General features: G+C 43.8%; 6 non-coding genes across 6 annotated transcripts; 2 read left to right on the forward strand and 4 right to left on the reverse strand.

Moving 5' to 3' along the window:
• The first annotated feature begins 2,319 nt into the window (after positions 1-2,319).
• trnap-cgg (transfer RNA proline (anticodon CGG)) lies at positions 2,320-2,391 on the forward strand. Its single transcript has one exon. It is a non-coding gene; the product is annotated as a tRNA-Pro (tRNA).
• A 25,979-nt stretch (positions 2,392-28,370) lies between these two features.
• Positions 28,371-28,442, reverse strand: trnat-cgu (transfer RNA threonine (anticodon CGU)). The gene has a single exon. It is a non-coding gene; the product is annotated as a tRNA-Thr (tRNA).
• Positions 28,443-32,417: 3,975 nt separating this feature from the next.
• Positions 32,418-32,490, reverse strand: trnaa-agc (transfer RNA alanine (anticodon AGC)). Its single transcript has one exon. It is a non-coding gene; the product is annotated as a tRNA-Ala (tRNA).
• Positions 32,491-33,061: 571 nt separating this feature from the next.
• trnas-gcu (transfer RNA serine (anticodon GCU)) lies at positions 33,062-33,143 on the reverse strand. The gene has a single exon. It is a non-coding gene; the product is annotated as a tRNA-Ser (tRNA).
• Positions 33,144-34,420: 1,277 nt separating this feature from the next.
• trnar-ucu (transfer RNA arginine (anticodon UCU)) lies at positions 34,421-34,512 on the reverse strand. Its single transcript is given in 2 exon segments — positions 34,421-34,456; positions 34,476-34,512. It is a non-coding gene; the product is annotated as a tRNA-Arg (tRNA).
• A 3,008-nt stretch (positions 34,513-37,520) lies between these two features.
• On the forward strand, positions 37,521-37,592 carry trnap-cgg (transfer RNA proline (anticodon CGG)). The gene has a single exon. It is a non-coding gene; the product is annotated as a tRNA-Pro (tRNA).
• Positions 37,593-72,089: the final 34,497 nt, after the last annotated feature.

Below are 72,089 nucleotides of genomic sequence, written 5' to 3' on the forward strand. Positions count from 1 at the left end.
CTCTGTTTCTCACCACATCTCTTGCAAGTGAATACATCTGTTTACTCACTCTCAATACATACAGTCAATTCTGAAGTTACCCCCTATGGGTGGTTCCTTTTATAACACTTATTACAGACACGACTACTTTCTGACAACAGAAACAGATCATAATCAGAAATCAAAATCAGAAACAGCTCAGACATTTTTGGCAGTTTTTACATTTCTCCGGTTGTTTCTCTTCAGAACAGAACAGGAGTGGAGCCACGGTGTACGGGTGCTATAGCTACACTACAACACAAACGTTGCTATAGCTGCACTAAAACTGCGAATGCTCCGCAGTTGCGTCATTCATGTATACATCCAACAGTCATGAACAACTATTACAGTCAAACACATAACACGGTACCTTAAACGTCCCACACCCACAATAGGAAATAACGTTTTTCTACTGGAAAATCCTACACTGTGGGAGCATAGAGAGAGACAGAGGGGAAAGAATTGCAGTGTGTCTACCTTCACCTTTAAAGATTAAACACAAAATATTACTTTTGTTGTCAGTTTGCAACACCGGTGTCATTCCGAATACATTAAAAATACAAAACCTATGACATACACAACTCTGCTAACTAGTGTTAGGGTTAAAATACCCCTTGTTTCTTCTGATCCCCTCCCGAGTTGGTTTATGAGGAAGGAGTGGATAAATTCTGGTCTCAAGATTACAATTTATTGAACAATGAGGCAGATTCTGAGTCACAGAGCTCTGGGTTGTTGCACACAAAGAACCAAACAAGAACAACACAAGAACAGGACAACCAACAAAAACAAACAACCACACAGCAACAACGAACAACGCAACAACCACTGGACATGGAATTCACACATTGATATACCCCATGGGCGTTCCTGCCTCCCGGCCCACAGGGGCATCTACTTCCCCCCCTGCAGACCCTGGTTCATACAGCAACTAGACCATTAGTGTTTACTGCCAAATAAGGTAAAACTCCAATTCCTTAAATCTCATAGGTTGTGAGTCCGATCTAGGGATGACCATAAACTGGGCACTCAGGAGAAAAACACATTCCTTTAGAATCTGGCTTTTATCAGGTCAGAGGTGCTGCTGTCCTTAGTCTGAATTTATGACCATCTCGTACCAACCGGAGCTCCAGAGAGCAGAAAAACAACTGATCTCATCTGCCACAGCCTGAACTGCAGAAAACAAAGTTATATGACACACTATGAAATTACTTATTAATACATTCAGTATCCTCGAATTACTTTGATTTTCTATAAAACTTCCTAACACATAAACACTTATGAAAATCACATTATTAAGCGATAAACACATATAAACATGAATACTTATATATCTGAACACACTGCATGTTAACACGGTGCAGAATAAATTCTTTCACCCTACATGACCCAGTCAAAGTCCAGACCTAAACACAATCGAGAATCTGTGGCAAGATCTGAAAACTGCTGTTCAGAAACGTTCTCCATCTAATTTGACTCAGTTTGAATTGTTTTGCAACGAAGAATGGGCAAAGATTTCAGTCTGTAGATGTGCAAAGCTGGTAGAGACATACCCCAAAAGACTTGCAGCTATAATTGCAGCAAAAGGGGGTTCCACAATGTATTGCCTCAGGGGGGCTGAATACTTTTGCACACTACAGTTTTCAGTTTTTTAATTGTAAAAAAAAAACAACTCATGTTTAATTTTCTTTCTGCTTCATAATTGTGTGCCACTTTGTGTTGGTCTTTCACATAACATTCCAATAAAATATATTTATGTTTGTGGTCATAATGTGAGAAAATGTGGAAAAGTTCAAGGGGTATGAATACTTTTGCAAGCCACTGTATAGCGCACAGTAGTCTTTTACTCATTTACAGTGAAGCTCATCATTTCTCTGCGTGAGAACATGTTGAAATGCGTGTGTCTCACTCAATGCCCTGCAGCCACACCACTTAAGTTAAGAGGAATTCAAGAGGCAACATTACGCTAAAAAAGTAGTGATTTATTTACGCTGGCGCGACTAATAGTCCGGAAAATACTGGTTTTTTTTTTTGAAAGAACAAACCCGAACAAACTTATTATACCTTAACGTTATGATTCAATGTTGAGCTAATGCCACAGCCACAAAAAGACATTTCTCCCAGCTGCTAGACAGCAAGCCTTATCTAGACATGGAGGACAGTCTCCTCGTGGAGGACAGTGATATGCAAAGTGTTCAGTCTTTGTTGACACAGTTAGAAGAAATCTTTGTTCATATCTTTACCAACATGTGCTTTGTGTTGTTCTTCCACCGACTGAAACATGAAGAATAAGCGGTCACACATGGCTCGTTGGTCTAGGGGTATGATTCTCGCTTCGGGTGCGAGAGGTCCCGGGTTCCAATCCCGGACGAGCCCTCATCTTTGAACTTCAGTAGATTGGATGGCTGCCTCATGTTTACATGAACAGGATTAATCTTTAACCCAAATAAGTTTATGGTCAGTTTATGGGTGTATGAGAATAAGTTCTTAGGAGTTACAACAGACCGCACACTTTGTTGGAAACCACATATAGAATACATCAAAAGTAAGCTATGTAAAGCTATAGGCATAATCTATAGAATTAAGAACGAATTAAACAAGAAATGTCTGTTTATCTTGTACTCATCACTGCTGTTACCATACATGTCATACTGTGCAGAAATTTGGGGAAATATTGGTAAAACAATTATTGATGCAATAGTGAAGCTTCAAAAAAGAGCAATAAGAATCATAAACAAAGCCTCATACTGTGAACATACTAATACGCTTTTTGTGGAATCCAATGCTTTAAAATTGATGGACATTGTATATTTAAAAACACTGGAAATACCATTTCATGCCATGAACAAAAATCTTCCGTTTAGCCTACAAGAGTTATTTAAATTCAGAGATAGGCATTATAATTTAAGAGGTTAATTTATTTTTGAGAGACTTAAAGTAAGAACTAATGTCAAGCGTAGATGTATTTCTGTTTTAGGCATAAAACTGTGGAATGAGCTTTCTGCTGGAACCTCTCATTTAATGACTCACATTTAGAACTTTTGACTTTATGTGGAGGAGGGATTGATTTTGGAACGAGGAGGCGGCAGCCTGCGATTCCACCACTAGATGTCAGCATTGCACAGCATTGGTGGTTCAGTTCACACAGAGCAGGTGAGAAGACAGGAAGTCATTCCGGCCCGTCTCTATCAAACTACTGAACTCTGAACTGTAACAGTCACTCAGACACTGTACATTCATACTGGTACATTCATGTCAGGCTCTTTACTGTGTAAAGGTTTTTACACAATAGTAAATATGTTCTTTAGATACAACTCAGGGATTTAAATGCTGTCTAGGTATTTCAATATTTATTATATATTTCTATTTCATATTTCAATTTTCTTTTCTTCTATTTGTCTGTAACAAACAAAAATTTCCCCTCGGGGATAAAAAAAGTAATTTCTGATTCTGTAACCTGCGATTCCACCACTAGATGTCAGCATTGCACAGCATTGGTGGTTCAGTTCAGCTTGAGAGAATGCAAAGAGTGTGCAAAGCTGTCATCAAAGCAAAAGCTGGCTGCTTGGAAGAATGTCAAACATCAAACATATTCTGCTTGGTTTAACACTGTTTGTTCACTACATCATTCCACATGTGTTCCTTCATAGCTCTGATGTCTTCAGGATGAATCTACAATGTAGAAAGTCATAAAAACAAAGACAAACCACTGAGTGACTTTTGACTGGTACATTTAAAATGTCATCATATGTCCTAACCAGCAGGGGGAGCACTGATCATAAACTCTCTGTCTCACATGTTATTGTCATGTGTTTTTATGGAAGATGATGCTGACTGTTGTTTTCTTGCTTCTCTCTGTAAACAGCTTGTAAACAGCAGCTTCCCTGAGGGGAAACTCAGCTAATAAATGATGCTGTAACCTCTGGGACTTGATCTGCTGGGTGGGAGTCCACTACATTATCCATCCATCCTCATCCATCCAGCTACACCCTCCCTCCTAAAATGCAGGCTGGAGGATGCGGGCATCGATCCCGCTACCTCTCACTTGCGCTTACTGCATCGCGCTAGTCGAGCCAAAGTAAGCCCAAAGTAAGCCCACATTAGCCAATCACGTTCCTTTCCCTGGGCTTACTTTTGACCAATCACGTTCCTTTCCCTGGGCTTACTTTTGAACAACCAATCGCGTTCCTTCACTGTGGCTTACTTTTGACCCTTCCTCGTGAAAACGGTAAGATGAAGTTTACTTCACCTTATTTAATTTACTATAAATCGGCCATTGTCTGTTCAGATACAGTCTGTACCTTAAGAAAACAAAACAGGCCGACATAGCGATATAGCGATTGGACATTATATAGCACACGTTTTCTTCGACGTACCCGTCAACCTCTAAATACCGACCAAAAAATGTCACTACCATTGATCGCTATCGCTATCATGGCCACCCGCTAACAGGCTATACGTGCAGTATTCTCTGTAAACTGGTAGATATTGCTCTATTGTTCGTTTTATGTAATGTACACATAACATACTAATATGCATGTAATACCTTGTAATGGTGTAAACCGCTTTTTGTAGATGTAAAGTAGCCTACATGTAGGCTAATCCAGGAGGTCATTCACTATCTCTATAAACTATAAACGTAGGATATTGATCAGTTCAGAAATTCCAGTTTTAACATTAATATAGTAAAGTTAAGGATTCAGACATTGGGGTTTTCAAAATACATCAGAATAAATCAAAATAGAATACTTTTTACTCTTACAAATTAATTTATGTTATGATGTTAAAATGGTTTGTTTTCAGGTGGGTGTTTTATTACAATCCCTCCCCTTTAACAACTTACCTCTACAAATATTTAAATAAAGGTACAATACAATAGCTCAATGAAAATAACATGGTTTTGCTTTGTAGGAGACACAGTAGTACACATTATCATAGTAATGTGAATTACTTTATCAATCCCTGTGGGGAAATGAAGTAGCTTGTTAAATGATCACACTCTAAAAGTACAGGTATCTTTCAGCTGTAATTGTGTTTTCATTTCAGAAAATGTATGCTTATCCGGTTTTTAAGCGGCAGTCGGCTACATCACAGCGTCTCCTCATGGCGCCATCAGAGGAGGCGATGCACACGCAAAATGTGGAATCTGGAAGGGCCAAACCTGAAGAGGAAGTGCTGGCGGAGGCCAGAACTTTTGTGAGTGTAAACGGTGGAGACCCCAGTGACCAGTTTTTGGTGCTTGCTCACTGCAAGCTCCAGTTTGGGAAGTACCAGGGCCAGAGATTTAGATGGCTCCTGGAAAACTCTCTGGGGTATGCATTGTATTTGATGGACAGCATATCTAAAGAGACGGTGCAGGCAAACCCCCTGTCACAAAATAAGCAGCTGTTCATTCAGTACACATCTCTTATTAGAGAGATGGCAGAGGAACTGGAGAAGTTTAAAAGAAAGCAGCAATTACAAGCAGAAGCCCGGGAAACTGGAGACCAGGGATGTTTGATGGTAGAGTTTGGAGACTTCAAGGGCCGGTCCATGAAGGACGTCTATGAAGACCAGAGCAAGGAGGCCCAGGCTCTCATCAAGTACCTGATCAAGGCAGATGCCAGGCCCAAAACCAACATGGCTATTTTCAAGACATACGTCTTGAAAAGAAGGGCTTCTGCTGGAGCATGTCAGCCTGCACCTACACCTGCAGCCTCCAGTGCCTCTGCACCTACACCTGCAGCCTCCCACATGTCTGCTCCTTCACCTGCTGCCATCCAAACTGGTGTGTGGAAGACTGGCACTGTGAAAGCACTGTTGGCGCGTGGCAAACATTTGTCTCCTTCACAGCTGGCTAAAAAACTGATGTCACCAGTTAAACCCTGTGAGTGTAACTGTGCAACATGTACTGTATATGTATTCAGTTATCATTATGGCAGACTACACAGACTTATCCACTTGGTGTTTCCAGCCCCAGTACCGCAGTGCACTCTGCCAACAGAACCCCCAGCCAAACATTTGGCACAAAGGCAGCTCTTCCCTACTGGTAAGTAACATCGTACATTGTTTGTCCTTGTGTCTTGTCAACAGTAATAATTTTATTAACCTATTAATAAATGCTAATAACATTTTATATTTGTGCTGCAGGCACTTCTGTTGCCCCTTCTGGAGCGGGTGACTTTGCTGAAGACGATGATGAGGAGCTGGTATCTGCAGTGTCACAATATGAAGCACAGCAGAATACAGGTGTGGCATACGACACAAATGCAAATATTATGAAAATGTTTAGTGAAAACACACTGTGAAGTATTATTTTTGAGGAATAAAAAATCACTGTTTTTTCAAATATTTTTGTTTACAGTACAGGATTATGTCGCATCAAGCTTCAAGCGGGATGCATTCTTTGAGTGCACCTCTTCAAAACCTTAAGGATATCCAAAGGTGTTGGTGTTTTCATTTGTGTTTCCCGTTGAGAAACAATCATTGGATAACATTTTCACTAACATCACTTGCTTTTCTCACTCACTATCTGTCTAATCCCCTGAACAGGACGGAGGAGATTCATTGTTTTAATGATCACAGTAACTGTTTTTCATCACTGCAACTGTGTGCACGCTTCATGTCTGTGGGCATCACTACTTTATACTAAATTCATCACAACTTATTTTCTTTGCTCTATTCCATCTAATCCTTTTCAAATACAGCTCTGGAAAAAATAAGAAACCACAGTGGTCTCTTATTTTTTATGTCTAACTATTAATTATAATCATAATCTATTAATGCTTGTCCAAATGTATGCTGTGCAGGCAGAATGTGGACTGCGATCAAATACAACAGTCATCCTTATATTATTTTTTTCTGCATTTCTCCTTCAAAAGCTCCAGCCATTGCTCATTCAGAGGCCCGTGCTGGTCCGCCTCTAGTGGTAAAAATACCAGACCCTCCACATCATCAGCCACCTACTGAGCTCCCTCGTCACTGGAAGGATCAGCTTCCACCAGCAGGAGTGGATCCGTAAGACCCTCTTCAAGGCCAACCTACACACTGGCAAGCCAGAGCTAGTGCCCCAGCTGAAGCTTTGGTGGCATCCTCCTCAGCCCCCTCTCATTCACAGTCAGCTGCCCGCCTCACCTGACCTCTTCTTCTGTCGGCCCCTTTTTTTATGGATGCCGCTGAAGATGTGGCAGTTCCCTCTTGTCTGTGTTCGCCCAGACTGTGGTAAACACAGACTAACAGCGGCAGGACTGTATCGTACTGTGCGCAAGGTCTTAGACATCGACGGGTGGTATGACCTTGCAACAGAGTACTTGGAGTGCAAACGCTGCACAAAAAAGTATCCAGCCTGGTCCGAAGACATCTTAGGACAACTGGATATGGGCCACCGCAGTCAGTTTCCTGCTTTATTGACATACAGGTAAGTCATAATTAAGATCAAACATTATTAGGTGCTTTGATTTGTGTTATTGTTTAACCAAAAACTGCATTTGTGTTATTACACTGGTCTTTCATTAGATACTCATGTGACAACCGGGTGGTGAGGATGATGAGGGAGAGGACATTGGGCAACAGTGTGACTCAGCTTCACAAGAAGTTGATGGAGCAACATGGTGAGGCATGGACGCAGCGTGTACTGCAGTACCTCACTGCCTGTGAGCCATTTGCAAAGTCCTCCCTTGTGCAGCCTCCTGTGTTCCTTGAGCCTCCTCCCTTACCTGCCATACCTAAACCTAAGTGGCTGTTAGCTGTATACGCCAGGGATGTTCTGGGGCGACTGCATGAGGTCAAGGCCAAAATTACATCTGTCTTTGGGTCTGTGCTCAAGATTGACTCCACTAAAAAGGTATCACAGCATTTAACCTATACAGAATGTTGGCCAGATATAAATATGTTTGCGTGCATAATGAACACTCTGTTTGACCTTTTCCAAATAGGTCACAAAGAAACTCGCTGGGGCTGCTTCAGGGACAGCTGCTTGGTGCACAAATGTGGGAAATGAACACGGCCAAGTCCTTGTCTCTGTGCTCACAGCTGCCGAGGGACATGGATTGGATGCCATGGCAGCTGGCCTGATGAAGCGCTATCGGGAGGCAGGACAGATGCCCCCAAAAGTGATGTATGTGGACAGAGACTGCTGCAGTCAGCATGGCCAGTCTCGTGTTAAGGCCATGTTTTCAGAGTGGGATGACCTCGAAGTGCGCCTTGACATCTGGCATTTTATGCGCCGATTTGCTGCAGGTGTCACAACAGAGGCTCATCCACTCTATGGAGTCTTCATGGCACGTCTGTCCACGTGCATCTTTGAATGGGATCCAGAGGATGTCGCTGCTCTTCGCCGTGCAAAGGAGGGGGAGCTAGCAGCAAAGAAGACCGGCCACCTCTCAGAAAAGGCACTCAGTGCTCGCATTACCCGGAGGGAGTTGGCACTGCACTGCCGCAGGAGGACCAGAGGGATGGAGGAGACCACCAGCCTGATTGGATCACTGATTGATCACTTTGACAGTGTGGATGGGAAGGACACTCTGGGAGTTCCTCTACTGGACCATGATCGGATCCAGCAAATATGGAAAGAACAGCAGAAACATGTACTGTGTATCCAAGACCCAGAGAACTTCCCACTCTACATTAAGAAGGGGACACTGAAGAAAGGTGGTGTGGAGCTGTGCTGCTACAGGTGTGCCCGTGGCTCTACCTCCCTGGAGTCTTTCCACCTCCACTTGAACCGCTTCATCCCAGGTATCCCATATGGATTACAGTGTCTCTTTAAGTATTATAAGCACTGTAACTGTTTCCATTACTTTAAAGTAATGTCACATTCTACAGTAATATTACAGTCCTTTTCTGATGTCAGAACAGATCTTATCTCACAAGAAACTAATTTAATTACTTTTCCTCATTAATTCTGGTTATAATGATGATTTTTCATGTATTTACATAACTCTATTGCATGTAACCTCATAGTACCTCAAATGTAGCACATATCTTGCGCGTGTGTGACCCTTTTTTTCTATTTTATTTAACCTTTAGGAACCAGTGCCAGTGATGCACATTTTCAGGCCTATCTCCTTGAAGGCTTGATGCGATGGAATGAAGATCGGATGGAAGAGGCTGTAAAAGGAGCCTCTTCCATCCGATCATATGGCAGTGCCCTGCGAGAGGCTGTGGACCAGCTCAGCCGAGTTGTGTTTGGGAAGCCCTGGGATGAGCGCTACCGCCCTCCTGGAGTATACACAGGCAAGAAATACTCATTTAACACTAATATAAATAATTTATTCATCAATCCACATTTTTGTATTTTGAAACATTATCTGTATAACCTTTTATGTTCTGGACAAAATATTAAGAACACTTTCTTTTTTGTTTTTTTCTTGTAGGTGAATTGCTGGGGGTGGAGTATCTGTACAGCCAGACAGGCAAAACATTGACTCCAGTGCTCCAGAACCCTGAAGAGGAGGACAGGTTGGTGGAGCAAATAAATGACGAGGACCTGCAAGATGAGGGATTTCAGGAGGAGATCATGGAGGACATCACAGTATCAGTGCTCTGTGAGGATGACCCCTGCCATGATCTTCAAAAGAGCCCCCCATCTTTGACAACCAGTCCTCAGGCCTCTGCTCCACCCCACCCATCCACGTCCAGTGATGGAGAAGGACAGCATCCTGCCTCTGCCTCCTTAGTGCTGTCACAGCCGTCTGACATCTCTCAGGCTGCACTGGATCCTGGAAGCAGTCCATCCAACGAGCCTCAGGTAAGACATTTTAATGGCCTTTTAACTTTTGGTCAGCTTTTATTGCACATATATTAACATTAATCTGCATTTACTAGGGAGCAGTTATTGGCCCTGATGGTGTCACTGGGTGGGACAAGGTCCAGGAACTGGCTGGTTACCTTGTGGGGCTTCTTACCTCACTGAGCTGCAGGTGACAGAGGCCTTCCGGCTGTGGGCAGCGCTCCCTGATGGTGACAAACAACGGGTTAACTACCAGCCTCGACATCAGCCTCGACTGACACACGGCCGCTTTAAGGCACCAAAGCGATCTGGAGTCACCCCGGGTGTGGAGAGTGTAAAACGGTGTTTGATTGGCCATCCTGGGGGGCCAGCTCAGTGGCCTAGTACCAGCCGCTTAGTTGAGGCCATATGTGTAAAGCTGTGTGCTTTACACAGGTCAACAACCAAAAAGGCTGGAGTGAGCAACCCCAGGTGGTCTAAAATCCTCACCGATTACCACCACATCCGAGATTTGGTGCTTAACAGCACCAGGCTGATGGAGGAAACCACGATCCAGCTCTTTGAGCTAAACCAGCGGACACTCATTCAGTGGTAGGCAGGGTACACTATTTGCCTCAAATGAAGTAAATACTTCTAAACACATATAATAAAAATGATGTATTTTCAGGTTTCAACGGCGGCAGAAGAATCAGGAATTGAGTGTCCTTAATCAGGGACCGGCTCCATCTGCCTCAATTCCTGTGGCTCAAACCCGGCTTACTGCTCCGAGGGAACCACTGGATGAAGCACCAGTCACGTCAGGCCCAAGACACGCATTTGTACTTCCACCAAATCAGGAAGGACAGGCTCCTCCTCTGCGGCCTGGTCGCCGGCGCATCAGGGAGCGCCCCATCACACCTGCGCCCACAGTACCTGGTCCCACAGCATCAGAAACTGCACAGCCTGTTTCAGCAGCTGGGTTAGGCACGTTAGTTCTGAACCCAAACATGACTGTGCCAGTGGTGATGGCAGCTTCTGGTACTGCAGCATCCGGTGCAGGCGCAGCCCCGCTTCTTCCTGCGTCTGCTGCTCCTCTTCCTACTGTGTCCCGTTTCACTCAAAGGAACAGGCGGCGGCGGGCTCTGGAGGAGGAGAGTGGAGTCCAAAAAAGGAAGTATGTGAGAAGGGTTACCTTCAACACATGCAGCAAATGTGGGCATCCTAAAACAGCAGAGTTTGGCCACAGTAGATATGGTAATGCCACATTTTGCTCGCGTTCATCCAGTGGAATGTCTCTGGATGAGTGGCTGCGCCAGCAAAAACATCCACAGTAAACACTGTATGTTTGGCCTGTATATATTGTATATAAGCAATTTTCTTATGTTTAAATCAACAAGCCTGTCTGTCTTTATGCAGTGCTGTTGAATGTTATTGTATAATTGTACATTGTGTAATATTTTACCTAATATTTGACCTGTATATGTTGTATATATTTTCACATGGGTGAATGGGCTGAATAGTATTTTATAGTCCTGTATGCAGTGTGTGTGTGTGTGTATTCACTTGTATTTGTTTTATATTTGTTCTGATAAATCATATAAACATTTAAGATTCACTCTGATCTTTATCAAAGAAGCTCCCACACAAAAACACGTTTGAATGCTCATTGTTCATATTATTAAACCATAAACAGGTAAACATCACAAGTCATTGGATGGGGCATATCATGTTAAAGCCAAAGTAAACACTAAATAAACTAAAAAACATCTGTTGATATTGTAATATATTTAAACATATCTAAACTAAGCTAAATCAATCATTAATTATTTTACGCACGTTGTGGGTTTTAAACATTCCAACAACTCTATACATTGTCGCACAGCTGACGGCACAGACTACGGGTTCGAGTCCAGCCCATAGCAGATGATTTGTTTCATATTTCACTTAAACTCCTTTATAATGAACAGGAATATTGCCTCAATACCGCTACACGAGACGTTTGTCCGCGCACAGCGGGGCTCCACATTTTTCTCAACTTTTTCCCTTGCGTGCGACAGCGAGAAAATCGGACCCCTTCTTATGCTAAGCGAGCGCTCTACCATTTGAGCTAATCCCCCTTGTACAAAGGGTCAATTGCAAGTCAATCAGGACTCACTGCACTACATGAAGTGTACTAGTGAAGTATTGCAAGCATCAGACTTTTAATCTGAGGGTCCAGGGTTCAAGTCCCTGTTTGGGCAGAACACTTTGTACTCCCTCTTGCTTGTACTCCCCTTCCCTCTCTGTTAATGTGCTTGGACAGAGCTCTGTGAACAGCCAGCCTCTTTGTGTCTTGCCCTCCTTGTGCAAGGTGTCAATGGTCGTCTTTTGGGCAACTGTCAAGTCAGCAGTCTTCCTGTGGTTGTGCAGCCTACAGAACTAGACTGAGACCATTTAAAGGCCTTTGCAGGTGTTTTGAGTTCATTATCTGGTTAGAGTGGCTCCAGGTGTCTTCAATATTGAACCTTTTCACATATTCTCATTTCCTGACCTACTGAATGTGGGTTTTCATTGGTTGTCAGTTATAACCATCAAAACTAAAAGAAATAAACACTTGAAAGTAGAATATCATGAAAAGGTTGATTTATTTCAGTAATTAATGACTACAGCTGGACCAATGAACAGACTGTGGACTTCTCCATAGACTGATCTGTGTAGATAGGACACCAGGATTACTGTCCAAACAAAATGTTCCACTGAGATTTGAACTCAGATTGCTGGAGTCAGAGTCCAGAGTGCCTCTCAGTGTGACAGTGGAAAACACGCCCCCCTGCATTACTTGCTGCTGCTTCTTCTTCTTCTTTTAGGTATTTAGCTGGCGGTTGGACTGGACTGGACTTGACATTACTTGCTGCGCATGTACAGAACCGAACAAAACACACGCCCCGAACCAAAACACATTTACCGAACGGTTCTGATTTTTTTCCTTAACAGTCCCATCCCTACTTAGGACCATGTCATATTTCACTTTGTCTTTTTAATACATCTGCAAACATGTCAACAACTCTGTGTTTCTGTCAGTATGGGGTGCTGTGTGGACATTAATGAGGAAAAACGAACTTCAATGATTTTAGCAAATCGCTGCAATATAACATTTAAGGGGGTCTGAATACTTCCTGCACCCACTGCACATTTTTCCATCCTTGAGATCGCACGTTTCTCCCTCGTCAACGATCCTGAACTGCTCGACTTCTTCTACATAATAGCTGTCAAGGAAACAATAGCTTAGCATTATACAGTGAGATTGTGTGGATGTGTTATGTTTTTTGTCATTGTTAAAAATGACTCTAATTTGTATCACATATTTTGTGTGAAACCATATACCTGCCATTACCAAGAGTCAAGGATGCAGATATGAAGGAGAGCATCAAGTTCTCTCACTATCAGATCATCAATGGGAACCTTGTCCTCCCATAAACTTTAAAAAAAAATCACAAGTACAATAACAATGTCATATATAAATATTTTTTAATTTCACTGCATCAAATTGTTTTTTAAATAACTTCAGACGTAATTAGACATTGAACATTTTTTTTTCTTCTTTTGAAATATTTTTTAACATTTTAAGGCAATCACTTGTTGTGACCTAATCTGGTCACCCCGGATTCCCAGACTCCGTCCCCGAAGCACAGAACATTGAATGAAAACCAGTACTGATCAATTTCAGTTTCGCCTTTATATAAAGGGAGAATGCACAGCTCAATACAGACCCCTCGATCTGCTCCTGCAGCTGACCATTTGCATTCTGTCTGTCCCATGCATTAGGCTCGTTTTATTAATCTCACAACAAGGTGTGGTTACATTTACATAGAAAGGCATAAAAGGTAATGTTTTTCAGTGAAACATGCATATTCAATAATCACAAGGTGGAAGGCGTATACGAAACTAAAAGACATTGAAGTTCTCCCACTCACATCTCAGATGTGAGGGTGTGTGTGTATTCTCACAGATCCTCCTGTTACGGCCTTGAGTATATCTTGTCTCTTTGGTTACATCTCTGGGTCAACTAGGGGTTTGCAGTTCGAATATCTAAACACACCATTAAACATCAGAATGCTTTATGACCTCAGCCAGAGGTCTGGATCTATGCACAACCATACACTTTTACCATATATGCAGACAGACATATATTTTGACCAAGTTTGACCATATATTTCCACAATTCCCCCTTTTCGACTCTACTAAGAGTCCAACACAAAATAAGCAAAAAGAAACAACAAACGGTCACATCAGCAAATAGAAAACACTGTGTGTAATCAAACAAAACTATGGGTAAAAGTGACATCTATATGTAACAACACTGTGAGTAAAATCCAAACACCCGGTGTGTGCGTATTTGTGTCAAAACCATTAATGAAGGTGCAAAAAGAAAAAACTCTGTGAAAAAGGTAGTGTATTAAAAAACATATCATGTGAGTGCATAAAACGAAACGTGATGGCAACGTTTAAATCCCTGCATTGAAAATCAGATCGTCCTCCAAGTCCTCTGCCAACAATGGGATAATATAAGAATAATATAAGTAACAAGTAGAACAGTATAAAGATTAATATAAAAATGAATATGTAGTATTACACCTCTGTCCAGGGAACTCGCAGTGTAACCAATAGATCAAAAAAAATTATGAACAACCCTAATATGGTTATCCTAACAAGAAAACAAATACATGTTATACATCATAGTATGTGGGGGTATTTTAATCGGTCGGTCTTTCACCGTTCCCGCCCCCAGATACTCCTAACAGCTCAAATGTAATGAAAATTATCCTACAGTAAGAATGTTCAAAAGTGTGTCATTCAGCCGTCCACGGGTGGGTCTCTGTCCGTCTGCCTCATCGTCCAGCACCCCGCCTGGTTCTCTGGTCCTCTCGTCCTCAGGATGTGTCTTCTTTCTTCGGATCCCTGGGGTTAGACTACCCGGGATCCTTGATCTCTGTCAGGGGATTATTCTGCCCCTTTTGTGACAGGATCTGTGTGACTTCTGTGCCCTCAGATCAGTCTGGACGTCCTGTAGAGAGCGTTGAGGCTCCTCTGCAGCTGTGCACTGGCTCCAGTGATACCAGGTGTCCCCCTTTCCTCTCAGCCGAACCGCGTGAGAGGTGCGTTCAGTCACCTGATAGGGACCGGTCCACCTCGGCTCCGACAACTTCCTTTTATCACCTTCAGGAGGACCCACTCGGCTGTGTGTGGCTCCTTCTGGACTCACCATCTCTCCTTTCTCCTGTAATACAAATTCTAACACCAAAGCTTCAAAGTCATTATATTATGGTTTATATTAATACCATACTGCATGCTTCTTCAGTCTCAGCCGGCCAGCTGGTCCAGGAAACTGTCGACCTGTAAGAAGCTCATAGGGTGTAGATTATATGGCGTTATTACCAGAACATCAATACAATAGATAATACTTGAACCCATATAAATTTGGTCTGTGCACAGATTTTAGCCAATTTTTGTTTTAGGTTTGATTCATCCTTTCCACCTTTCCTTGAGACTGTGGATGATAAACAGTACCAAAAGCATGCTTCAGTCCCAACATAGCCTCCACCTGCTGGAGGTATTTATTTTTGAAATGTGTTCCATTGTCAGATCTGATTTTTTTCAGGAAAACCATGTCTAGGGATGTAGGTGTTAATCAGAAATTTAATGACAGTTTATCACGACACCCCACATGGCCTACCCCATGCGCTTCCTCCATGGCAGTCTGTCTCAGTCCAGGTGGCAGTATGGGGCGTCCGTCAGGCCCTCTCCATACTCCTCCTGTGTCAGTCGCCCCTCTAGCTTTCCACAGTGTTTTTTCCTGTGGAGAAGCTTTGTTTTGCAATTGCATCAAATCAGTCCAATCAACAGGGGGAGGCAAGTCTGTTTCTGAACACATAAAAATCATTCGCTCAACATAGCCTGCTGCCTGTTTTGCTGCCTGATCTGCTGCATTGTTTCCTCTTGTGACCCTGTCAGTTCCTGCTCCATGACCTTTGCACTTAATCACAGCCACTTTGCTAGGCAACAACAGAGCTTCAGCAAGCTCTCTCATTTCAGCCTCATGCCGTATAGGTTTGTTAGTTGCAGTGAGAAAACCTGCTCTCAGCCATTGCCCTAATTCCACATGCACTGCTCCTGCCGCATATGCTGAGTCAATAAAAACATTGATGTCCCGTCCTCGACCTATCTTTAGTGCCTCAATCACTGCCCTCACCTCGGCTCTCTGCGCTGACTGCTGTCCCTCTAATCTTTCTGCTTTCAGTGTTCTCATTTCTTCCCCTGTGTCTTCAACAACTGCGTATGCTGCTCTGAGTCCTTCTGTGTCATGTCTAAAACAGCACCCATCTGTGAACAGATTTCTGGCCTCTGTTAGTGGTGTGGCCTGTAAATCCATTCTGACTTTTTCTTCTCTGGTTACCCTCTCTACACATGTGTGTGGCTCTCCAGCTCCTATCTGCTCTGCCATGTTTATACCATCATGTGTGAAGGTGATGTTTGGTGCTTCCAAAATCTTGCTCATTCTCCTCTGTCTCAGTGGGGTGAGTGTGAATGTCTCTGAGTTCACGTATGCCACTACACTATGTGTTGTCAGTACATACAGCTGGTGTCCCATGACCATATGTTCAGTTTTCTGAATTAGCTTAGCTATTCCTGCTGCATGTTGTGTGCACTGAGGGTGTCTTTTCTCCATGTTGTCCAGGGGGACACTGATGTACATCAGTATTAGTCTTTCTCCCCCTTTTCTCTGGAACAGGATGCCATTGATGCAGGCATCCGTTCCAGAGACATCCAAATAGAAAGGTAAAGTGTAGTCAGGTGAGGCTAGTTCTGCTGCAGTGGCCAAAGATTGTTTAAGAGCAATGAATGCTTGTTCCGCGGCCTGCGTCCAATTCAGGCGAGCTGACACATTACGCATGCCATGTTCTTTGACAAGGTCTCTGAGAGGTTGTGTGAGGCCAGTGTAGTTAGCAACAAAGTTTCTACTGTAGCCAGTCAGACCGAGAAATGAGAGCATGTCCTTCACTTTATCAGGACGCGGATGATGCAAAATGGTAGATTTGTGTGAAGGCGATATGCTGACTCCCTTTTGTGAAACAATGCGTCCTAAGAAAGCAACTTGTTTCCTGACTAATTGGAGTTTAGATTTGCTGACCTTAAAACCAGCTGTGGCCAGATGTTGCAAAACAGCCTGCGTGGCATCCAGGCAGATTGCTGCCGTTGGAGCTGCGATAAGAAGGTCATCAACGTACTGAATGAGTGTAGTGTTTTCTGGGAGGGTGCAGTGACTGAGTATCTGTTTCAAAACCTGATTAAAAATACCGGGGGAGAGCGCAAAACCTTGAGGTAGCCTGGTGTAGCGATACTGCGTTCCCTGATATGTGAATGAGAAAATGTCTCTGCATTCAGGTGCCAGAGGGGGACAAAAGAAAGCATTAGCTAAATCTATGCAGGTGAACCAGCTCTGTGAAGGATCCAGTTGGGCCAATGCCACGTATGGATTCGGAACTGGTACCGTGGGGGTTGACAGTGCAGCGTTAATGTCCCTCAGATCATGTGCCATGCGATATTTACCTGTCCCTTTCTTTTCTACAGGTAGGATGGGAGTATTCCAGTCTGAGTGAGAGAGTTCCAGCACGCCATTTTCAAAGAGTCCATGAATAGTATCTGCAATGCCAGCTCCGGCTGCTGGCTTGTGTGGATACTGTGGTATCCATAAAGGGCCTGGTGTGTTAATCTGAAACGTCACAGGTTCACAGTCCACCAGACCCACATCAGTGGGACCGTCTGCCCATAAATGTGGTGGCAAGCTGTCAATCACAGCCTGTGCCAGAGGATGATCAGTTTTCTCTCTACCATGATGTCTAGCAAGCAGTTCATGTGCCAGAGTGACAGTGTTCATAGTTGAAACAGTTATTTTGTATGCTTTAGCAGATGGAGAATACATGATTTGAGGTAAAGTTGTGGGTTGCCAGTCTGATTGCCCCATGGCACGTTTAACCATGCCACCTAGTTCTTTGGCCTGGTGGTTTGGATGTACAGCTAATGAGACGTGGGGATGCCCTTCGTCACTCATCATGTACCAAGACATTTGTTCTGGAGTGAGGTCCACACCGGCTGCCACGCCCTCGGGTGCCACAAAAATGTCTCGGACTGTAATCGGACCAGTCCTGTCCCTCTAGGGAGTGCGCAAACTTCTCATGGTACCAATCAGTTTGCTGCCTGTCATAAAATAGAGTCACATGAGGGGGGTCAGGGGGAGAAACATATGGTTCGACCTGTGCTATCCAGGGCTTCCACTGCAGGTAGGCAGAAAGGATTCCTGGGTTCTGGGGAGTTTCAGGATGTAACATGCCCCAGTAGATGTCAGCACATGGGTCAGTCACAGGTCTCATCAGATATTGTCCGCCTGTGTCTGCAACATTACAGTGGAACATGGTGCCGTCCGGCAGTGTCACTGTCAGCCCGTCTGGGCCGCACAAAATAGATGCTCCAAACTTAATCAGCAAGTCTCTCCCCAGTATATTCAGAGGCAGAAGAGGTGAGTGTACAAAACAGTGTGAAACAGTCTGATGTCCCAGCTGAGCAGTCATGGGAGTGGTTATAGGCAGAGTCTGTTTATCCCCAGAGAAGCCCATCACAGTGATAGAGTTGCTGGACAAATCCATAGAAGATGATTGAAACAATGTAGAACAGGTGGCGCCAGTATCCACCAGAAAAGGCAGTGTCTCATCCTCTACTTGCATAGATAACATCGGGTCTGCCGTGCCGATGTAATCTGAGCTGCTCTGTGGGGCGTGTCATTGTTGTGAGAAGTCACAATCCCACTGTTCCCAGCCGGAAACAGGAAACTGTCCAGTGAATGTAGGTCCTGGGGGGCGGGAGGAAGCCCTCCGTGGACCAGACGCTGCACGTCCTCGGGCATACGGTCCCTGTCTGTGTGGACAGTCTTTGGCCCAGTGTCCCAACTCCTCACAGTAATAGCAGCGGTCACGACCTGGGTCTCCCCTCGGCTGTCCCCTAAGTGTTCCACCCCTTCCGCGCCTGCCTCTCCATCTGCCCCTCCCTGATCCGTACCCCCTGTAGGACCCCGTAGGCTGCTGATAATCAGGAGAATAAGGTGGTGGAGGCACCCAAGGTGTGCCAGGAGGTGCGTCAGAGCTTTCAGTGACAACCATGACTTTATTATTTTTATCTTTCTTTTTGTCATTGGCCTTCTGTCTGGCCTCAGTCAATTGCAGTTTCAATAATTGTGTCTGCAAATCCTGGACATCTTTACTGTCAGCTTGTGCTGCGTCTTGGGCACGAGCCAAATGATGCACTAGATGTCTCTCCCACACACTGGAATCACACCCTGCCATGTCTGGGTTATTATCCATGGCAGTTTTTACGGTCTCAGGAACCCCGTTTAGGACGGCGGTCCTGTACCACACCCTCTGAATGCCTGGGTTACCAGGGTGGCACCCGGTGTGTTTGATCCATGTGTCTTTGCTTTGATTAAGATATTCTCTTGGACTCTGTTTGGGGTCCCATTTCAAAGTGGGAACTCCAGCAGGCAGAGGATATTTATGTCTTAGTGCTCTGCCTATTTCAGTGCTGACCTGAGTGAAAGGTGTGTCATCTCTCTGTCTAGTAGTGGCGGCGTCCTCCTCTATGTCCCTCACTTCTGAAGCTGTAAGACACCTAGAAATAACGGCCCGAAAATCACCTAGAGCGAGTCTGTGGCCTGCTGTCAGACTGTCAAGTTGACTCAGCCACATTGCTCCACCTTCGGCCACTGGAGGTAATTTATCCACTAGTGCCTGTACATCACCTAGTGGGAATGGACGATATTTGATCTGGTGTTCAGTTTGAATCAGTGGTAACTGATGGTTGAGTGTCTGTGTATTATCATGTCCTTGAGATCTAGTTGTCATGCGGTGTGTTCTGCTTCTGTGTGCTAAGTGTTCAGCTTCATGTGTTTTCAACCACTCCTCAGTAGCCTTGGCCTGTCTCTGTAATAAATCAAACATGTCTCCCTGCTCCGCGGACCAAACACCCTCGACCTGCATCTGAACTCCAGCTGTCCTCCCTTCCTGTGATCCGTCTTCCACACGCCTCCCACCTGAAGTGTAGCGTCTCCAAATTGGGGGTTAGCGTGTGCATATGTGTGTGGTGTTAAGTCCTGAGCTATAGCAGCCCGCAACTCCTTTAATTCTTCCTGCAACTGTTGCACCTTGTCTATTTCTCCCTGCTTTGTGTTCACAATGTCTGGTGTCTGTGTTCTGTGTGACAGCGGGGCTTCAGCTGCAACACATAGTGCTCTGTCGCAACTCAGTTCTCTGTCCTTTCGCAGCTGGAAAGGTGAGAGGTCAGGGGCCTCTGGAGGCCCTTCACGGGTGCTAACTCCCGAGGGTAAAGCAGACACACTACTCACTTGGGACGTGTGAGAGCTGTCATCAGACCACGTCTCAGGGGAATCAGGCGTGTCTGTTATGGCCAGTGTGCCTTGAGTTATTTGTAAGACTGGATATAATCCAGCAGATGAATGAGAGGATGGTGGTGCAGTAGGAGGGGGTGGTGTATACGGTGGGGGATCCTTATGTTTTTCTGCTTTGGCATCCTGTGTTTTGGGCTTCTCAGTCATGAGGTGAGTTACACCCTGACCTATCAAAGCCCATCGCGCCCACTGAGCTCTCTTCTCCTCTGCGTTTTCCTGCTCCCTCTTAAATCTCCCTTTCTTAGACCAGCCACACTGCTCTGCACTCTTCCTGGCCTTCTCCCTCTCTGCCTTCGCTTCACCCTCCTTTCTCCAAAACTCCTTCTGTAAACAACCTCTATCTTTCATGCCACGGCCTATTTCTCCCAACAAATTAATGACTGCCTCCCTCATCTGAGTCATCTCTTCAGATGCGGTTTTAGAGTCAAAAGCCTGATGCAGCGCTTTCTCTAAAATAATCAGTTGAGCTTCTACTGTTTTTAGTGGGCTGTTCGGACCCCACCCATCATCAACAGTGTCTCTGTTAAAATCTCCGTCCATGTCGTCAGTCATCAAAGTCTCAGTCATGTGATTACGTGAAAATTAAAAACTAAAGCTTAATAAGTTTGTGTTATTTGCAAAACTGTGGTCTGAAGAATTAACAAAACTATGTTGTTAGAAAAGTTCACAAACTATGTTCACATCAGAAATATATACAAAAGTATGTGCACAACAAAAACACTAATCCAGTCTGTGAGTGAACCTACTTCAACAGGCCACTGCTTTACGTTTACACCAATTAAGGTTTCCAGCAGTGCTGCTGCTTCAGTTCACCTCGTCTCTGGCATTCATACACATTCCACACTCATGCTTTACCCATTTATACTGCGAGCTCTGTGTGTGTGTCAGTACTGTATCTTCACTTCTCTTTGTTTCTCTTTAGGGGTGCTTCATGAACTCACAGGACTTATTCTCTGGTCTTGCCGTCCAGTGTAAGAACGGCTCACAGTTATTTCATTATTTATTCTCTACTCTCTGGTCTTGTCGTCTTTATCTCAGACGACTCACAGTTTATGAGTCTCAAGAGTGCCTTTCTTTTCTAGATTCTGGCCGACTGAGAAATATGGCACGCTGTGTCCCTGGTACTCAGTCCAATGGATTCGAGACTAGCCTCTGTCCGTGACACCAGAATCTTATATATCTGTATAAGATACCCAGCTTTTCCGGCCTCTCGTCAGAGCACCGGTGGAGTCGCCACACTCAGGATTTTCTGCTACCCCTTTTTCTCTTATTCCTCTGCAGGCATTATTCCTCTGCAGGCATTATTCCTCTGCAGGCATTATTCCTCTGCAGGCATCATTTACTTATCTCTTAAACAGCTGTAGTCATTACTCATTCACCGTAGTCATAATTCATTCACTTACGGTTATTGTTAATTCACTGTAGTCATAATTCATTCACTTACAGTTATTAAATTCATTCAGTCAATGTTCTTTTTACTTTTACAGACAGATTACTACTAAGACTTGGGACACGTTACATTTTAGAGTAGTCAATGCAGATATAAAAGGTCTGCTTACCTTATTGTTGCCATGGCACGTGTCCTCTGTCTGTTCGTAATCGGCCCCTGTGTTCAATTGACGGATCTGAGGATGATTTTTGCCTTTTATCCGGGACGAGCCCCCAAATTGTTGTGACCTGATCTGGTCACCCCGGATTCCCAGACTCCGTCCCCGATGCACAGAACATTGAATGAAAACCAGTACTGATCAGTTTCAGTTCCGCCTTTATATAAAGGGAGAATGCACAGCTCAATACAGACCCCTCGATCTGCTCCAGCAGCTGACCATTTGCATTCTGTCCGTCCCATGCATTAGGCTCGTTTTATTAATCTCACAACAAGGTGTGGTTACATTTACATAGAAAGGCATAAAAGGTAATGTTTTTCAGTGAAACATGCATATTCAATAATCACAAGGTGGAAGGCGTATACGAAACTAAAAGACATTGAAGTTCTCCCACTCACATCTTTGATGTGAGGGTGTGTGTGTGTTCTCACAGATCCTCCTGTTACGGCCTTGAGTATATCTTGTCTCTTTGGTAAGCTTGTGTTTACATCTCTGGGTCAACTAGGGGTTTGCAGTTCGAATATCTAAACACACCATTAAACATCAGAATGCTTTATGACCTCAGCCAGAGGTCTGGATCTATGCACAACCATACACTTTTACCATATATGCAGACAAACATATATTTTGACCAAGTTTGACCATATATTTCCACAGGTTATAATGTGAAAAACATAAGGTATATTTGACATTTAACTGATAGAACTATGTTTCAGAGCCAACATGTTGTAACAAGTTTCACAAAGGAAAATACAGTCGATTCATGTAACAACTTCCATAATGATAAATATTTAAATACACAACATGCTAAAGTAAGATACTCACCTGAGCAGCTCAGTGTGCTGAAGCTTCACATTGTAATAGTACAAACTTTGTAGCTTTTAGGTTCTATGTTTCAAACACAATAATGATTTTCTTTATCTGTTTACAGATCACTACCTGAAGAAGAAGACTGGCCTGTTTCTCTTGTTTCTCCCATCCCAACTCCCTCTCTCTTCTTTCTTGTCCTGCTAATTCTGTTCTTCTCTGCTAAAGTTTCTCTCTTCTTTTTTTCACGCTATCTGAAACAGAACAAATCCAGATCCGGCTTGCGTATCAGGCCACACCGTCCTTTTCAATCTGTTCTTCTCTGCTAAAGTTTCTCTCTTCTTTTTTCAGTTTTTTGGGAGTTATTCACCATTAAACAATAAGCAATATTTCTCTTGTGTAGTGACATACCTGAGGCACAAGGGTGTGGTGCACCTCCAGCTCTTGGAGGAAGATGGATCGCCACCTCATCTTCATCATTCCAAAGGCATGCTCTATGATGGAGCGTGCCCTGGAATGATGGCTGCCACACCTTGTACAGGCCGCTTGTAAGGAGTGATGAGGGGGAGTGGATGCTGGAGACATGGGTACCCACCGTCTGCAAAGATGAAGTGCCCTGGAGGAGGGTAGATGCCACGCCTGTACAGTGGGCTGTGCCAGAGTACCCTGGAGTCGTTTCAATGAAGCGGCCCTGATGGTCACAAACTGCCTGCAATATAATGGAGGAAAAGAGTTGCGATAGCAGTGACCATCAGCGCATTAGGGCATTTTTTTATTGGGGCATTTATCGATGGTTGAGGATCCTCAGGAGGACGTGGCTTCCGAGACCGCATAGATCCTCTGAAGGATGCAGACCCTGAATTGAGACACAACCGTTATGTCATTTTCCATACCAGGCCATTAATACCGTCTTATGACGGCACTGTGGGTTTTCTCCCACCCCCGCAGAGTCAGTAATTGGTGTACTACAATGCTACAGGTTTGTCAGCTCAGCCCTTGCTCGCATAATTTAATAATCTATATTTCTAATATGTACAGTGGGTACAGAAAGTACAGACCCCCTTAAATGTTTCACTTTGTTATATTGCAGCCATTTGCTAAAATCATTGAAGTTCATTTTTCCTCATTAATGTCCACACAGCTCCCCATACTGACAGAAACACACAGAGTTGTTGTGCGTCCATTTCTTCTGATCGTCCTTCAGATGGTTCTACACCTTCATCTGAGTCCAGCTGTCTTTGATGATACTGATTGGACTTGATGAGGAAAGACACACACCTGTCTGTATAAGACCTTACAGCTCACAGTGCAGGTCACATACTGGGTGATGACGTCCTCCTGCAGGTGTTACTGTGGAACAACTGCTCTGATCAAACAACTGATTGGGATGAGTCTGAATAGAACTTTGTTAGCTTTGTAAAGCTGTGTGGTAGTTAGAGAGAAACTGAAAAGAGTCAACAACAAGGAGTTGGTCTCCAATGTAATAAAGTTAAACACCAGGGCTCGTCCAGGATTTGAACCCGGGACCTCTTGCACCCAAAGCGAGAATCATACCCCTAGAGCCATGTATGACCTCTTATTTTTCATGTTTCAGTCGGTGGAAGAACAACACAAAGCACATGTTCTTCTTAGTTTGACATTGGTAAAGATATGAACAAAGATTTCTTCTAACTGTGTCAACAAAGATTGAACACTTTGCATATCACTGTCCTCCATGAGGAGACTGTCCTCCATGTCTAGATAAGGCTTGCTGTCTAGCAGCTGGGAGAAATGTCTTTTTGTGGCTGTGGCATTAGCTCAACATTGAATCATAACGTTAAGGTATAATAAGTTTGTTCGGGTTTGTTCTTTCAAAAAAAAAAAATACAGTATTTTCCTGACTATTAGTTGCGCCAGTGTAAATAAATCACTACTTTTTTAGTGTAATGTTGCCTCTTGAATTCCTCTTAACTTAAGTGGTGTGGCTGCAGGGCATTGAGTGAGACACAGGCATTTCAACATGTTCTCACGCAGAGAAATGATGAGCTTCACTGCACAGAAATTCCTATTAACATCCTGTAAATGTGTAAAAGACTACTGTGCGCTATAGCTGTCTGGAATTAGCGACCTATCTACCACGAGTGTCACATGTGCTTGGAAAGCGCGGAAAGTGTGGACAAGCTGGAGGTGGAAGAGAACCGTCAGGAGAGGGACAGAACAGCTGCCATGATATTTGTAATGGGACGTCAGGACACAGGCTAACTAGTTGTATATTTTTTAATAGATAAGTCGCACCTGAGTATAAGTCGCATACCCAGCCAAAGGATGAAAAAAAGTGCGACTTATAGTCCGGAAAATACGGTAATATTTATGAGTTACAACCACTATGACTTAATATTATAATATGTACATATGTATGACAATAACAGTGCACTTGAGTAAAACTACAGTCAAATCATCCTGTTAGAAAACTTTACCTGTATGCTGACATGCTGTTGTTTCATAGGAAGATCTGCAGGTGGACGGGGAGACTTTAGATACACAGCACGAGGTCAACATGCATTTTATATGTAATCTAAGCAGATTAATGTATCTGTACAATCTAGAATCATAATAATCTGCAATAGAAATGTAAATAAAATGAAAACATTCCTTGCTGGGAAGGTTTTCAAACATCGACTCCTTTCAGCTTCGGTTGTTGTTTAAGTTTCTCCTTGTGTACTCAGAAGGACTACACAGAGTGAGTATGATTGACATTTATTTGCTACAATAATTCTTAGTTTTGATCTAATCAACATTAAGTGATTCCTACCTTCTTAGTGGTCCTCTCTGTGTCTGCATACTCCAACAGCATGGCATCATGCACCTTCTGGTACATGCTGACACTCATCTAGTCTCTACATTTCTTCCTTTGGTCCCACTGACTCTTCTCCATTACCCTCTGTGTCCGATCATCCTGCAAGTTCTGCAATTGAAAATGAAATTGCATCTCTATCAGCGTTCTGAATTTCAGAATTCAACTCAGAGAAATTAATTTTTACCACACATCAGTGAGAATGTGATTCTTTAAACGTCCTTTTCTTCCAAATGAGAATAATTACATCTGAAACACTATAAATCCAATACAGACACTATCATTACGCATACATTAACTTCTTGTTGAATAATTAGCAATATTTTTATAGTATAGTATTTTTATAGTAATCAAATAACACAAACTTGAGGTAAATGCAGTTATCATTTACTTCACAGGGTAACATTGTTGCATTTAATGGTCAACAGTTCCTCAAAGGATTTATCATTGCGGCGGCATCTGGTCTGAACATCTTGCCAGCAACACTAAAAATCCTCTTCTTTCCAATTCAATTCAATTCAATTCAATTCAGTTTTATTTATATAGCGCATATTACAATCAGACATTGTCTCAAAGCGCTTCACAGGAACCCCCCTAAGAGCACTGTGGCAAGGAAAAACTCCCTTTAAGAGGAAGAAACCTTGAGCAGGACCCGTCAACTTAAGGGGGAACCAGTCCTGCTGCTAGTCAGAGAGGATGAGGGAGAGAGAGAGAGAGAGAGAGAGAGAGGATGAAGGAGAAAGAGAGAGAGAGAGAGAGGAGCAAACATGATACAAACATGATACAGTACAGAGCAAACATGACAGCAAGATGAAACAGTGATTATATTGCAATAGATATCTATATATATCGTCGGTCCATAAGTAGGAATAGTAATTTGATAGTAAAGATGAGCAGCAGGGGCTAGTGAAGTCCAGAACATACACACACAATTCAGCATTCACCACTTACGGTCATCTACAATTATTATCTTTTGTTCTGTCTGTTTTGTACTGTTCTGTGTCGTTCATGTTCATCATGTTATGTGTCTGTTTTGATATTTGATGTACGTCTAGCTATGTACTACCTGTTTGTCCTGCAATAAAATAAAATTATACAAAAATAAAATAAAATAAATAAATAAATAAATAAAAAGGATATGTACAAATGTAGCAAAAAACTAAATTATTTACAACTATTTATCCTTGAATGCAGTAAATGCCTCAGGCGTTTTTTGTACAGCTATTTATAAGTATTATATGCAGTACAGGTGTCACACAAATTATTTGTGCCACTTCAAAAAGCAGTTCTTGTCCACCACAACACAGAGGGGCACATCACAGGCCTGACACTTCCAGGGTGTCATCGGATCATGACGGATCATGACGTCATCAAACTCAGACGCTGTCCACGTGTCTCCCTCTGCGCCTTCCAGTTCCAAGAAGAGCCTGCTCCACATTCAAAAGCCGTCTCATGGCGCACAAAACAATAAAACGACTAAATCACACTGCACTACACACTGAACACACTTCACCACACACTAGCTATACACTCCAAACACGCTAAATATCACAAATCTGTCCATTGTCAAAACTCACTATCGCTATCACTGTCTGTCATTCGCCGGCGTTTCTCCCACAATCTTCCCTTAGCAACTAAATTCCACGTGTTGCCATAAACATTTTCTGATTGGTTGATGTGGTGCATTTTTCCACCAATAGCAAAGAGGGTGTCACATTTCATGTCATGCCGGTCAGAGCTGCTCTTACACCAGTGTTTCCTGTGTCTGCTCGCATAAAACTCGCAGTAAACACGCAGCGAACGTGGTGAAAATGTTCATGAAAAAACATGCGTATATTATTTATCATAACTCGGGTTTTACTTGACATATTAAAAAAATTTAAAAGCCTGTATATAGCTTGAAGTCCCCACTTTTAACACAAACTAGAGACACAGCGTCAGCAACACTGTGTCTTGCCGCTACGTCATCTTAAATTGGCCATGCGAAAAAGAGTTAAAGTTAAATTACGCATTCTGGGAAATTTTTTTACATTTTTTTTTTTATTTTAGGTACTTTAGTAATCCCAGAGGGAAATTGTTTAAGGCCCCTAAACAAAAGACAGGTCCTGGCCAGTAGGTGGCGCAGTGTCTGTAGCATTTCAGCATATCAGCTGTGCAGAGTCAAATGTTCAGCATGACTGTAAGGTTTCATCCACATAGGATGAAGAATGAGGGAGATACAGCCACAGAAACCCTGTGGGGGTCTCAGCAGGGGTTAATTGTCTAGTTGTTGAATCTAGAATCTAGAATCTTCTAATACGTCAGACAAAAAGACATTTCCTGGGACACATCAGCTGAGTGTGTGTTTGTGCAGTGAAATACACTTGTTGTGAGGACTTGAATCAGTTTACTCCTCAAACATACTCCTGAAACTTCTCTAAGCTTAATGAACAGTAAACACAGGTTCATGAAGCAGTGCTTCCAGACAACGATCACACAGTTTAACACGTCTTTGTTTTGTGTGGTGTTGTCAGGCGGCAACCTTCGGGGTTCAAACTTGAAGCCCATGCGGAAGTGTCAAAACTTGTAATTCATGCCGCAACCACTGGGGGCTGGCTCCAAAAGCGAGTCATTTCCCATTGACCCCCATGTTAAAATGGCAATTATGCATAATTATAGACGTTGCCACTTGAGTGGCAGACGGCTGACGCATAAGTTTCCTGCTTCCATGATCGCCCACCACCGAAACTGTACTCGCGCTCCCCCTCTTTGTACATATTTGGAGTTTTTGGCGGACGTGATGCTTCCAACATGGCGGCTCCCACCGAGCCTCAGAATCGCTCTTCAGAAACAAACGGGTGACGTCACGGAAGCTCTGTCCATAGTTTTTACTCTCAATGGGTGTTGAGTTTTGTCTTTCTTTAAAAGGAACCTCCTACAGATCTTTGAAGGCATGGATGGGGATCGAACCCATGATCTTTGGTTTACGAGACCAACGCCTTACCACTTGGCCACCACGCCTTTTTCTTTTAACTTCTGAATTGATCACTGATCGTGATCAACACACACAACACAAAACAGCAGAAGTCTTGTGGTGATCCTACACTCAGAGAAACCACAACAGCATGCAGCTTTACCTTCAGGTCTAACAGCTGGGAGCTTTTTCCAGCATTATTCTGTCTCAGCATGATCATGGCTGACAGGACACACACATTTACATCAACACACACAGGCGGCCGCGTGTGGATGAACACACACTGACCCCTAAAACCAGATAAACACACACATCAAATGTGGTGAGATCACTATCATTAGTCCTGAGTCAGTCTGCTGTGGAGTCCATTTGTTTTGTCATTTACTATTCTTTGTTGTGTTTCCGTCTCTTGCTTCCTGTCTATTTATTTACATATTATTGTGTTATTTGTGTCTAAAGGGCCATTTCCATCACTTTGCAGTGAGTTTTGTGTGCTGAAAGCAGTGCAGGAGCTGCTACACGTCCTCATTTGATGAGCTGATATGACTGATTTTCTCATCGCTGTCAGCATGAACTGAACAGCTCTGCAAAGTACATCAGCAGTTTAGTCACAGGCTTCTCTTTTCTTATCATTTCCACACTGAAGCACCTGAATGTGTGACAAGTTGTGTTCACTGTCACACTAGTGAGACAAACAAGACATGGACAGGTCAGACGGGGAACCCAGAGGTTAGCAGACCACATGTCAAAGACACAGAGAGGGGGGGCAGCCAGACTAAATACAGCAGCTAAAGATAATAAGACACAGGTGGAACCAATGAGAGCGGGCAGCTAATCAAGAAGAAGAAGAAAAAGTCAGGAAACAACCCCCGAGACGGCAGCAAAGACCACCACCAAAATGAAACAGAAAGTATAACTCGGATGGTTAACACACAAAAGATAGAATCATGCAGGGCCACCAGAAACCCTGGAGTGTGACACAAGAAAGGAGAGAAACCAAAGATCAGAAGACAAGAAGTTTGAAAATAAAACAGAGAACCAGGCCCACTTAAAACAACAGATCATAGCAGCCAATGTAAAAATGTGTTTGTGGTCATTTTTAAAAAGAAAACAACTTTAAATGTATCCAGTCATTCTTGCATTGGTGCCAGTGAAAGTGTTTTATTGACAGCTGTGTGCACATGAGGAGCCTTCCACTTCAGTGCACTCAGCTCTTCATGTGACATGCTCCCTGAGCTCTGCATTCATCCATCAGTTGAGTCTGTACTCGCACGTTCGTATGCTAACTACAGACCTCATACTGGGGTCAAAGGGGCTACTTTCATGAGCATAACACAGCACAGAGGAATTAGTGAGCAATGGTACCTGGTACTGAACAGGGACACTTGGTGGAGTTGCTGTCTGCACCAGCCAGTTTCTGTTGGATGACAAACATTTTACAGGAAAACTTTGGGCCACATGCAGACACAGGAGTGCTCGATACAAACTTCATATAAACAGAGGCCGGTTTTTATTCTTACTGTTGAGCCAGGTTTTCTGTAGTAAGACTACATCATCTCTTAGACTATGCTAAGTGTGCCAAAGAGGTGAGGACAATATCTACAGACTGACTGTATTGACCTGCACACCTCCCTTGTCCATGTCACTCTATTTCTCACATCAACACATGCAGTACAAGCATGAGCAAAATCAGTGTTTGACTTTCAACTCTGACAGTTATATGCAGGCACAGTAACAGTGGAGCTGAGCACAGCTGTCAATCACACACATACATAACAGCAAGCACACACCTATCCCAGGGATATGTTATAATGATGTCTCCATTTGAATGGCTTATTCTTTCAGATCTATGGAAATTAAATTAACTGCAAAAAAACTGCAGTTTTTGACACTTCTGTTACCACTGCATAGTTGCATAAAACTTCTAGAGAATTTCCCTGATGTTCTTGTTTCCCGTAAGAGCCTGTAGACTGTTTTTACACTTTACACCATTTACACTTGTACAATTACACAAGTATTGAAACTTGGGTTAGAAGAAAAACACACTGAACAGTCACTTCCTGTATCTGTCACGAGCCACACATCTTCAAACATTCTGAACTCATTATAAATACAACAATTGTCACCCAGCAAGCCTTCATTTCTAGAATGTAAATGTACACTATTGACTGAGAGATGCAGATACACAAACTAGCTTCTACAAAAGCTCTTATATTCCACACATCAAAGACACACAGCATTTACTGCAGAGTAAGAACGTGATGCATGCAAACAGCATGTGTTTATTTTTAACAGTAGTTGTTGTATTAATCACTGTTAGCAGCACTCACTGACAGGACCTTGATGCTCTTAACCTTTAATCTGGCAAACTGGGGATTGTTAGAAATCCCACCTTTTCCTTTTGGATGCTCATCACAACATTCATTTCCACAGCACCTGAAGACAGCGTGATAATGTCTGGAGAGAGATCAGACATGTTTTCTATGATGGTTCTTCACTACAATAACTGCTCAGAAATGTCAAATCTTTCCTTGAAGCTTGTTTTTTTGAAAGCAGCAGCTATGTGAAAACAATTTCTACAAAGCACCAAACTTAATAAAGAATTTAAGAAGGCTGCAGTTGAGTGGAAGCTCACCGAGACAGAGCCAGCAGTGGGGACTGACAACACAGCGTATATGTTGTTGACACTTTTCAGTTCCTCTCTAACTACCACACAGCTTTCCAAAGCTAACAAAGTTCTATTCAGACTCATCCCAATCCAGAGCAGTTGTTCCACAGTAACACCTGCAGGAGGACGTCATCACCCAGTATGTGACCTGCACTGTGAGCTGTAAGGTCTTATACAGACAGGTGTGTGTCTTTCCTCATCAAGTCCAATCAGTATCATCAAAGACAGCTGGACTCAGATGAAGGTGTAGAACCATCTGAAGGACGATCAGAAGAAATGGACGCACCTGAGTTCAATATATGAGAGTCACAGCAAAGGCTCTGATGCTTAGGACCATGTCATATTTCACTTTGTCTTTTTAATACATCTGCAAACATGTCAACAGCTCTGTGTGTTTCTGTCAGTATGGGGAGCTGTGTGGACATTAATGAGGAAAAATGAACTTCAATGATTTTAGCAAATGGCTGCAATATAACAAAGTGAAACATTTAAGGGGGTCTGAATACTTCCTGCACCCACTGTACACATAACAAATGGATGTGACTGAAACAACAGCTCTGTGTGTAATATAAATATACAAACTAATGTGATTTGATCAGAACATTTTAAAAGACAGTGATGATCTGTTCTTATTGTCTAAACAGGAACAGTTGAAGCTCAGCTTGCAGCCCCTGTATCTCAGGCTTCTCAGCTTCTCTTCAGATGTTTGGACGTTTCTGCTGGAACCTCTCATTTAATGACTCACATTTAGAACTTCTGACTTTATGTGGATGAGGGATTGATTTTGGAATGAGGAGGCTGCAGCCTGTGATTTCACCACTAGATGTCAGCATTGCACAGCATTGGTGGTTCAGTTCAGATTGAGAGAATGCAAAGAGTGTGCAAAGCTGTCATCAAAGCAAAAGCTGGCTGCTTGGAAGAATGTCAAACATCAAACATATTCTGCTTGGTTTAACACTGTTTGTTCACTGCATCATTCCACATGTGTTCCTTCATAGCTCTGATGTCTTCAGGATGAACCTACAATGTAGAAAGTCATAAAAACAAAGACAAACCACTGAGTGACTTTTGACTGGTACATTTAAAATGTCATCATATGTCCTAACCAGCAGGGGGAGCACTGATCATAAACTCTCTGTCTCACATGTTATTGTCATGTGTTTTTATGGAAGATGATGCTGACTGTTGTTTTCTTGTTTCTCTCTGTAAACAGCTTGTAAACAGCAGCTTCCCTGAGGGAAACTCAGCTAATAAATGATGCTGTAACCTCTGGGACTTGATCTGCTGGGTGGGAGTCCACTACATTATCCATCCATCCTCATCCATCCAGCTACACCCTCCCTAAAATGCAGGCTGGAGGATGCGGGCATCGATCCCGCTACCTCTCACATGCTAAGCGAGCGCTCTACCATTTGAGCTAATCCCCCTTGTATAAAGGGTTAATCGCAAGTCAATCAGGATTCACTACTCTACAAGTGTACTAGTGAAGTATTGCAAGCATCAGACTTTTAATCTGAGGGTCCAGGGTTCAAGTCCCTGTTTGGGCAGAACACTTTGTACTCCCTCTTGCTTGTACTCCCCTTCCCTCTCTGTTAATGTGCTTGGACAGAGCTCTGTGAACAGCCAGCCTCTTTGTGTCTTGCCCTCCTTGTGCAAGGTGTCAATGGTCGTCTTTTGGGCAACTGTCAAGTCAGCAGTCTTCCCGTGGTTGTGCAGCCTACAGAACTAGACTGAGACCATTTAAAGGCCTTTGCAGGTGTTTTGAGTTCATTATTTGGTTAGAGTGGCTCCAGGTGTCTTCAATATTGAACCTTTTCACATATTCTCATTTCCTGACCTACTGAATGTGGGTTTTCCATTAATGACTACAGCTGGACCAATGCACAGACTGTGGACTTCTCCATAGACAGGACACCAGTATTACTGTCTTAAGTTGGAATGTTTATGACACCATCAACTGATGATCCTGTGTCAGGACGTTGACCTTAAAATATGAAACGACGAGGATGGGATTCGAACCCACGCGTGCAGAGCACAATGGATTAGCAGTCCATCGCCTTAACCACTCGGCCACCTCGTCTGTCTGATTAACATGTGTTCACGGCTTCGAGTGAAAATACGCTGCAAAACTTGAAAGAGGTCACAGCTTTTGCCTTAAACATAAGCATCTTGACAAGCATTGAAGGCCAGTTTTTGGAGTAGTTGTTTGGTTTCTCCATTGTACAGAACAGAGCATGCCTCACTGCACTGGACTGCATATATCCAGGGGTGGACTGCATGTGTCCAGGGGTGGACTGCATGTGACCAGGGGTGGACTGCAAATATCCAAGGGTGGCAGTAACTGATTACAAATACTCAAGTTACTGTAATTAAGTAGTTTTTCTGGGTACTTGTACTTTATTTTTAAGCCAGTACTTTTACTTGTACTTAAGTACAAATGTAACAAAATAATGTACTTTTACTATTTATTTACTGTCAGCCATTTTGTCTCCGTTAAAACAGTGGGTGTTGTGGCTAACAAAATCTAAACCTGTAGATAATTAGCTGCCCCTTTGTAATAATATTGACACTTTTTCTGCTAATTGCATTATGTAATTGTTGATCACAATGACAGGTTAACAGGAGTACAGGATTACTAATGAATTTTGAGTTCATTCGGATTTACAGCTGTATCATTCTGCACCAGATGAAGCACATGATCTGAATCAGGTTGTGTCAGAGAAAGGCTGAAACCCTGCAGCACCTGTTTCTGACTGCTCTGAGCACGCTGCCTTCTTCTCCAGTCTGCTCTCCAGTGATGTTGCTCCTTCTTCTTTCCCTCTGATTGAGCTCTGTGCTGCAGCCATTGTGACAGCCATCGCACCTCAGAGTGATCCAGCAGTGCCTCATGTTCAGCAGCATACAGTGAGCAGCTTTAATCTCTGGATTGACAGACTTTATCTGCGCAATAACTTGCAGAACAGAAAGTCTTCCAAAATATCTCCTTTCCAGGGATAGCACACCAAAACTATCAACTGAGCAGCACTGGAGATGCTCTGCTCTGTCGATTCATCCAACTGAAAGGAACATTTCTTACATGATCGCAGTCTATCCAGCAGCTGTGCCTGAATGTCAGCTGAGAGATCTTCTGTTCTCCTCCTCACCATGTCATTTGAAAAAGGTACAACTTTCAGTTTATTAGCTGCCTCTGTGCCAAGCAAAAGCTCACACCAGTCAGATCTCTGTCCACCTGTACAGTCACAAAGCCGGGGGCAGTGACGCTGTTTTCCGGGATGTCTGAGTGCAGTCCTTTTTTTCTAGCTCTCAGGAGCTGTATCCACCCTGAAGGACGGCGCCACAGGAAGTTAAAAGGCACTTTGACTCTGGTGGGACTCAAACCCACAACCTTTGAATCACTTCTCCTGTGTTTAACTAGAAGTCCAATGCGCTATCCATTGCGCCACAGAGCCACAGAGCAGTGCATTTGTTTGTCCTAGAATGAAAGGCAGAAATCCGGAATAAGCAGCAGCATTCCAGAATAGTCAACAGAATTCCGGAATTATACGTAGAATTCAGGAGTAACAGTCAGTATTCTGGCAAGTCAGCAGTCCAGAAGGGAAGGCAACATCAGCAGTGGCTCAGTGGTAGAGCAGGGTTGTGTGTCCTTGACCCACATTGCCTCCAGTGCTGGTCATTGTATGACACTGCTTGGCAGCAGCCTTAAGCAATTTCCCTTCTGGGATTATTAAAGTATTTTTTTTTTAAAAGTCAGCATAACAGAGGTTACAGCATCACTGAGTGCATTGTGCCTTCATTTTGTGCCTTGAATTTTGTGTGTGCCTCATTGTAGGTACATTTTTTTACACTTACACAAGTTTTTAATTATATGTTATATATGGAGTGAAGAGTAACGCAATTTCGATTCTCTGTATGTCCAGCACATATAGCAGATTTGACAATAAAGCTGACTTTGAATTAAAACGAGTGAGTTGTAAAAAAAAATTCACCCCCCCCTACAATTGACACTAGAAGAGAACCTATCATTTGAGACCAGAATGTTTTTTTGTACCAGGCTGTAAACATGTTCATTTCTGCTGTGAAGTTGGACATTTTAACATGGGAGTCTGTGGGTAATAACACGCGTGAATTACAATTTTTCACACGTCGTAAACATTCCAACTTAAGACTAGTGGTTAAGACCTTCAAAACTCAGTGTGTAACATTGTTGGTAAAAACTGTTTGCTTTGGCATGTTTGTAGAGAAGATTGAAGCAAGGCGTCTGGACTTGTAGAGTTTTCCTGAAGAGGTTTCACTGCTCATCCAAGCAGCTTCATCAGTTGTTGATCTGTTGGTGGGGAAACATGGTTTATATGTGGTTGCAGACCTCAGTGGGTGGTCTGGATAAAACTCACAAACAATAGCACTAAATGTTTCCATAGTTACCTGTGATGATCTGGCTGCCTGTGCCAGGTGTGTCTAATGACTGGCTAACGACTAGGAGACTTGTGAAGTATACAAGGTTATTTACGCAATGACATGATACAGACCACGTATGTATTTGATTATATAAGCTTACACTTAGAGAAAAACACATCTATAACTCTTACAGAGTGTTAGGGAGGAACTCTTTGATGAGGTGAAGGCCGAAGCACTAGGAGCCACGGACCTAAGATAAATCAACCAACATAGAAGGGACAGAGTGTTTTCACAGTCATAAATATGTTAGACCAATTATGATAATTAGTAGGTGGAGATAAAAGGGCAACATGTCCCAATATGGAAATACCTACGATGGTCTTGAAGAACTGTTTATCTGTTATGCAAATGTACCTCAACTTTCAATAAAACTAGCCTGTGTACAGGGAGGGGCAGAACACGTATGGACGGGAGTGAAGCAGACTGAAAGGCCTGTGTTCACTGTGTTATCCCTTTTGCAAAAGGCGAAACTACAAAACCCAGGGTATTTTCTTTCACTCAATGTTCTGAATACAGGAGACGGAATCTGACAATCCGGGGTGACCAGGGAAGGTCACGACAGACTGCTGGTAGACAGCCCATTGTTCTTGCTGTTAGCATGTGACTTGGAGTGAAACTTCCTGGGAATGGATGAAATAACTGCTTTGTATGTGGTAAAAAGATGAGGCCACCACCTCGAGAAGGTTTTTCCAGCTTAACATAGATGGCTTCCTTGACTTCCTCTCTGTCTAAAATGTGAACATTGTTGTCCTCAAAGGAGTGTCCTTTGTCTTTGAGGTGGAGGTGAACAGCTGAGTTTTGTCCTGAGGAGGTGGCTCTCCTGTGCTGAGCCATTCTCCTGTGGAGTGGTTGTTTAGTTTCTCCAATGTACAGATCAGAGCATTCCTCACTGCACTGGACTGCATATATGATATTGCTGTGGGAGTTTTATCCTTTGGGTGTACCAGTTTCTGTCTCAGGATTGTCCTCCAGCGGAGACTGCAACCTTAACACAGCGCCTTGGACGAAAAGCAGACTTGCAGAATCAAAGGCAGCATTTCGGAATGAAAAGCATTCCAGAATGAAATTCAAATTTCCGGAATGAAAGGCAGTAATCCAGAATAAGTGGCCTCATTCCAGAATAGACATCAGTATTCCGGAATGATAGGCAGAATTCCCGAATAACACTCTGTATAGTGGAACAGAAGTCAGCATGACATCATACTGGAATGAAAAGCATCCCAGAATGGAAGAAAGCATTCCCAAATGAAAGGCAGAAATCTAGAATGAGAGCATCCTGGAATAGACATCCATCCACCCACTCCAGAATGATAGGCAGGATTCCGGAATGGTAGACAAAATTCTGGAATTAAACCCCTAACCTGACAGTGGCCTGTGATGTCATGGAAGCGTGTGTTCCAAAATGGAAGGCAACATTCCAGGACAAAAGTCAGCATAACAGAATGAAAAGCAGATTTGTGGAATGAAAGATACCATTCCAGAATGAAAAGCAGTCCATAATGAAAGTCAAAATTTTAGAATGAAATGCAGAAATCCAGAATAAACAGTAGCATTCCAGTATAGACATCAGTATTCCGGAATGATAGGCAGAATTCCAGAATAACAGTCAAGTTAGTCAATAGGGCCGGTTAGCTCAATCCCTGTACGGCCAATCTGTGTTTTCATTGTTGAAGCATGGACATGCCTGTTTCACTTACTGTGTGCTGGTTGGTACATTGGACTCAAGGATTGGTTTTTGAAGACACTCCTCCAAGTGGTGTCTTCAGTTCTGCTACTATTCTGGTTGGGAATCTGAGTTATATGTTTTCAGGATCTCTGTGGGTGGATCTTGAAGGAACTCAGACTTTTAATCTGAGGGCCCAGGATTCAAGTCCCTGTTCAACACTATATATTCCTAACCAGAAATCTTTGTACATATCTTTACCAATGTCAAACTAAGAAAAACATGTGCTTTGTGTTGTTCTTGCACTGACTGAAACATGAAAAGCAAGAGGTCACATGTGGCTCGTTGGTCTAGGGGTATGATTCTCGCTTCGGGTGCGAGAGGTCCCGGGTTCAAATCCTGGACGAGCCCTCTTCTTTCAGCTTCAGTAGTTTGAAGGTCTGTCTTATGTTTACATTTATAGCAATTATCTTTAACCCAAACAAGTTCATATTCCAACTTAGACCCTGTAAACAGCAGTCTGCTCAAACTCCTAGAAGCAATCTACAACTGATATTGTTTATTCAAGAGAAGAAGTCTTTGCACTGAGGACTAAAGTCAGAATGCAGCCCAAGGTCCAGGGAGAGCTGAGGAAGAAGTACAGGGGCTGTAAGGCAGGAGTGAAAGTAGAGGCTGCACGTAGACATTTTAAGCCAGCGATCCCCTCGGCAATAATAAGGAATGTCAACTCACTACTGAATAAGGAGATCAGGAGATCAGCCTCTGTCCTACCCGTCATCTGCCTCTGCTACTACTACGAAACTACTGTTGGTAAGTTTTCTGTCTTCTATTCAATAAGTTTATTATCTTTATGTGAAACAATGTGCATGCCTTAAGATAAATGGACCTTGGGTTTAAGAAGAAATGTCAGTCATTGTTCATGTTGGGGTAGACAGGCTACAAGCAGCTAAGATTAGTTAGCATTCGTTGTAGCTAACGTCTATGGTCCCGTCATATAGCTGTCAGAGGTAAGTGGTGAACACGGTTAGTACTTGGAGTTTTCTACACAGGCACGTTGAATTCATCCTTAACACACTGAGAGCACAGCTCGCCGCCAGCTAACGCAATCCAAAAGTGCTTTGCTTTACTTTTGTAGTGTAGCTGACAGGCTAACGTTAGCCCAGAGCTAACGCTCTGTGTTAGCCTAAGCAGCACTGAAAAAATCATGTTGGTCCAATTCAAATACATTATATTGCATTAACGTACTTGTTTTGAGTCAGGGCTACCAGTATTTATTGGATGGAAAAACTCAATTTAATTGAGTTCATCCAATGAGTATAGGTTAATCACAATAAATATACAGCAACAGTGATTAATGTGATTAAAATTGTAATCATGTGACGGCACTAGTTCAAACGTTTGAGTTCAAAGAACCGATGACCTACCAGTGGATGTCATGTCATGTCATAAGATATGCAGATATACAGATGAGAAATGCACAGAGATGTATTATGTCCTGTTATGATATCATGAAAAACTCTGAGTATTACACTGTAGGTGAGGATGTTATTGCACTAAGAGAAAAAACACTGTACTGTTTCCCCATCAGTGTCACTGGGTGTAAACATGGTGATAAAGTACAGAGGTTAGAGTACAGATGGACTGATGTTATACAGTCTGACCCCTGTCTGGACAAAGGTCTGTGGCTGAAGGAGACACCCAAGGTCCCCACTGTCTCATGTTTTTATATTTAACTTATTTTCACAGCACTTCATTAGTTTGTCATAATCAGCCACCATGTACAGGTGCATCTCCAAAAATGAGAATATTGTGGAAAAGGTCAATATTATAAACTAATGATGTCACACTGTGATCAGATGATGAACTCAAAACACCTGCAAAGCAGACACAATCATGGGGAAGACTGCTGACTGGACAGATGTTGAATAAATAAAAAATAGTCAGCATGGTTATCCTCAGGAGCAATAATGGGAATATGACTCCCATCCATCACCCCTGCACACTGAGGGAACCTTGGGCACCAGTACAGCACCTCCCTGTGGATTAATCTGTACATTACAGGCAAGTGTCCCTGATCAGATGGCGGGTTACTGTCCCTAGCTGTCCTGAGGGTAAGCCAGTTCATCATCAGATTAGGGTCACTTCTACAATGGTGGTCCGTCAAATTGGCATGCTAACTGACATGCTAACATTTATTGGCTTGCAGCATGTTCCACCAACTGCACACAAGTGAGTTACCTTGGCTGGGCGCTCTTCTGCCTCAAGAGATGATTCCCTGGCCCTCTTCAGTCCAGAGGTGGATGGGGAGTCATCTCTGTCTTTTAGTTCTTCCACGGAGGCCTGCCTTAGGGACAGCCGCACAAATACCTCCCTGAGGGACTTTGCCCGGCCAAGGTTTTTGTGTAAGGCGTAAAAACGCTCCTGTGTATCAATGTTATGACACATGAAGGAGGACACTGCCTCCTTCATGGTCGGATTGTTGTCCTCAAAGTTCTGTGGAAAAAAGACAAGCAAAAGGCGACATCTGTATGGATCATAGGGCATTCAGGGAAACTGGGAGAGTATCTGAAACTTACGTAGGTAGCCACAGCACTGCGGATATCCAGAAGGGTGGGCCGTCCCTCCAGGCCCATTTCGGCCTGGAGGGACAATATTTTGTCATGTTTTTTGCTTCCCCCCTCCCGAGGGAGTTCAAAAACAACGAGTTTGTGGCAACCGCCCGGCCACGGAGCCTCAGCCAGCGCCTGAACCACTGAATTTCGTCAGGCTCCAGAAAAACCTGGGCCTGGCCGAATTTACGGCATGTTTTGTGGTCCAGGACCTGCAAGAAGAGCAGACACACAAAGACAGACCATTAGTTCTTTCTGAGGCTTTAAACTCATGGTAAATTCTTTTGCGGGCATCTTGAACTTACACTGACGAGGTAGCCCGTACTATCATCCCCCACTGCCCTTTCCACCTCCCTGACCCGCATACGGGTGAGGACCCCGGTCCTGTGCCCTTAGATGCAGGTCAGGAACCATGTACCCAAAGAACTGGTATCTTGTCACCGGATCTTTGGGTGCGGCCTTCTCCACGTTGTCTGTGAAAAGAAGAGAGAGAGAGATGCATTAGTAAGGTTAACTTTCAGTTCATACGATTAGACTGATGAAGTATGTGTAGTATGTGAAGCTGGGATTGTGTGTGTGGAGTCTAGCATTACCCAGCAGTGAGGGAATCCTGTCTCTGGCCAGGTGGATGCAGGTCCCGAGCGCCTCCCGGCTCACCAGCTGCTGTTGTTTCCGAGCCTTCACGGCAATCTGGTGCCCCAGGATCGTCCTGTTCAGGTCCCTGTACATTTTTTTGAGGTACCTGAACAGGACGACCACATCCTGTGCCTTGAGCCGGCTGTGCTGCGGAGGGGTGTCTCGCAAGTACTCCACAAAGCCAGTGGCCTGGCCGATGTGGAGTGCCACGGTCACTGGCGACATGCCCATCCTGGCCTGCTCCTTCTCCTTGAATTCCCCATCATGAATCTCAGGCACCACCACCTCGACCTCTGCCGGCACCGCCACACCCTCATTAGATGAGATGATTTTGGCCGCCAGCTCCCGGCAGTTGGTGCAGGCCGTCCCTGCCTCATCCTCCCTGGCCTGCAAGTCCAGCTCTGATACTATGGGCGGCCACGGTGCCGAGAGCTTCAAATCAAATCAAATTAAATTAATCAACTTTATTTATCCCGGGGGAAGTGGGGGGGTATTATACATGGCAGAATAGGCATGAAAAAAAACAACTAAAAATAGAATCAAGCATCTCAGTACCTTCTCCAACACCTTTGCCCTCACCAGCCTGTATATCAGGGCTTCATGCAGCGAAATCTTGTCCGTGTGCTGCCTGGAAAGGTGTGTTTTCACATCTTTCACCAGCGGTGTGCAGCCCGCCACGGGACACTGCACACAGCCTATTGCTATGTGGCCTGTGGCCAGGCCATTGAGCAAGGTGCGCTCCTGTGGGTTTTGTATGTGGTGGGCCTTCATCAGGTGCCTGGACACGTACCAGAAGATCCCACCACATACAGGACACGTCAGCATCTGCTTTGGCTTTGTCATCTGAAAGAAAAAGGGGTTCAAGATTGATTCAGCATTAATATATCTATCATCATATATTATCATCTTTAACATAGCTCATATGTCTGCTTCTACTTGATGCCTGTTGACATCAGACAAAACCTGGGAGAAAGGCTGCAATCTGAAATTAATGCAGCAATGCAGGTGGCCTAGATTGAATCCTTTGACTTTTTCTGTGGTTTCCTTTGTTTACAGTCGTGCAAGTCATGTAACTTTACTTATGCAACATGTATGATAATGTTCTGTCTCCTCTCATTTCCAGACGTGCAGCCAAAAACATGTGCAGTGATGATATGTGACGTATCATCATGGTCTCAGAGAGAAGAGCTGAGTGTCTGTTCTGATCTGTGGATGCTTGTGTCTCTTCTCCCCTGTAGTTTCCTGCTTGTTGCTCCGTCACACGCCCTCTGCTGGTGAGCCGCGTCATTACACACAACCGCTCATGTAATGAGGTGAATTTATAACTTTTGACTTTATGTGGAGGAGGGATTGATTTTGGAATGAGGAGGCTGCAACCTGCGATGGCACCACTAGATGTCAGCTTTTCACAGCATTGGTGGTTCAGTGGTAGAATTCTCGCCTGCCACGCGGGAGGCCCGGGTTCGATTCCTGGCCAATGCAATGACCCTTTTAACCGAGGAACATGTGAGGGGACATATATTCACCTTCACATCTATACTGTTGTTCAGTAAGCTGTTTTTATATGTGTTAACAGACCTACCTGACTTCTGTTAACATCACTGTGACATACACACAGAGGCACTACACTTCACAGACGAGCTTCAATGGTACAGTGCACATTTGAAACAAGAGCACTTACCATCACTGGTAGTGAAGGTGTCACAGGAAGAATTACTGTGATGTTTTACCTTTAGAGCCTTTTTATAGAACACATTCATTTGATTTAAATTAAGAATGTTTGTTGGTGCAGTAGCCAGCATGAGCACTGTAGATGTCTTTATTTTAAAAAGAAAAAGAAAAAAGACCATGTTTCACCTCTTTCTGAGCCTCGTTAGTGCCTCCGGCCGCCCGTGTGTCGAGCAAGCCGCCTCCTCCTACAGCCAATCGCGAGGCCGAGTGCTACCACGAATCTACCACGAATTGACCAATGACGGAGCCGCCCTCTACCACGATTCGCCAGCTCCCGCCTACCTCCGCCGACGGCCAACCACGAGGCCGAGTGCTACCACGAATTGACCACGAATTGACCAATGACAGAGCTGCCCTCTACCACGATTCGCCAGCCCCCGCCCCTGGCAACGAGCCGGCCAATCACAGCTCGGACCACTGCTTGAGGCGGATGTGGCCCGGTCACAACGCTGTTGCTATGGCTTCGTCATTGCCTTTTACCGAGCTACGTCGCCGTGGACGGCTATCAGGATAATTTACCCCAGTAACCGTCTGCAAGATTAATTTCCACCGGAGATTCCGACGTGTCGGTGAGTGAGTGTCGTTGTGTACATGCTGGTATGTGATTGTAAAGCGCTACATTTGTGTAGCAATGTATGTATGAACGTACCTAGCCGGTGCTCTACTGGCTAGGATAAATTCACAGTTACCGACGGCTCAGATGGAATAATTGATCATAGACTGGCCTCTGTGTTGTTTACACCTATAAAGCATTTGACTGGGAGAACGCTACATTTAGTGTGTTTTAGCAAACATTTCCATTTACAGCGTTAGCTTCGGCTAATCAGCTACAGACAAGCCTCTTGTTATTGTTAGCTTTAGTTAGCTCTCTCTTTGTCTTCAGTTAGCGTAACTTTCAATGGACTTTTATTACTGCAGTGTAGTGTAGTATTACTGTGTCATAGCATCACTGTATTGGTTTTCAATATCCTATGATCATGTAGTTGTTATAATTAAATTATTGTTTTGTGTTAAAGTGAGGAACTCTCTCTTAGTGTTCTGATAAACATTATGCTTCTCCTCCTTGTTCTTCTATTGTTGTTCTTTTAGGACTAGTTACTGACAGACATGGATCCTGAAGCTGGTGGACTACACACCACCAAGGAAATACACTGGTACAGTTTCCTAATGTCTGGAAAAACTCATTTGTATTTAGGTTTAGTGCATATATTAGTACATGACATATGATTTGATGTGTTTGTGTGTATGATTTTCAGGAGAGCTTATGGGGTGGAGTATCTATATGACCAGACAGGCTACGCTTTGCTGGAGCCAGAGGAGTTTGAGGACGGCACTGTCCCCTTGCTGGATGCTCCTCCACTCACTGGTACATCTGCCACAGCACCTCCACTCACTGCAGGCTTTATAATTGTGAATTATAAGACAGCTACTGTAATATCTGGTCATTATTTTTCAAACTAGCATGTACACTTATCTTTTACTGCTATATTTCACACTGCCTTAATTTTCCAGGTGTTTCATCGGGTCCCAAGGGCAGCCAGACCTGTTCGACTCCATTCAAGAAAACTCTACAAGTCCTTGCCTTGCTTCAATCATCTCTATGATTATGACCTGGATGACTGAGACTCTTCATCAGCATACACCAGTGTGTTGTCAACAAAGCCTGTGTGATGGCTGAGACCACCATCCAGCTGCCTGAGGTGAACACAGCAATGCTGGCATGACGGTGAGTAAATCATGAAGTATGTGAACCATGTCAGCTGTATTTGTGAAATATATTGCTTCTGTAAAACTACTGTTTTGTTGTTGTTGTTTTTTTCAGGTACAACAAGCAGAGTCGGGCTCGGGAGACCGAGGTGCTTCAGCAAGCCATTGAGTCTCCAAAGCCATCCACACCTCAGAGAGAAGCTCTCTTGACCATGGCTGCAGGGGACAACCTGCACAGCTTTACCGTGCCAGCCAATACAGCAGAATGGCCAGGTTTAAAAGGCAGCTGGTGTTTGGGGGAGACAGACCCCCATCTCTTCTCTGAATCTTGAGGCCAGCCCGGCATCTGCTTCACTGCAGCATCCTGCCACCAGCGCAGCATCTTTGCTGCAGTGTATATCAGTGTGTATATAGTGTAAACAAACACATTCTTTTGGTATCAGTTTCCCCCTCTGTGTAATTCAGTTAATGATAATGTTCAGGTAGTTGGGCATGTACAGCTTCATAGAATGATAGTAGATTGAACAACAGGTCTGCCAGACAGTATTGTTTGACCTCTGGAATGTGTGGATTCTTAAAACTGTGAATCTGCCTTTATCACAATTAAATGAGGCTATAAACATTACAAAAGCTTTTGTTCGGTTTTTACAGGATTTGTAAATACAGTCTGATTTCAGTGTTTGTAAATACCATTTAATTTCACAAAATACTTTGATAAAAAATGATGTTTATCCAAATATGAATTTAGACTAATATTAAGAGGCTTTATGAGCAGTAAAGACTGCAAATAAACTCCTACTGGTCCTTTACATGTGCTCAATGTGAGCAATATTCCCCCCAAAAAGTTACTGAAATGGTAATAACACCTAAAAGGTTTTTTTCCATTGTTCTTATATATTTGGGTTTGTGGGTGTTAATCAAGAGTCTGGAGCCATTGATGAGCCTTATATTGCAGACAAGGTCGGTATACAAAAAAGGATGTTAAGAAAAATGCAGATTAACACATTACAGCTTGTTACTAAGGATACAATTATTGTATGCAATCCTGTTCCTCTCAAGCTCTTTCCATATTAGCTAAACAGCGAGCAGATTGCATTTATCCCATTCAATGCATGCATGTGCAATTGGACTATTACAGCAAATGACACGTGAAATTTGTCACATACAAACGGTGTGCATCACTCTCCTTTCGCTTTGTTTTTAATTATAACGTCACCTCGGTAAAATGTCATACAACGACCGATATGTTTCGCGTAATTTCAGTGCAAAATATTAACGCACCTAGCGGGATTCGAACCGGCGCTCTCGGCGCGATTTGTGGCGCGATTTGTGGCATCAACGTCGACACATGGGCGCTAGCCTTAGTGCTACCTGGCTCACGACAGTCTGTCCAATTCCAATCTCCTCGGCCTATCGCGTACGCCGCTGTCCAATGTAAGATTGGATTTCATCCAATCGCGCGGCGCGACGACGCTCGACAGCGCCAATGGCGGCGCGCATTTCCATTCTACATTGGATGACGTAGCGAGTCCATAGCAACCGCTTCCAGTCGGTCGTCTACGACGAAGGATTCGACGCGTCTAAAAAGTAAGTAAATACTGCAAACGTGCGGTTTACAACAGCGTCTTGTATCGTTATAACGTGATAAGACGCTGTCACGTTGTAAAACAGCGGCTCATCCCGTTATAGCATGACAGGACGCGATGAGCCGCTAGCTTGTTATAACGTGATAAGATCACGTTATAGTGACATAAAGAAAACATAATTCAGTTCAGCGCTTCCGTACATTATTTGAAAACCAGGAGCACGTGTTCTTTATATTACACGATCGCTGTGGACGCGTATGTATTCGCATATTAACTGTTTATTTAGTGCAGCGGCGTCACAGCGCGTTGTTCATTATTGCATGCTCAGCGTTTTTTATTGTTGTCAGTGTCTTTAGATGAGCAATAACCACACGGCTATGGGAGAAGATGAGTGGATGAGCAGGCTGCCAGCTCAGGTGTTTGCCCTGCTGGAGGCTGCAGGCCAGCTCCTAGGCAGCAGAGGTGGCATGACCTCTATGAGAAGGTAAAGTGTTAGCCTGTTACTTACTATGGACATTATTATATAGCATCATGCAGTTTAATGAGTGACAGTTGCTTCAATACACACAGATAACATCAAATGCTGTGTCTGTTACATCATGTAATGTTGCTTTACCAGCCTGCCACTCAGTGTCCTGCTCCTCTCTCTCCAGTTCACTAAATCTCCCTTTGGTGGGGTGCACTCTGCTGCATTAAAGCCCAGCTTGGTGGCTAGGAGGACCACCAGTCCTCATCCTCTGTGAGGAGGAGGCTACCACCACCTCCATGCCACAGCCTGGTGTATCCTCAGCATCTGGGTATGTTAAAGCACATTTATTTGTAGTAACATTAGTTGCTATTAAGAAATATTATTGTGTGATTTGTGCTTTCTGGGTTCTTATATTTCTCATCTCTGTTTTCCCCCAGGCTGTGGTTGATGCTGGTGTGCCAGGCATAGACAGAGTTGACAGCTTGGCAGAGTATCTGGTGGAGCTGAGGAAGCAGTCCTCTCTAGCCCTCACCAGTCAGCAGGTCAGATGTTTGTGTGTGCTTCTGCGCCTGTCATACATGTCCACGCTTATATTTTCTTTTCTCATGTGCCTGTGTTGTCATTCTGCTCTCTCTCAGGTCAGCACCATTGTTGCGTCGTGGCAGAACCTTCTGGACTACAGCAAGCAAAGGGTGGTGTTTGCTGCCAGGCACCAGAGCAGGCTGAATACAGGCAGGTTTAGGTCGCCAAAGAAGAGGCAGGACTTTACACCCGGGGTGGAGAGCGACAAGCGCTCACCACTACTGCACCACTGGCTCAGTGGCCAGATTGCTGTCGTCTAGTGGAAATGATCTTCATTAGGCTCTGTGCTATCCACCGTAGTCCCAAGAAAAGGGGGACAAGCACATTTTCCAGACGGGACCTCATCTTGGAGGATTACCGTAAAATAAGGCAGCTTATTCTGTGTAATGGGGCTGTCATGCAGCAGACTAGTATGCAGCTGGTGGACATTAACCACACTACTCTGGTGCAGTGGCACAACAAGAGGGTGAAGAGGCAGGACAGTATGGTACTGATGCAGGTGCTGGACCTCCCCAGTCGTGGCAGCTGACCCTCTGCCCCATGCAAATGTGCCCCCAGCATCTGCCCCAGCCTGTCCTTCTCCTGCCCCTGTGACTCCTGCTGCTCCTGCACGTACACTGCAGCGTAAAGTACTGCACAACACGTGTAAGAAGTGTGGACAGTACAGAACAGCAGTACAAGGGGACAGTCTACTGCCCGAAAGTAGAGACTGTCCCAAAAGAGCAGTGGCTGGACAACATAAAACAAAAAAGTATAATATGACAAAATATGAGAGAGGCATAGATGACCCCTCGGACAAATACCCTCAGCACTGTGCCAGACCTATTTTTATAAATAATTGTTTTTGTTATAATTTATTACTCTGTAAAATGCTTGTGACAACTATAAATAAAGTTTGGTAAAGTGAGTAATGTATTGTTTTCTGTGTGTTTTGTGTTGAGATTAGAGTCTGTTAAGTGCTGTGTACATGAGAAGTCTTTGCTTAATGCTGTTGTGTGGGCGTGTAGAGGGCGATGATGGATCTCACCACACACCACAAATGCAGACATAAAAATATCAATATATCAGTAACGTAAGGTTAATAATCGGCAAAATCAGTGTTAAAGTGATGTCCAGTTACACATTTTTTTAAATCAGTCCAAATCTAATGCATTAATATTTGGCGTTTGTGGGACTCCAACCGGGAACCTTGGGGTCGAAGCATAAATTAATATAAAAATGAAAAACAGGTTTAAAATCATTTATGTCCAAATAAAAATCATCTCTTCCCTTCTCTCATGTTTTTTCTCATTTTTCTCCTCTTCTTCCTTCTTTTTCCTCATTTTTTCCTCATTTTTTCCATCTTTTTCCTTCTTTTCCCTCTTCCCCCTTCTTCCCCCCTTCTTTCCTTTCTTCCCCCCCCCATGACAGACTATTGTTCCCCAGCTTTAGTGCTACCTGGCTCACGACAGTCTGTCCAATTCCAATCTCCTCGGCCTATCGCGTACGCCGCTGTCCAATGTAAGATTGGATTTCATCCAATCGCGCGGCGCGACGACGCTCGACAGCGCCAATGGCGGCGCGCATTTCCATTCTACATTGGATGACGTAGCGAGTCCATAGCAACCGCTTCCAGTCGGTCGTCTACGACGAAGGATTCGACGCGTCTAAAAAGTAAGTAAATACTGCAAACGTGCGGTTTACAACAGCGTCTTGTATCGTTATAACGTGATAAGACGCTGTCACGTTGTAAAACAGCGGCTCATCCCGTTATAGCATGACAGGACGCGATGAGCCGCTAGCTTGTTATAACGTGATAAGATCACGTTATAGTGACATAAAGAAAACATAATTCAGTTCAGCGCTTCCGTACATTATTTGAAAACCAGGAGCACGTGTTCTTTATATTACACGATCGCTGTGGACGCGTATGTATTCGCATATTAACTGTTTATTTAGTGCAGCGGCGTCACAGCGCGTTGTTCATTATTGCATGCTCAGCGTTTTTTATTGTTGTCAGTGTCTTTAGATGAGCAATAACCACACGGCTATGGGAGAAGATGAGTGGATGAGCAGGCTGCCAGCTCAGGTGTTTGCCCTGCTGGAGGCTGCAGGCCAGCTCCTAGGCAGCAGAGGTGGCATGACCTCTATGAGAAGGTAAAGTGTTAGCCTGTTACTTACTATGGACATTATTATATAGCATCATGCAGTTTAATGAGTGACAGTTGCTTCAATACACACAGATAACATCAAATGCTGTGTCTGTTACATCATGTAATGTTGCTTTACCAGCCTGCCACTCAGTGTCCTGCTCCTCTCTCTCCAGTTCACTAAATCTCCCTTTGGTGGGGTGCACTCTGCTGCATTAAAGCCCAGCTTGGTGGCTAGGAGGACCACCAGTCCTCATCCTCTGTGAGGAGGAGGCTACCACCACCTCCATGCCACAGCCTGGTGTATCCTCAGCATCTGGGTATGTTAAAGCACATTTATTTGTAGTAACATTAGTTGCTATTAAGAAATATTATTGTGTGATTTGTGCTTTCTGGGTTCTTATATTTCTCATCTCTGTTTTCCCCCAGGCTGTGGTTGATGCTGGTGTGCCAGGCATAGACAGAGTTGACAGCTTGGCAGAGTATCTGGTGGAGCTGAGGAAGCAGTCCTCTCTAGCCCTCACCAGTCAGCAGGTCAGATGTTTGTGTGTGCTTCTGCGCCTGTCATACATGTCCACGCTTATATTTTCTTTTCTCATGTGCCTGTGTTGTCATTCTGCTCTCTCTCAGGTCAGCACCATTGTTGCGTCGTGGCAGAACCTTCTGGACTACAGCAAGCAAAGGGTGGTGTTTGCTGCCAGGCACCAGAGCAGGCTGAATACAGGCAGGTTTAGGTCGCCAAAGAAGAGGCAGGACTTTACACCCGGGGTGGAGAGCGACAAGCGCTCACCACTACTGCACCACTGGCTCAGTGGCCAGATTGCTGTCGTCTAGTGGAAATGATCTTCATTAGGCTCTGTGCTATCCACCGTAGTCCCAAGAAAAGGGGGACAAGCACATTTTCCAGACGGGACCTCATCTTGGAGGATTACCGTAAAATAAGGCAGCTTATTCTGTGTAATGGGGCTGTCATGCAGCAGACTAGTATGCAGCTGGTGGACATTAACCACACTACTCTGGTGCAGTGGCACAACAAGAGGGTGAAGAGGCAGGACAGTATGGTACTGATGCAGGTGCTGGACCTCCCCAGTCGTGGCAGCTGACCCTCTGCCCCATGCAAATGTGCCCCCAGCATCTGCCCCAGCCTGTCCTTCTCCTGCCCCTGTGACTCCTGCTGCTCCTGCACGTACACTGCAGCGTAAAGTACTGCACAACACGTGTAAGAAGTGTGGACAGTACAGAACAGCAGTACAAGGGGACAGTCTACTGCCCGAAAGTAGAGACTGTCCCAAAAGAGCAGTGGCTGGACAACATAAAACAAAAAAAGTATAATATGACAAAATATGAGAGAGGCATAGATGACCCCTCGGACAAATACCCTCAGCACTGTGCCAGACCTATTTTTATAAATAATTGTTTTTGTTATAATTTATTACTCTGTAAAATGCTTGTGACAACTATAAATAAAGTTTGGTAAAGTGAGTAATGTATTGTTTTCTGTGTGTTTTGTGTTGAGATTAGAGTCTGTTAAGTGCTGTGTACATGAGAAGTCTTTGCTTAATGCTGTTGTGTGGGCGTGTAGAGGGCGATGATGGATCTCACCACACACCACAAATGCAGACATAAAAATATCAATATATCAGTAACGTAAGGTTAATAATCGGCAAAATCAGTGTTAAAGTGATGTCCAGTTACACATTTTTTTAAATCAGTCCAAATCTAATGCATTAATATTTGGCGTTTGTGGGACTCCAACCGGGAACCTTGGGGTCGAAGCATAAATTAATATAAAAATGAAAAACAGGTTTAAAATCATTTATGTCCAAATAAAAATCATCTCTTCCCTTCTCTCATGTTTTTTCTCATTTTTCTCCTCTTCTTCCTTCTTTTTCCTCATTTTTTCCTCATTTTTTCCATCTTTTTCCTTCTTTTCCCTCTTCCCCCTTCTTCCCCCCTTCTTTCCTTTCTTCCCCCCCCCATGACAGACTATTGTTCCCCAGCTTTAGTGCTACCTGGCTCACGACAGTCTGTCCAATTCCAATCTCCTCGGCCTATCGCGTACGCCGCTGTCCAATGTAAGATTGGATTTCATCCAATCGCGCGGCGCGACGACGCTCGACAGCGCCAATGGCGGCGCGCATTTCCATTCTACATTGGATGACGTAGCGAGTCCATAGCAACCGCTTCCAGTCGGTCGTCTACGACGAAGGATTCGACGCGTCTAAAAAGTAAGTAAATACTGCAAACGTGCGGTTTACAACAGCGTCTTGTATCGTTATAACGTGATAAGACGCTGTCACGTTGTAAAACAGCGGCTCATCCCGTTATAGCATGACAGGACGCGATGAGCCGCTAGCTTGTTATAACGTGATAAGATCACGTTATAGTGACATAAAGAAAACATAATTCAGTTCAGCGCTTCCGTACATTATTTGAAAACCAGGAGCACGTGTTCTTTATATTACACGATCGCTGTGGACGCGTATGTATTCGCATATTAACTGTTTATTTAGTGCAGCGGCGTCACAGCGCGTTGTTCATTATTGCATGCTCAGCGTTTTTTATTGTTGTCAGTGTCTTTAGATGAGCAATAACCACACGGCTATGGGAGAAGATGAGTGGATGAGCAGGCTGCCAGCTCAGGTGTTTGCCCTGCTGGAGGCTGCAGGCCAGCTCCTAGGCAGCAGAGGTGGCATGACCTCTATGAGAAGGTAAAGTGTTAGCCTGTTACTTACTATGGACATTATTATATAGCATCATGCAGTTTAATGAGTGACAGTTGCTTCAATACACACAGATAACATCAAATGCTGTGTCTGTTACATCATGTAATGTTGCTTTACCAGCCTGCCACTCAGTGTCCTGCTCCTCTCTCTCCAGTTCACTAAATCTCCCTTTGGTGGGGTGCACTCTGCTGCATTAAAGCCCAGCTTGGTGGCTAGGAGGACCACCAGTCCTCATCCTCTGTGAGGAGGAGGCTACCACCACCTCCATGCCACAGCCTGGTGTATCCTCAGCATCTGGGTATGTTAAAGCACATTTATTTGTAGTAACATTAGTTGCTATTAAGAAATATTATTGTGTGATTTGTGCTTTCTGGGTTCTTATATTTCTCATCTCTGTTTTCCCCCAGGCTGTGGTTGATGCTGGTGTGCCAGGCATAGACAGAGTTGACAGCTTGGCAGAGTATCTGGTGGAGCTGAGGAAGCAGTCCTCTCTAGCCCTCACCAGTCAGCAGGTCAGATGTTTGTGTGTGCTTCTGCGCCTGTCATACATGTCCACGCTTATATTTTCTTTTCTCATGTGCCTGTGTTGTCATTCTGCTCTCTCTCAGGTCAGCACCATTGTTGCGTCGTGGCAGAACCTTCTGGACTACAGCAAGCAAAGGGTGGTGTTTGCTGCCAGGCACCAGAGCAGGCTGAATACAGGCAGGTTTAGGTCGCCAAAGAAGAGGCAGGACTTTACACCCGGGGTGGAGAGCGACAAGCGCTCACCACTACTGCACCACTGGCTCAGTGGCCAGATTGCTGTCGTCTAGTGGAAATGATCTTCATTAGGCTCTGTGCTATCCACCGTAGTCCCAAGAAAAGGGGGACAAGCACATTTTCCAGACGGGACCTCATCTTGGAGGATTACCGTAAAATAAGGCAGCTTATTCTGTGTAATGGGGCTGTCATGCAGCAGACTAGTATGCAGCTGGTGGACATTAACCACACTACTCTGGTGCAGTGGCACAACAAGAGGGTGAAGAGGCAGGACAGTATGGTACTGATGCAGGTGCTGGACCTCCCCAGTCGTGGCAGCTGACCCTCTGCCCCATGCAAATGTGCCCCCAGCATCTGCCCCAGCCTGTCCTTCTCCTGCCCCTGTGACTCCTGCTGCTCCTGCACGTACACTGCAGCGTAAAGTACTGCACAACACGTGTAAGAAGTGTGGACAGTACAGAACAGCAGTACAAGGGGACAGTCTACTGCCCGAAAGTAGAGACTGTCCCAAAAGAGCAGTGGCTGGACAACATAAAACAAAAAAAGTATAATATGACAAAATATGAGAGAGGCATAGATGACCCCTCGGACAAATACCCTCAGCACTGTGCCAGACCTATTTTTATAAATAATTGTTTTTGTTATAATTTATTACTCTGTAAAATGCTTGTGACAACTATAAATAAAGTTTGGTAAAGTGAGTAATGTATTGTTTTCTGTGTGTTTTGTGTTGAGATTAGAGTCTGTTAAGTGCTGTGTACATGAGAAGTCTTTGCTTAATGCTGTTGTGTGGGCGTGTAGAGGGCGATGATGGATCTCACCACACACCACAAATGCAGACATAAAAATATCAATATATCAGTAACGTAAGGTTAATAATCGGCAAAATCAGTGTTAAAGTGATGTCCAGTTACACATTTTTTTAAATCAGTCCAAATCTAATGCATTAATATTTGGCGTTTGTGGGACTCCAACCGGGAACCTTGGGGTCGAAGCATAAATTAATATAAAAATGAAAAACAGGTTTAAAATCATTTATGTCCAAATAAAAATCATCTCTTCCCTTCTCTCATGTTTTTTCTCATTTTTCTCCTCTTCTTCCTTCTTTTTCCTCATTTTTTCCTCATTTTTTCCATCTTTTTCCTTCTTTTCCCTCTTCCCCCTTCTTCCCCCCTTCTTTCCTTTCTTCCCCCCCCCATGACAGACTATTGTTCCCCAGCTTTGGCGCAGTCGGTAGAGCATCAGACTTTTAATCTGAGGGTTCAGGGTTCAAGTCCCTGTTCGGGCGGAAAGTTTGGTGTGTAGCAGCAAGTAGGAGGCTTGAGAAGGAGGTGGAAGTGCACACATTGAAAACATTCAAAATGGCTGCCTTAAATAGCTGCTGCCTCTCCTTCTCCCTCCATTTTACACTTACACCTCACACCAAATGCAATACATATGTACATGGAATTCCCTTTTATTAAAAGCTAAAAGTCGGTTTAAAACTCATAACTAAAATTGTCCTTCAATAAAACGATACCCCCCCCCCCTGCACCTATTTCCTGAGTGGACTGGTCCGGAACTATAAATGCCTGCTTGTTCCAAGAGGGACTCTTTTGACTGTCACCCCTGGCAACAACAAAAGGTAAGAGCTCACACACCATCACACATTAGAGCTTAAACATTCAAGTCACATTAACCAACCCACAATCCGATCATTGTATAGTTAATTCAGCATCTGTTTCTTGTGTCTTACAGATAATACCTACAGCTAGTGATGGGTTTTCAAGGCTTTGTTGAAGCTTCGACACCTGATTCAAGAAAAAGGTTCATTACTCCAGGCTTCATTGACACAGTGCTGGAGTCGGACATCTAGTGGTGAATAAAATGAATTGCGGTGTGTGTTATTGGTTCATGGATTGTTTGGGATTTGAATCTCCATGCACATGCACACTAGTGTAGTCTCGTTCGACCACACTACATGGTTGAATGGTTTCAGGCTGACACAATAAAATACATTTCACACTTTCAGTTTCACTGCACGAAGTTGTTATACAAAGTGACATTTGAAGTCAGGGTGTCCGCGGGGTCTTAAAAAGTATTAAAAGTTGATAAATCAACTGTGGGAAAATGAAGGCCCTTAAAAAGTATTGAAAAGTCTTAATCCCCATTTCATGAGGTTTCAATTTTATTGTGATTCAAGCTTTGACTCCAGAAAGTTCCATGAATATTTATTTTCCTCTTTGCAATGTCACCCGATGGGGAAAAAATATCTGAGTTCGTGCCGGTGCGACCAGCTGTTAGAGGGAAATACATTCTCTGTGACTCTCCCTGTGTCCAACAACAGACACACATCAGGCTCATATCATGGTCTGAACCAATCAGAGACGGTGAAGGGCTGTTGACCTGGTGTTTCTGTTGACAGCATGACAATGATACTGAGGCAGAGCGCGCTCTGGGCTGAGGCCTTAGCTCGGCCATGGTGCCTTCAGGGAACATCGGACGTGCGGTCAGTTAAACTCAACATGCGCTATCTATCGTATTGACGTGACTGGCTGCAAAACACTGACACCAGGCAAAGTTGTAGACAGTTACGCATCAAAAGGGAGAATAATAATAATTTGTGGAAGCGATAAGACGCTAAACACATCATGCAGGCCTCCTGGCGGACCCTGTAAGGAACTATCGGCTGGCTGTCACTCTCTTCCTGCTCTGTGCGCCAGAGAAGTAATAAGCGTCAGTGCTGAGTTACAGCAAGAATAAATACATAACATCATCAAACATGGCAATTACTGCAGGTTAGATTTGCTAAAACCAACAAGGGCAGCGATGCTACACAGCCAGTTAGCACTGAATCTTTATTATGACTCTTCAGTGCATTTCCTCTGGTGTTTACCGAGCCGTCTGTGCTCCCTACAGATATTCAGCTACCTCACATCACCAGACACCTACCTGCTCTACTTTAGTTCTCATGAAGTATGAAAAGTCCTTGTTCTTATTTCTGCCACCTCAGGAACACGAACAGATTTCTCTGTCCTCGTGGAGTCTTTCAGGCTTCTGTCACGTCACTCCGCCTCCTTCATCTAGTCTGCGTTCACTCGAAGCCACGAGTGAAGCTGAGTATAACTTAACCCCCCCCCCCCCAAATTATTTGTAATTATTTTTTTGGATATTAAATAATAACCCACGGCCCTGCTGTATTAATGTATTACATATTATACTAATGTGGATTTTTTTTTTGTACAGTTCTGATGACTGTGGAACAGGGTAACCACTCTGCAGTAATTCTTCTCACAATCAATGCAGTTAACACGTCATGTGTAACCAGTTTTAACAGTATAAAAGTGAATTACAGTATAATAATGATGAAATCTGGACCAGAACCAGAAGAAACCAAATTGGACAGGAGCCACTGTGCTGAGCAGCAATAATGAGGCAGACACAAGAGGAACAGTTGAGTAGCCACTCTTATATTATTACAAATGACAAGATCATTTGTCTGGTTTGTACAAAAATATAAAATAACTCAAAGAGTTAGGAAAAGAAAAAGAAATAGTGTGCACACTATAAAAATGACAGATTTCCCGTTGGGGCCCTTAAACCAAAATCACAATGGTCTCAGGTATATGGGTTGTAGAGTTACGGCAGTTCACCTTGTTCCAAGGATGCTTGTTCTGTGATGTAAGGGTGTATGGGTGTGTATACGTGGATATCTACTCGGTGCTGGAATCTCTTCAGGGGACTTGGCTCGCCATCGGTTTCAGCACAGATGTTGGTCCTGGACAACATCCGTCCTCAAAAAAAAAACCCTGACCTACAGACCAGGTCAGAAAATGACATTCAACACCATGAATTCTCAGATGCATCATTCAGGACATCAAATGTCAGAAACATAAGTCTTTCCATGTAACTCTGACATTAATCTTAATCTCTATTCAAATCTCAAATCTAATTTTCAGTTGTACAACATTCAGTACATCTAAGTATATCATTTCTGAGAACTTGGCATTAAAGTGCTCAAACATTCACTACTGTTCATGTGAGCAGTGTTTCAATAATAACCATTAACATTCAAAATATTATTTATCATGACTATGAACTATGAAAACAATGTGCCAATAACAGAACATTACTCATCCTGAGTTCAGGTTTAGAGGTAGTATAAAAGTGTGCTTCACACTCTATACATCGGACTTCAGACACTGCTCACAGTCCTGCCACCTGCAGAAGTTCTCGGATGACTCTGCCATTGTGGGCTGTACCAGCAGAGGTCGGGAGGCGGAGTATATGAGTGTGGTGGACAGCTTTGTGGAGTGGTGCGGACAGAACCACCTGCAGCTGAATGTCACAAAGACAAGAGAGCTGGTGGTGGACTTCAGGAAGCACCAGACACTCCCAAACCCGGTCAGCATCAAGGGTACCAACGTGGACATTGTGGACAGCTACAAATACCTGGGTGTCCACATTGACCACAAACTGGACTGGTCCACAAATGCAGAGGCAATATACAGGAAGGGACAGAGTCGCCTGTATCTACTGAGGAGACTCAGGTCCTTTAACGTCTGCCAGACCATTCTGCAGATGTTTTACCACTCGGTGGTCTCCAGCGTCATCTTCTACGCTGTAGTGTGCTGGGGCAGCAGGATGAAGACGGCCGACACCAACAGACTCAACAAGCTCATCAGGAAGGCCGGCTCGGTGCTGGGAGTGGAGCTGGAGTCTAGGAGAGGAGGATACTGAGGAAACTCCTCAGTATTCGTAACAACACGTCTCACCCCCTGCACGACACACTGCTGTCCTACAGGAGCACATTCAGCGGCAGACTGAGACTACCGAGGAGCAGCACAGAACGCCACAGGAGGTCCTTCCTGCCAGTGGCCATCAGACTCAATCATCAAACTCCTCCCCTTTCTGTAGGGAGAAGCGCTAGATAATCATGTCAGGCATCACTGTCATTCCCTCCACTTGTCTATATTTATGTTTACTTAGCACCTTACATCTCCATATTTGTATCCATGTATCATATATTGTGCTCATACTGCGTACTGTACTCTTATTTTGGATTATAGTGACACTTATACTCTGTACTTAACTGCATTTAATGTAACTTGATACCTCTGGCACAAGAATTTCCTTCGGGATTAATAAAGTTTTATCTTATCTTATCTTATCTTAATAATGTTGTATGTAGACAGACCTGTGAAAGATGGTGCTTTCTCTTGCAGTCAACATAACAGCAGTAGCTTGTCTGGTCAGACGGTTACACCTGATGTCCTCCTTAAAAAGAAAATCACTGTTCCTCCACACAAAACATGATGCTGTTATTAAACTGGACAGGACTCACCTCTGACTGATCTGGAACTGGATCACGTAAGTAATGTTGGTCCCACTTAGTTCACATGGCTCAGTTTGTAGCCTGACATAAATAGCATAATGTTCATATGTCTCACACATTATAGATTTGTTTAGCGTGATGGTAAATCATTTTAGATTTGCCATCAAAATGTTAGACTTTTTTTTAATTCTTCACTGAATCTGTTTTTCAGGTGCTTGACGAGCTGCAGCCAATTATCCAACCAAGCAACTTCCAGCACATATCAGATGCAGAACAGATGGAAAAGCTTCTACTCAAAGGTCCAGTTTTATGGTGTGATGAAGAAGGCCATGAAGCCTCCAAAAACTTTGAATGGAGGTGAAGTCATGATACATTTAGTTCTTTTTACATAATAATGTCTCAGTTATTTATGTTACAGTTACTTATAGTACCACGTTGTATTGTGCCTTTTCCATTCAACCAGTGGAGCATATCACAGCTGTCTTCAGAGCCCTGCCACTGCTCTGTCCGTCCAGCACTATACCACCAAAGAAACTGGGCTCAAGCAGCCAGGCTCTTTTCCATGTCCTTTCGGTAAGATTGTTCATAATATATTCCTGTTTTTCATACATTTTATATTTATTTTAGTTGCTTTGAGATACACTTTGATCATTTCCAAAGTTCCAGGGGAAGGGGAAGTGTTTTCTACAGTGTGCTTAATGTAGTACTGACTTCATTGGCTCTAGCTGTGCTGCATTTAGCATTTGCAGTGCTGAATGCTAAGGGGATTTATTGTGACCATAGAATTTCACTAATGTCCTCATCCAGGTCAAAGTTCTGTTTTTCTAATCTTCTTCATTTATTTGTGTCATCCAGACTTCTGAGGATCCTGATGGGTTCATGCGGCAGCGGGGCCTGTCTTCTCCTGTTCTGCTTGTTTCTGAGGACAACTGCATGATCGCCGTTGGAAACACTCCAGTGAGCACCTTCACCATGGACAGACTTAATGAGGGACTTCTCTACCTCATGGCATATTACTATGCCCTGCACATACCCAAAGTGCATTTCTACACTCCTGTCAGTACTGCAAACAGAGGTACACAACCATTCAGTCCACGAGCAGGATTTGACCCCCCACTACAAAGAAGCGATTGGTGAGTGGAAGTCCTTCCCTGAGTGAGTGAGCCCCTTTGTTTGTAGAAGCTTGTGTGAAAAGTTCATCACATTCGTCACATTTGTTGTTGATGTTTTTTGGAATGTGGAAGTGGTCCTGTTTTGAATTAAATACAATATATTGAATGAAAAACTTTTGGTGTCTTGATTTAAGACAACTTCACTTATATTTGTTATACTGTTTTAAGGAATGATGTCTTATTTTAACTACATTTGTGCAGATTAAGGTGTCATTTCCTAAAGGTAATTTAGTAGATAGACTTAAATTCTAATTTTAAGTTACTTAATCTTAAATTAGTGGTTTTTCATTTCTAATTATTAATTGAAGGTTTTCTGTCATGTTTTAAGTTGCATTTTAGTCTTACAGAGCCAAGAATTTTGTGCCTATTTTAAGAATTCTTGTCAATGTCTGGAGTACATCTTCCAAATCACAACGGTGTTACAGCACCTCTGATTGACCCCACACCCCTGTGAATAACCCAGGAAGGGGAAGACCTTAACACACATGGAGGAGGCACATGTTAGCCCCAGTGGCCTAATGGATAAGGCACTGGCCTCCTAAGTGCAGAGGACAGTGGACCAAACCAACCTGTGTGAAAATGCATCTCAATGTTTTCCCTAAAGAAGCGAAGTCCACATGTCGGTGTGTCTCAGCAGCTCACTGTTCATGAGCACTATGCTGCACGGTGAACTGATATACACTCTAAAAACTGTAAGCAGGCTCTACTCAACGTCTGTGGTGAAACATTTTTACACTTAAAATATTAAGTAAACATGAAACTAATTATTTAAATATACTAACGAAACTGAGTAAATGTAAGTAGAAAAGTATATCTGTGGATGCTCTCATTCATCAGGTCAGAGTCATTTCCAAGAGTTTAAATCGAGGCAGCTGGACTCCAGGACTGTTTTTGAAGATGTTTCCCACTCCCCCGAGTGGCTTCTTCAGTTCTGCTACTGTTCTGGTTGGAATCTGAGTTTTATGTGTTCAGGACCTCTGTGGGTGGATCTTGCAGGAGCTACCATGACTAAGATCCCTATAGTTGGTTAATGGTCAGTTAACAACCAGAAACTGTGTCTGGGCCATGTGCAGGACTAGTTGACGGCCCATAGTTAGAGATTGAATGTGAGTGAAGTCTGCTAGGAAGGGATGAAGGGACAGAGCTGTAAACAGGTGAGAGCTGATGCAGCATCACTTATTACCTGAGTTTCCCCTCAGGGAAGCTGCTGTTTACAAGCTGTTTAAAGAGAGAAGCAAGAAACCAACAGCCAACAGAGTGAAGGAGCTCCATCCGTCTGATGCACGTGCAAGGTAACCTCACCTTCTTGTTCTGGTGTCTCAAGGTGTTGGTTCAGGTATGTCAGCGCTGAAGTTACAACATAATAACTAAAGTCAATGCAATTATCTTTAAATCTTTAAATTGTGATTATGTGACTTAAAAGCGGACTATTATACAACAAGCCAAATGTGTTTTATTTACTTCATTTTGAAATAAAAAATATAAATAATTAATAATGGGTAGCAGGGTAGTAGGCTGCGTCATCCAGAGGATTCCAATTCCCTGAATGGGAAACAGCTGGTTTGGGACTTCCACATGCTTTCCTAATGGAACACATGATGTGTTTGTGTAACACTGGAGATGTTGGCTGTACATGTGCAGAACAAAGACATGACCCACAGCAGACCATCATGTTTAAGGAGCAGCAGGAAGTCCTCTTCTTAGTAACATTTAGGTGAATGGGACGGCACATTTGATGTTTGACTTCATCTATGAACACATGTCTGCAGCATGTTTACTGCATTTGAACTGTTACTAATGTCATGATGCCAGCTGTGTCAGCTTTGTTTCCCTTTAAGTCCTCCATCTTCCTGCTGCATGTACTTTGTTTTGTTCGTTGTTGCTGCCTCAGCAGTCTGAATGTGGCTCCTTCCTTCCTGAACTCTAACTTAACCACTAATAGAATTCCACCTGCTGTTTCTGTCACTTCTTTCATTATGAGTTAAGACTCCAATAAGTTCCATTAAACTCACAGTGATGTATGCAGACTTCATAGTAAAGCCTTTCTTCTTCATGCCTCCTCCCACCTTACCCATTAAGCACATGTGTTTGTTACCAGCAGCAACATGATTGTAGTAAAAAGCTCTTTGAACACTGTGCTCAGGGCTCTTGGTAGTTTCTGCTTCTACTCCTGTGCTCCTCCAGACACTCCCAGTCCTCCCCTCTGACTGAGCTCAACTGCTTCCACTCCATGTTGATCGGCTGCCCTGATGGTTCTCACCTGTGTCCTTGTGTATATAATCCCCGAGCTTCTCCTGGTCCTTGGTCAGTGTGTGTTCCACTCTGTGTGTCCTCTTTGTTCCGGTCTCACTCTGTGTGTCCTCTTCGTTCCGGTCTCACTCTGTGTGTCTGCAGTTGTTCTCCTGGATTTGCAGTTTTTTTGTCAGCATAATTAAAGACTGTTGTTATTTTTTAACCGCTCTGTGCCTGAGCATTTGTGTCGCATCCACGACAACCCCCTGACAGAAACTGATTCTCAATCAGTGTGGCTGACTTTTTGGGGCAATATTATAACAAATACTTATGAGACATCATATAAGAAAGATCAGTGCATCATGACTTCAGCTCCATTCAAAGCTTTAGGAGGCTTCATGGCCTCCATCACTCCATAAGACTGTTCCATCTGTTCTGCATCTCTGATATGTGCTGGGACATGGTGGCTTGGATGTTTCACTGCAGCTCATCTAGTAATAATGTGTAACACATATATGAACATCAAGCTGATCATGTCATGCTAAACTGAGTCCTTGGAAGAGAAAACTGACATCCATGCTGGACAATGAGTCCCACCCCCTGCAGGACACCCTGTCAGCACTGCAGAGCATCTCCCAGCTGTAGACTGTGTCCTCCTCGTCTTTACGCTGGTTGGATGGACTGTAGTTGTACTTGATTATGTCTCAGAATGCTGCCTTTGAAGTAGGTGCATGCATGTTGGTGAAGACGGGCATCCAGTTCGTCTTCACCACATGCCACAGCCTTCCAAAGGCATTCAGTCCATCAGTAAACTGGCTAATAGGCTTGGTGGTCCTATTATAAAAACAGATTTATATTACTGTTAAGTAGTGTGGCACCATTGATATCTTTGAAACAGGGATGCAGTAGCTGACTCCATGAGAACATACAAGAACTAATTAGCTAACCAGCTCTAAATGCATTCGCTAGTTAACTAGTGCAACGTTTTGCCTTACTAGTGCAAGAAATAACATTTAATATCAAGAAATGAACTGAACTGATCCAGAGTCTGAGAGTGTATGACTGGCAACAAATAACAATTTCACTTTGTAGATTAAAGCAACATGTGCTTACACCAGAATCGGTCCCGTCAGGTGATATGAACAGGACCCCCCCCCCCTCCTCCTCCTCAGGTTCGGACAATATGTAGAAGTCCTCTATAAAAACACATACATTCATTAAGTATGTGTTCTTTATGTGTATAGGACCACTGTCCTCTGTGGACTCACTCACAACAAGGTCAGTGTGCAAATGGCTCTCTTCCTCTCTAACATACACACACAGTGTGTAGACACACAGTTATGTGCTAAAATACTCCCTAGAACTCCATATACAAGCCAGAAACTACACGAGCCACTAGTCCAACTCAATACTTCCAGATTTGTAGAGATCATATACATGCTACACAACTCAATGTGTGAGTAATCCAAGTATTCAGCATTACATTTTAGGGCCTGTAATCTGTATTCAGTAACTGAATACTTTTTAAAAGTATTCTTCCTAACACTGTTAGTAACATACGACACCAGCAGATGGAAAAAACAGGCATTCACCTGGCAGTCCCCAAACACAGTGGAAATGAAATATGAAGGAGACAGACAAAATAATACACTGAGAGGAGGAACTACAGCTGAGTGAGCATACAATATAGAAGCTAGGGTACCGTTTCATCACAAACCAATGTATATGTTCTGGACAACAGCATTTATAAAATATGCCTATTGTATTATAATATACAGACGGATTCTTGGAAATGTGTGTGTGTAAGATGATGTCACATTTTTGCGTCATTGCTTTTATTACAGCAGTAGCCCTTACAGGTGCATTATGAGGCACTTGTCTGTTGATGTTGGGAGGACTGTGAACATGAGAAATCAATCCATCTCTCATACTATCCAGTACAATTTATGATGTTGAGTGACTGAACAAAGCAGCATCTGCAGGGATTAATGAGGTTTTTCTGATTCTGCACAATATGCACTTTAGGACAGATTTAAAATGGTGGTCAACCTCCACTCTATGAACCAGCTATTCACATTTCTTATATACATTTCTTGTTTACAATCTTCCAGTTTGTTTTTCATTTGACTCCCACAGGCTGCATGCACTCCCACCAGTCTCCTGGGCTTGAAATCTGCCATTTACAAACAGTAAGCGCCAGAGAGGAGGAAGGAGACGGCAATACCTCAGAAACAGCTCAGTCATTTCAGGGCAGGAGACTTTTCACAATTCCAACTAAGTCATTCAAATGGAAATATAATGAAATATAAAGAAAACAGAAACCTAGTCTGAAGGAAATATTGGCATTTGTAAGTCATACAAAATGTATGGTTTGTAAAAAAACTATAAAGCAAGGAGCAAAAACAAGTAAACACAGCGCTCAGAACCTGTGGCTGCACCTGGCGTGTGGAAACGATTCAGAATTAGAAAATTCTGAATACAAGTTTGATAGAGCAGCATCTAATGAGCGTTTTAAGACTAAAATGGAGTCTGCAGCTTGAAATTTCTAGGAGGAGATACATTTGGCAGATGACACCGAAATTGCTTAATATTTGAAAAACTATCATTTTTGAACAACAGATGAGCAACGGCAATCAAACAAAGAAGAAGAAGTAGAAAGAGGGTGAATAACAAGAGTTGATTGCCTAGCAACGGCAAGTTGCCTAGCAACGGAAATCAAACAAAAAAGATGAAAGAGGGTGAATAACAAGTGTTTTATTGCCTAGCAACGGCAATCAAACAAATGAACTGAACAAGGAGAAGGAGGGGGAAGAGGAACTAGAAAGACGAGCACAGCGACAGCAGAAGTTCAACAGAAGTTTTCCGCTGTAAGTGTTTTATTACATCTGAATGGCTGCTGCGGAGTCTCTGAGAGCTTTTATCAGCGAGCGGCTAACTGCTGCTGCTGCTGAAATATTGGGAGTGTTTGAACAAACTATCGTCCAGTACGAGGGAGAGCTGGACCGTCAGCGCAAACTGCTGGATCTGCTCCTGAAGCCTGAGATCAAGCTACACAGAACAGGTATGTAAACATGACAATGTCACGGAACAACAACGGCTCTGTGTGAAAAGAGTGACATTCAGCACATAGTGTTTCTGACAGGAGGACACTGACTTCATGACTTGGAGCTACAGATGTGTCCCTCCAGCTGTTCTCTCTCTGCTTTAGCTCCTCAGAGCTCTGTGCTTCGTTTATTTACCGTTGAAAACATCGGAGCAGCTGCTGTTATTTCTCAGTTAGCATCAGAGATGCAGCGATTGATCGGCCATGACCGGCATCCGCAGATCAGACTGAGATATGCCGATTTTATGCCGGTCAAGCGCGCCACATGATCGGTCGCGTCACAACCGTTAGCTTACCTTAGCTTAGTTTAGCTTAGTTTAGCCTAATCCACCAGCTCAATCCACTGGTGGAAGTGTGCTCACCTGTATGTGCGCATGTGTCTGCGTCCTATGTGCAGACTGTATGAAGTTACATTTAATCAGTGAATTAATTAATGATTTGCTGCCTGTCAAATAAGATAAATAGCATAAGGCTGTTTAGATTGTTTCATTAGTTAGCAGCACAAACATGTTCATCTCTCCAGTTTCAGACTGCATGGTCTCCTAAATATACACATTGTGCTTCTGATCAACAGTAATCTGTTAATCTCTGTATTATTTGTCTGTGCTTAATGCTAACTAGGAATGCCGATTCTGATTTCCAGTTTTTGATTGAGTTTGACCTGCTGTTGATTTTAGCTGATTACGATTTCATTTTTTCAAACCACTTTACAGTAGAGCTGCCGGACCCGAGCCTGTGTGCCCCAGTGTGGGCTTCACACACTAATAACTCTACTGTAATTGTTATAAAGCAGACCATACACATCATGAAAGTGCAGTGTTATGGAACAACAACATATTGCAAACTTACCAGTGTTTCCTCTGCCATTATATATGGGAGCAGCTATTTTCTATATAGCAGCATTAAATTAAAATGGGCTCCAGCCTGAATAAATTACATTTGCATGCTTGTTTGTTTTCCTCTCTCTTTCTCCATGTCAGAGAGACTGGATGACAAAAGGCGTCACTCCGGTGCATCGTAGTATATAAGGTGTGCAATGTCTGGCCGTCGGATTTTATATGGGCAGTTCTTATTTTTTTAAACTCATTGTGTAACGTTTAGGTGAAGTTCTGAGCAGACTATTGTCAGCTCACTGTCTGCGTCACCATGATGCGTCACATGGTGCTGTAGAGCTTGGACGCTGGGTACAACAACTGTTGGGTGAAAGAATTTATTCTGCATGGTGTTAACATGCAGTGTGTTCAGATATATAAGTATTCATGTTTATATGTGTTTATCACTTAATAATGTGATTTTCATACGTGTTTATGTGTTAGGAAATTTTATAGAAAATCAAAGTAATTTGAGGATACTGAATGTATTAAGAAGTCATTTCATAGTGTGTCATATAACTTTGTTTTCTGCAGTTCAGGCTGTGGCAGATGAGATCAGTTGTTTTTCTGCTCTCTGGAGAGAGCTCCGGTTGGTACGAGATGGTCATAAATTCAGACTAAGGACAGCAGCACCTCTGACCTGATAAAAGCCAGATTCTAAAGGAATGTGTTTTTCTCCTGAGTACCCAGTTTATGGTCATCCCTAGATCGGACTCACAACCTATGAGATTTAAGAAATTGAAGTTTTACCTTATTTGGCAGTAAACACTAATGTTCTATTCGCTGTATGACCCAGGGTCTGCAGGGGGGCTAGTAGATGCCCCTGTGGGCTGGCAGGCGGAACGCCCATGTGGTATATCAATGTGTGAATTCCATGTCCAGTTGTTGTTGCGTTGTTCGTTGTTGCTGTGTGGTTGTTTGTTCTTGTTGGTTGTCCTGTTCTTGTGTTGTTCTTGTTTGGTTCTTTGTGTGCAACAACCCAGAGCTCTGCGACTCAGAATTTGCCTCATTGTTTAATAAATTATAATTTTGAGACCAGAATTCATCCGCTCCTTCCTTACAAACTAATTCAGGGGGTGATCAGAAGGAAACAAGGGGATTTTTCACCCCGACATGACACAGTTCAGAGAGGCTTTCTGAGAAAGTACTCCATGTAAAGTCTGCTCAGATGCTGCTAAACCAAAGCTGTGCGTTTGTTTGCATGTCGAGCTGAACTGTTCTCTCTCAAAAGGAGTTTTAGGTGGATGGCTTTGTTGAAGTTTCACCTAAGATCTGATGCTGCTGATCACTATGAAGCAGCTGCGCCAAATTAACGACGTCACGGTCACCTCGCAACCAGTTAGAGACGTCTGAGGAGAGCCATCCCACAGCGCCCCTCTTCCTTACAGCTAATTCGGACCATAGCATGCTAGCATCCTGCTAATGGCTGCTGATTGGTTAGTTCAGATTAGGACTGATGGTGACTGATGCTGTACGGTGGCTTGTGGTGATGTCACCTTGTGTCACATTTTCCTTTGAACAGGAAAAGCAGCAGTTTTTTTTCTGTAATTAAAGAAGAGAAAATAGAGAAGAGTTAAGTGATTGATTATTGGCACAGTGACTGTGAATTACCTCCATACCGCTGGCTTCCTATGTTGCTGCTCTGTGCTTGTTGTCATTGAGCTCTACCAACGTGCTGCTGATGCATGGGGCCGAAATCAAGTTTTAACACCAGACTGGTCATCGGTATTGATCGAGTTTTATATGAATCTGAACCAGAAATTTTTATCCTAACACGTGGTTTAATGTCTGCAGCTGGTTGGTCAGCTCCTCCTCTGCGCCTCCTGCAGTCTCAGCTCCTCTTACCGTGTCCGGTGCGTGTTGTTAGCACAGCGAGAACACGGTGAGCCAAAGCTGTGAATGAATCAATAGCTCTCAGCAGAAAAGCACCAAAGTTCCTCAGTGTTGTTCCTCGCGCTGCATATCTTTATCTGCTCCTGTGTGAGAGCGCTGAGACTGGTGCGTCTTGGGAGGACAACATTAAGTCAACGGGACTTGTTGTAGCTTGTGAGGGGAGGTTTGGGACCAAAGATAAGGGTCCTCTGAACAGGCTGTGTTCTTCAGGAAAAGGCTCAGGTGTCAGCGAGGTTTGAAGCACAGAGCACTTAGCAGTTAACAGAGCAGAGGGAGCAGGATGCTGTTATATGACCTGGATCCCACCAAACATCTGGCTGCATCCTGATACGTCTGCACGTCCTGTGCTGTGGAGCTCACACCTCCTGACGGTCTTTGTCCTCCTGCAGCACGTCTCTCACATTCAGTGAGCCGCCTTCAGCTCTGTAGAAGAAAGAACATCGATTGAGAGCATCGTATGAATATCGACGTGCCGCTCCTGCTTCTGCCTGTCCTTGGCTCATAAAATATTCCCACGCTTATTTAAATCATGACCAGTCACCTGAGGACTCTGATAGAACCTGTGGAGGTTTATATAGACATGTATATATTTTACCAGCTCATGATTCTTCTTGGCAGAGAGTGATTTATGCTGTGGATAATGAGAACGCAGCCCTAAATGTGTGGAAATAGGCTTTCATGTGCTCCAGTCTAATGATTCTTTATAATGCTGGTTTCCTGGTGCTCCTGTCGTTCTCAGATATAACAAGCTGGGCCATCATCATCATCATTTATGAATAACAACATTAGCTGCCAGATGTAGCAAGTAAACAGTGACAGTGCAAGCTGTGCAGGCCTGCTGCTGGAGGTGCTGTTCAGTCTGGATGTGCTGCTGCAGACATGCTGCACATGCTGCTGTGTCCCTGAGCACAGCCAGGCTGGTCCAGACCAGCTCTGGGTGAGGACCACACAGCTGTGTCCCACTGCAGGTCCTTTAAAGGACAGCTGCTCCTGTCACACGTGTTCCATTTGTTTATCATCTTTTGGTCATTAAGTTCACTTTGTGCTGTATAAAGGTCTTTGGTTCTGGTTCAGATGATGGGTGGGTGGATGTTCTCTTGTGTTAAGTTGGTTCTGTTTCAGTTTTTTTCTACTTCCTGTTTTGTTTTGGTAGGCAGTTTGTTTTACTTCCTGTTGTCTTTCCTCCTCTGTGATTGGCTGCCCGCCCTCGTTGTTCCTGCCTGTGTCTTGGTTCTGTGTATCCTCCATCCTTTTTATTCGCAGCATCACCATCTGTGTGTGTTCTATGAAACCATTTCAATCATGAGAGACTCAGCGAACTGAATGAGAAAGATTTATTAAGTACAAAGTTTGAATGTGCATTGGCGTCCTAGACCCCATCGTGAAGACCACATCCGGAAAGGGGGGAAAACACAAGAGGAGAGGCTGCTGGATCATAAGATCCCCCCCGGGGTCTAGACCTGGTGGTGGTGGAGAGCTGGAGGGCAGGAAATAGGAGACCTTACTGGCGTGGATCTGGTGGTGCTTGGGGTGGAGGAGGGTTGCCGGGTTCGATCAGAAGACAGCTGGAGAAGAGACGAAGACTTTTAAATTTCGTGCTAAGCTGTGATTGGTCAGGAGAGGGATAGAAAGCGACAGCTCATTGGTGAGGGAGGTGCTTTCTATTAAGCACCTGACTAAGTGAGCGGAAGAGAGGGGGAGCAGAGGAGTGAGGGATAGAGGGAGAAAGATTAGGAAGCGGATAGGGATAAATGGTGAATGATGGGAAATAGAGTCTTCCTGATTGAACTTACGCTGAGAGCTACATAACAACCGCCGTCTCTGAGGAGACTGCAGCTCTGCAGCCCACATCTGCACAGGAGAATGAAGAAGTGAGCCGACTGTCTTCAGCCCACAGTGCAGGTATGAACACAGACAGACACACTGACGCCTCTTATTCATTCAGAATATCTTTGAAAGTCTTCATCACAGTAGGGCTGCAACGATTACTTTACAAGTACTCGAGTAATATTCGAGGGCAAAATGCATCGACAACTAATTTAGTACTCGATGACTCGTTAGAGACGTCATTGGGGGGTTCAAAATGTGTAAACTGTACACACACACATACGCGTTTTGGCGCCCGGCATGGAGGCGGTCACGGCCTGAAGCAATGACACTGCAGCGGTCCAAAGCAGGTATCCATTAGCTGTTAGCTGCAGCCGTATCTATGGGAAAACTATGACATTTACGTGTGATCTGAGTACTCGAGTATTCGCAAAAATAATCGCCGAGTATCAAAATACTCGTTTGTTGCAGCCCTACATCACAGTGAGGTGGTTCAAGATGACAAAAACTGGAGAACCTGACCTTTCTGAGGACACACACTGCCGGCCTGTGTGACAGAGCGCAGGCAGGAGATAAACTGATGAGAGAGTGTCACACAGCAGAGCCTCAGTGTTACAGCGCTGTGCTTTCAGGCTTCTCTTCAGCACTGTGATCTACAGTGTGCTTCTTTTGTCCAAATGTCTCAAAATGTCCACCATCCTGGGCTGATGTGTCCAGGTTCCATCAGTCCCCTGAAGTGTACTCAAAGCTGTCACTGCAGGTTAGCTAATACTGACATCAGTGATGTCATTGTTTCAGCTGTACATGCTGGACGATGTGTAACTCAGTCTGACTGAGACCTTGTTACACAGGTATGTGTAAAAACGGAGACTTTTCCTTCCTTTGTGCCTTTTATTTACACATAAACGGAGTTTTCACCTATGAAAACAATTCTTTCTAAAAACTCTGTGTATTCGCGTTTGGAGTTTGCAGCAGTGCGTCAGTTGGTACGACCTTTTTTTTGTGTAGTACGGCTGCAAGAGCAGCTGTAGTCTAGTAATGGAAGTAATAGTAGCGTTTGCATTTGCAAATACAGCTCCTCGTGCTGTGTAGAAGAGCAGAGACATGTTAGGTCTCGAGTTTCAGCAATTTTGGAACAACGTCTGACACAAAGAGGCAGACTGCTTCGATGAGGCTTCTGATTGGCTTGCACGGCTTTCTCCTTCTGCCAACACTGCCCCCCACAGGCCTGGCGTAGTCATGACGGCTCTCTGAGCGTATTTATGCGGGTTAATGTAAACAGAAACGTTTATGAAAACGATGATGTGTGCACAATGTTATTTTGGAAAACGGAGGGAAGGAAATGTTCGTTTTCACAGATACCCGTGTTTGTGGAAACGGGGTCTGACAGGTTAAACAGTGTTTCCATGATTCAACTGTCAGTGTTTCCTTTGACTGCTGCAGCAGTTGTTGTGCTGTCTGTTGTTATTTGGCTTCAGTGTGAAGGAACCTGCTGGCTGACATGCAGCAGGTCTGCTGCCTGTTGTCTCCACAGAGATCCACAGTTAACATTCAGGAAGCAAACCCATCTAGGGAGGAATTACTGTAGCCCTCACAGCTAAGAGCCAGGAGGAAAAATCATTTGGAAAATCACATTAATCAGCTGCGTGCTGCTAAATGTTTAATTTTTATTGATGCCTGACTTACTCACACTATCGACAGATGCGGGCCTGAGAGCCAGAAACTGAGCCAGGACTCAGGTCATCGTCCAGGAAGTGATGAGGAGCTGCCTGAGGCCACCGACTGATCAGGACCAGCAGACATGAGCTGTGAGGTTGAAAGTTAACCCTTTATTTTACCAGAATTCTCCTTAAGAGGATAAAGGTTAAATAATGGTATAAAGGTGAGATAAACTAACACACACACACAGAATCATGATGGACTATTAGCTTTAAACATCCATATGTATAGCATGAAAGTGCATTTAACCCTTTGAGCTCCTCTTCTGCTGCCTCTGATCATCAAAGAGTTCTTTCAACTCATTAAGTTTCAAAAGAAACTTGAGCAGCATTTGAACAGACTTCCCAGCATGCACCAGCATGCACCTCTCCTCTAATGTGTTCAAGAACAGTGAAATGATGGAAATGTGTTTTAGGTGCAGAGCTGGAGGTTTGTAGCTGTGAGGTGTAAATGAAAATATAGATCACAATTAGCACGTTCACACTGACACGCTGTTCATGTGTCAGCGAAGGGCTCTCAAGACTTCAAGTGTTTCTGTGTGAGCTTCCACTATATTGAATACATTATTTGATCTATACTAAAATCATGAATGACACAAAGACAAACACTGCAGTGCTCCCAGGTGACTGGTGGATGCTGCTTTTGTTTTACCTACAGAAGCAAACACTTTATTTTGTCATTGTTTCAGAGACAGATGAGCTGAGCAGTTCTATTTTCTGATTGGCTGATAGGTCGCTAATTCCAGACAGCAGCAGTCTGCCTTTGACTGGATTGTATGACAGAAGTGAATCACTCCTCTGTGTGAGAAGTGCCCTGTGTGGCTGCTGTGTGAACGGCTTGAATATAAACTAGAAAAGGCATTTTCTGAAGAAAATGCAAGTTTGATTTCAGAAGCTGCAGCATTGCTTTGAAAGCTTATCTGACGATTGCTTTGAACTCTAAAAATATGAAAAACCACATCAGAATGCATATGAATAGAAGCTGAATGGCAGAACAAGAGCTGAATTACTCTGAACACAAGCTGAATCAGTCATAAGAGCAGCTGAATTCATCTGAACAGCAGCTGGATAATTGCTTTGAATAGGAGGTGAATTGTCTGATCTTGGAATAATAGCTGATTTTGATGTGGACATGTAGCAAACAGCTCCATAGCGATAAATATGGCAGATATCATGTGTAATGATTGACAAAGAAGTAGCCGAATACTATACAGCTGAAGGATGATCAATATGACAGATATAATGCCTAAAGTCTGATAAAGTGTGGCCGGAGGGAGCCACAGGAGCTTTACAGGACTGTTTCAGCACAACAGACTGGGATGTGTTTAAGCAGGCTGCAACCCACAACAACTGCACTGACCTCCAGGAGTACTCAGAGACTGTCACTGCTTACATCACCAAATGCATTGATGATGTAACTGAAACCAGGACTGTCAGCATTCGAGCCAGTCAGAAACCATGGCTGACAGGGGAGGTCTACAGGCTGCTGAGGGCCAGGAACGCTGCCTTCAGAAGAGGCGACGACACCAGCCTAAAGTTAGCCAGAGCCGACCTGTCCCGTGGCATCAGGAAGGCGAAGAGACAGTACTCCAGGAGGGTTGCCCACCACTTCAGCGACAGCAGGGACACCCGGAGCCTGTGGCGGGGGATACAGACCATCACAGACTACAAGCCCCCACCACAGACCTGTGACAGCAACAGCTCTCTGCTGAACCAGCTGAATGACTTCTTCGGACGCTTTGAAGCACTCAACAGCACTCCTGCACAAAAGATCACATCCTCTCCCACTGACCAGGTATTTTCCCTGTCCCGAGCCAGCGTGAAGACATCTCTCAGCCAGATC

Source organism: Parambassis ranga, unplaced genomic scaffold (genome assembly GCF_900634625.1).
Source record: "Parambassis ranga unplaced genomic scaffold, fParRan2.1 scaffold_24_arrow_ctg1, whole genome shotgun sequence".
In the NCBI taxonomy this organism is placed as follows: domain Eukaryota; kingdom Metazoa; phylum Chordata; class Actinopteri; family Ambassidae; genus Parambassis; species Parambassis ranga.